Below are 60,948 nucleotides of genomic sequence, written 5' to 3' on the forward strand. Positions count from 1 at the left end.
TTCCCGAGGGGTTGCCAGCTCCGGGACCCCCAGATTTGCTCCTCCTCTCTCGGCTTTCCCAAGAGCACCTCTTTAGTGCCCTACTGTATTTTGTTGTACACTTAGCTTCACAGAAGATAAACACCCAAAGCTAAAAACTCCAATTCGTCACGTTCCTCCAGGTGGTGTCCCCTCTTCCATATCTTTGCTCAGCCTGAGCATCTGGTCTGGTTCTGCCTTCAGCATCCGGATCACGTGCCCAGCCCCGTGTGTCTGAGCCCCCCGCCTTGCCATTCTTCAAGTGGTTCCAGCGCTGTTGGCTTGGCTACCTTACATTTTTGGCATTTGGACAAGGCCCAGCCGTGCTTTTCCAGGGACATTCACTTTTATGTTTCCTTTGGGAAAGTTGGGGACTCCCCAAGTAGGGAAGGGCCCCTGTCCTTTCATCCCCACCCCCCAACCTATTGTTGCCCGGGGCTCCAAAGTTATGCAAGGAAGAAGCCAAATTAGGTTGTATGTGGGTTAAAAATGGCTTTACTTTTATTCATTTCTGGTAAAATAAAGTATTACACTGCCTCCTCCAAATCATGACACCTGTCACCCTGGGTTAAAGTTTCTTGCTTTCTGGGCTAGCCCAGGGGTTCTGGGATTGCAGTGGGCTGCCTGCCATTGGACCCACTGTGCCCAGTACAGGGTCTGGCACAAAGAAGAGGTTCAAGTATTTTGGCGGGGGGGCAGGCAGCAGGAGAGGGAGCAGATGCTACTGACCATGGGTCTCATCCTCTGAATATGGGAACACAAGGACCATTTGGATGATGACCAGCAATCACTCCTCCATTCCCACCAAAGCCCCCTGGAATCACATTGTGCCTTCCACCAGTTCCTTCCATTGGAACCAGTCTGTCTATGCTGCCAGCTGCAGAGACGTTTACAATGTCCTTTGTTACATCACTAGTGCCTCGTGACCTGCTGCTCTTCACCCCGTTTCCTTGAAGGTGCCCTCAGAGCCTCACAGAGCACATGCGCTCTCATCCATCCAGCCCCATGCTGTTTCTTCGTTTGTCATGGCAGGCCCCACGCTACTTTGTAGACCTTCGGTCAGACATGATGAACCAAAGCCTCCGGCCAGAACACAAGGGACGTTGGAGAAAGAGAGGGCCCCGCAGTATAAACAACCCAGTAATGGAAGACAAGGCTGGATGGCCCACAGAATGGGCTTGCCTGTGTGGTCTCCAGCAGAGCACCAGGCCCCATGGCTCTCCTTGCTCCACAGCTTCATCTGAGGACCCTCCAGCCCCAGGCTCCTAGAGCCCTCGAGCACTCTGCAAGCACCTGCAGACTCTGTCTCTGTCCAAGGTTGGGTCTCAGTGTTCCTAGAGCATGCCCTCAGAAAGGTCCCTTACAGGAGGGCAGCATTGGCCCCATCCAGGCACATTTCCTCCTGAAGGGATGCAGACGGGCTCCCCCAGCACCGGCTCTCCCACAGGGGGCCGGGAGAGAGGTGCTGGCTCATGTGGCAGGACTCTGTGCTTGTTACTGTGTATATGCTTACAGACTTTTCTCACTGTTACATAATTGAGGTATTTTTTCCCCTCCTTATTTTAGATCCTGGTGCCATCTGCCCTGCTTTTCATGCATCGCTAGCTCCGGGCTGGAGGTTAGATCTGGCTCGGCCACCCAGTTCTAGTTCTCCCTTGGCAAGAGACTCTGGGTCATCCGTTTCCTTCTGTGTACCGTGAGATAGTAACCCCACGCTGCCTCCCTCACAGGGCCGCTGTGGGACGCAGGGGAGAGGCCGCGAACCGGCTGGGTAAGGCAGCCAGCCCCGCACAGATGTGCCTGTTGTCATCTGGCAGCCTGAGACTGGTGTCACCCAAGTGAGGGAGCCTCTGCCCGCTCCTGTCTGCACCTGCCCCAGCCGAGCTCCACCAAACTCCACACAGCTCCGCAGGGCTCCGTAGAGCCAGGCCCTGTTTAAGATGCGGGAAGTGCATGAGTCACACAAGTGGGGAGTCTGGTGGACCCCCTGGCAGGGGCAGCAGAGACAGGCCCCAGGCCAGCAGGGCCAGGCTGGCCTCAAGCCTGCTCACAAGCCTCTTGGCCCCACGTGGCATGGTAAGCGCCCCCTGTCAAAAGCGACCTGCAGGGAGCTCTCAGCCAGCCTCCAGCCATCAATGAAGGCACCCTAGAGATCATGCTCCTCCCTGAGGCAGCCCCCATGGACGCCATCTGTACCCCGCAGAATGGGAGCCTCCTCTCTCCCCTCAATGTCCCCCCCACCAATCTCCACCCCAAGAAGGGGCAGCTCTCTGCAGACAGTCAAGCAGGGAGGGTCTGGGTGCCGGGTTAGTTCCCAGGACTGTTGGGGTGAGGTGATGATGAAGAGCACCAATCGGGAGACTTTTGTCACAGATCCACCGTGACACGGGATGAGTCACTTTCCCTCTTTGGGTCTGAGTTATGTCATCTGTAAAATGGGAACAGCCACCTCTGTTCTGCCTACCTCTGTGTCTCTTGTAGGGATCAGAACTAGACCTGCTCCCAGGGAGGCTCTAGGCCACCAGAGTGAATTTGGTCACTGTGAGCTTTTAATTAGCAGTGAGGTTATCTGGAAAGAAGGTGCTCCGGGATTTCCAGTCATTGGGGTAAAAATAAAATCTCAGGGCGGCCTCCCAGACAGCCTGTCTTGTCCTACTCCCAGAGACTCCCGCAGAGGAAGACATAGCTTGTCCAGTGCTCAGGAGTCTGCTTCCCCTTCCCTCTAATTCCTGGATATCCATGCACATGCATAACTCCAAGCATTGCATCCATCCAGCTCTCATAAAATCGAGCATGATAACAAAATCTCCCAAGCTGCAAAATGCAACTCTGAAAGGTCAGTTCTGGGATTCAAAAGGATGTGGTCGTAATGTGAACAGGATGGCCATAGGATGTCCAACTCCGGACAGCGTCAGCCCTGACCACCCACCCTGTCATCCCCACCGGCCCTCGTGGCCTCACCTTGCAGACCGGTGGCTGGGCAGGGCATTCCTGATTGAAGACAGAGGGGACCAAAGCCCAAAAGGCAGGCCTAATTTCCTCCTTGTGAGACACCCTGTTCCTTGGCACTGCCTGACCCGGGAGGCCATGCCTGGCTGCCCAGCTGTTCTTCTGCCTTCTGGCACCAGGTTCCACGTTTATTACAAGCAGCTACTTGCAGAGCAGGAACGCTGTTTCTAAAGGGGTCTTGCTCGTTGTGCCCGGACCGGAAGGTGGATCGCGAACACTCTGAGACCTCAGGTTTGGACGGAAGCAACCAAGTCAAGTCGGGAGCAGAGGCCGCTCAGGCGGCAGAAGAGGCAGAGCGCCCTCTAGCGGCAGGCCTGGCCCTTCCAGGGAGAAGGCGGAAGTGCTAGTTTGGTTCACCGGGCTGACTGCCTACAGCCACCTGCAGCCGCCTGGGAGAGAGCGTGGTGCCTGGTTTGGGTCCAAACATCCAGGCTCTGGGCAATTGCAGGGATAGCAGCATTCAAACCCCAACCCAAGAAGTGATAACACAGATTCTACCTATCAGTAACCTGGCTTAATTAAAAATAAGGCCACAGCAGGAAGGCAAGCATATGGCGAAGGCCCCCTGAGTGTGTGTGTGCGCTGTGTGTGTGTGTGTGTGTGTGTGTGTACCACATGACACAGACCGGGAACCTACACCTATCCCAGGAGCAGGCCTGTGTACCATGGCTTCTGCCAAGGGTGCCCCATCAACACAGTCCTACCCCAGGCAAAACTACACAGACTCAAACCAGAAACCTCTCAGCCAACAAGCCCCTCTACACAAGTCCTGAGAGGCTGCAGAAATCCCAAATGGAAATTTACAGAATGGCCCCCCCCTTGGAATAGCTGGCTCTGGGCCACACACACAGGCACCATGGACATGTACAGGGGTGCACAGTGGACATGCAGGGAGTCTGGCTCAGGCGAGGGTACAGAGCCCATCATAGGATCCTCAGATAACTGGATCCAGAGCAGGCAGGAACATAAAATGTGAAGCGTTTCTACTGCGGTGGCAGAATTACACAGCTTGGACCATGTACAAACCACAGACGGTTACTCACCTATCCTCTCTGGGCCACAGATTCTTCGTATACAAAAAAAAAAAAAAAAAGAAGAAGAAAGAAAGAAAGAAAAGAAAAAAATATCTGTCCTTTTTACCTTAAACCATGAGGCTGGTTTCAGGATCAAATGAGAGAAATTCCTGAACTGTCATTCGGCTTTAAAATGTAAAGGATCTGTATTGTATTTTATAATAAATTTGTGTTGAATATAAACGTGTCTTCCCAAAGTCTTTGTATGAAATCAGCTTCAGAAAGATGGACGTACCATGTTTCAAGGTGCAAGGACCCCACCCACCACTCCACACCCCCACGGAGAAGCCCACACCACTCACGGTGCACCCAGGTAGGGCTGAGCTAGCCCCTGTGGTTAATGCTACAACTGGCAGTAGGTCCTCCTGGGACTGTGGATAGTGCACAAGCAGGCCACCAAGAGGGGCGTCACCAGACCCTCCCTCCGACCCTCCGGCGCTCCTCCCTCCCTCCCACCAGGGCCCCCCAAGCAGAGGCGGGTGGGAAACTCTTCAGTGTATGTAGATCCGGTCGGACACCGCTGCGGGCAAGTGGGTCATGACCTGCATTCGAAGCCACCAGTAGTAGTCCATGGGGTGGTAGCGAGTGTAGGGGCTGGCAGAGGTCAGGGCGTGGGTGACAGCGTTGATAACAGGGGACGTGTCTGTGGAGCCGCTGTTGCAGTAGGTCTCCATCTTGGCGATCTTCTCGTCAAAGTACTTCCTGCCGTAGTCCTGGCGCACTACCTCGGGCAGCTCATCCCACATCTTATTGGCAATGGCCTGAATGCGCTCGGGGCTGTAGAGGCTGGTGGCGGCGATGAAGTTGCCAGGTTCCACCACGCTGACCTTCACGCCCAGCGGGTGCATCTCGTAGCGCAGGCAGTCGGAGAAGGCCTCCACCCCGAACTTGGTGATGCAGTAGGGCGAGCGGGCCGGGTTGGCCATGCGGCCCAGCATGCTGCTGATGTTGACGACGCGGCCTGCGGAGGAAGACGGCAGAGCCTTGCTTACAAGGCGCTGACTGGTCGGGCAGAGGGTGGGGCCAGGCAGGTTGCTTTGATGCCTGAATTACCCAGGGTCAGGGGGGCCTTCTAATACACAGTCGAGGTCGGCTCAGGCCACATGTCCAGCTTTTCCCTGATTATGCTAGGCAGGACAGGCCAAGAGAAATGAGCCGGCCTGCATCCAGGAGGGTGTGGGGTAATGCGCAATGGATGCTAGAGCGCTGGCGGCAGGCAGCCCAGGCCAGGGTTCTGAACCTGGTTTTAGTGCTAGGACAGAGGGACAGAGTCTTCAGTACTAGAAGACGGTGAGGACCTCAAGAGGCTTTCCCACAGGCCTGGCCTTGGGAAGCAGGGTGGAGGTGGAGCCCGTCCAAGCAAGCCCAAGCGGACCTGGGACGTGCTTGTCCTGGGAATGCCCTCGGGAAGTTAAGACCCAGCCCCAACCTGGGCACCTTGGGGAGCTGCCTTTCAGAAACCTCTAAGTTGGAAGTCTCTGGAGTGTTGGGGTTTTCTTCTACAATCCTACAGAAGCTCTCGGAGTTCATCCTATCATTGCTGAGACTTTGGGAGAGATCCTATGGGATCACCCCCTTTTTGCCATCATTGTTTGCTATCTAGAGAGAACATCCAAATCAGTGACTTCTTTGGCTACCTAACATGGTCTGAGTGCTCTGTCTACTTTCCAAATTCCTAATCTCGAAGATTATTATTACTATATTTTACAATCTACCACAATAGTCTTATTTTGTAACTACAGCCTAGTGACCCAAAGAATGGATCTACCAACATGGACTTCCCAGTGCCTCTCTTGGTAGTTGCTGTACATAGACACAGCCCCAAGCACAAGGTGGTTATTTCTCTAGATTAGGTCCCCAGAGCAGGACGGCTGCTGTAATCTTTGAGCCTTTGAGACTGAGACCTCTCAGCCGCCTTCCTTTCTGAAAACCACACATACCTTTCCACCTGCCTGGCCAAGACAGCTCGCCTTACCCCCATCCATGAGACCTGCACGGCCCCCGGGAAGTCCTGTGCTCAGCCTCACTGGGGTACGCAGGCTGGATCTGCAGAGACCTCTTTCCAGTCTAGGCAAAGATGAAAAGACAGGATGGGAGGAAAACCCTTTCCAACTCACCTTTGGCCCTTCGGATGAGGGGGAGAAAGGATTTCGTCATCCGCACGGTGCCCCAGAGGTTCACTTCTGCCACTTCCTTGTAGGTCTCCATGCTGGTGAACTCCACTTCTCCGAAAGTCGAGATGCCCGCATTGTTAACGAGGCCCCACAGGCCTGGACAGGATGGAACAGAATCACTGTCACCATGCAGCCTTGGCCTCGGACACCACCCATCACCCTGAAGCTATGCCTCTCCTCACTTTTGTCCCTTGCCCTCCAAACTTGCCACTTCGAAGGCTCTTGGGACATTTCCTAGAATCAGCAAGAGTAACAGGAGACAGAGAGGCCTATGGTACAGGTTGGGACCCTGTCTTAAGTCTAAAACATCCAATTACCATCTCACGTCTCCCTGCATGGTCTCTCTGGGCCCACAATGACCCAGCCCTGCCAGATGTCTGCAGCCTGGGGTCACTCCCACTGGCTCCACACGGTCACCTCCCCGCAGCCTGCACTGTGTCTCCATTCCTGCCCCTGCACCTTCGCTTGTCTTCCACCTCTGGCCAAAAGCCTGGAGAACCCCAGGAGTCTTCCAGGCCAAGCCTTCTCTGGAGGCCTAGGGAGGGGACCCAGTATCCAGGGTCTCATAGCAGTTAGAGGCTCAGCTAAGACTTCACCTCAGGTCCAGCCCCAGTCCTGATCCATCCTGAGCCCCTGACCGTGACCTCGGATCTTCCCCTCCCACAATACGCACTGTTTGCTGTTATCCCTGGTGAGCCCCACCACCCGTGTGTATACGCCTGGTCTCGGCTGGTTGAAAACACCCCTCAGCCTTGTGTGGTCCCAGGCAGAGGACAGAGCTAGAGCAAACAGACACTCTCCGAGTAACCTGGGTTGACTGTTTCCTATAAGACCAGAGAGGGGACAGCTGGTTTCCGCAGACCCGGGAACCCTGGTGCTAGAAGGATCCTTGGAGCTCTGACAGCTACTTTTGTCACCAGGGAAGCAGAGGCCCTTCAGCATGCGCAACCGGTCAGAGGCAGAGCAGAATGAGGGAAGGAGGCTCCAAGGAGGCCAACTTGCTTTGCAGGGCCTCTGAGTTCCATCTGTGGGGCGTGAGGACTGCATGGGCCGCAGCCTCCGGACAGAGCTATCCTCCTGCCTGTGGGAGCCCTGGTCCCACTTCGCTTTCCAAGTTAATCATGGAAACGAGTTTGTATGCATGACAGAGTAATTGGTCTCTAGCTGCGTTCCTTCCGTGTTATCCAAATTAAAGCTTCAACTGACCTCTTGTGCCTTCTCCTTCAATTATGGAGAATTAAGAACATTTATCAGGGAAGGAAACTGCTAGTTAACAAAGTGCTCATGAAGCTCTCACTCCCCACAGCGGCTGAGCGGCAGCCACAGGCTCTCGGGTCTCACCAGTGACCTAGCACTGACGCAGCCACCAAAGCCCGTCCTCCCCGGAAGTCTTCACCACTCTCTTCTTCCCAGGAAGAGCCAGAGGCCTCCTACCACCTGCCAAGACTGACCTGTCACCCTCCACCTTCCAAACCATAAGCTGTCACTCCTTGTTCCCTTTTTATGCAACGTTAACCTTTCTCTTGCCCCTGGCTCCCTCCCTCCAATGTTGAATACATTAGATGCTCAGTAAGGGTTTCTCAGATGAATGAAGGTCTACAGATACCATGTCCCGAGATCCCAAAGAACCTCCTCTTTACCATGCTACATCTTCACACCGCCATCTGTTTTCCTTCCCTCCACGAAGAGGCTTCTGAGAACACAAACCACACCCTCCAGACCCCGGTTCCCTGCCATGCTGGGTCCCAGCCCTGCTGCTGACCCATGGTGTCTGGGGTGCAACATGGTAAGGGTGCCCCATCACCCTCACCTCCCATCTTCACTCCCCTCAACCTCTCCCCAGTATGAGCTCTACTCATGGTTCTCTACACTCATTCCTCCCTTGGAGCATCTCTTCTATCCTCCCGGCCGCCCTTCTTCTAGCCACCCCCTAAATACAGGCATCCTCCAATGTCCTGTCCTAGACCACCTGCTCTCAAATTATGCTCCGTGCCTAGGCAGCCTTGTCTTCTTTATGTTCATGGAAATTTGTAGCTGCTTTGTGTTTGGTTCACATAAAACCTCATCCCACCTAAAATGCATATTTTCTCCCTAACAAAAAACTAATTACAGCTGACACTGATATCCAAAAAAGGGTAATTGAACTTGACCTGTGAAAGCACATGGCTCCTGGATTATAGCTCCACTGACTTGATAAGCAGTAACAGTCTGTGGAGCTAGGAGGCCTCAGCCAACACTCCACATAAACTCAAAATGAACACTGCTGCTCATTCCCGGCGACGGCTGTTTCCCTGCAACAGCCCCAGCAGTCACCACACAAAGGGCTCCTGTGTACCCCTTAGACTCATTGCTCTCCTCCGACTGCGGTCTCCTCCTCCTGATGGTCACTCTCACCTCAGTGCCCTGCACACAGGTCCCCAGCATCCCCTCCCCATGCACCAGCATGGCAAGCTCCAGCTGCCCTAGCCCGCGCCTTACTTTCCTCTTTGCTAACAGACCCCTGGACCTCTTCTCCCCAATCTGATGAGAACTATTAATATCACTGATCAAGATCAAAAGGACAGAGGTCCGGCCCTGAGCTAAGCACTCTGCGTGCATTTGTTCCAAAGCTAAGCTATCCCAGGTCTGGAGGACACAGTTGGGGCTCCAGGAGGTTAAGCACCTTACTCAGTGTCACTCAGCTAACAGGGGGACAAGATAATTTGGACCCTGGTCTGTGTGAAGACACAGCCCTCATGCTTGACCCTGTGCCACTGTCGGCTTCCTCTGCCATCTCATCGCATCTGTGCCTTTTTTCCTCTCTCCACAGCATTAGTCTGGGGCCTTGTCATCTCCATCCTGTATCACTGGAAAACTTCTCCCAGGTCTCCCTGTCACAGCTTCTGTCCTCCACTTCCATCCTGGCCAGCCCCTCAGCTAGACCCTTCTCTGTCCTCTCTCGGTCACTTCTTGCTCTGACGATTCCCTCTCGCAGTAGGTTTGGGAGGCCTCCCTTGCTGGGTTTCTTGTTCTGCCCTCTGGAAGCCTGAACAGTCAGCCCCTCCCCTGCCTCATGGCTCCTCCTGCCTCTGCTGCTCCCTGGCTCCACCCAGCCCTCCAACCCTCACCCCATGTTATTCTGCTCATGTGCCTGCAGTGATCAGATCTAGGCATGAGCACTGGCTGTGTGAGCAGAGCATTTCTCCCTCTTCACAGATAGGTAAGCTAAGGCCCACACAGGGGAAGGTGTGAGCCCAAGGTCACACTTCTAGTAAGAGAGTGAAGCCCACCATAACTCCAGACTTCCCACTCTCAGACTGAGGGTGTCCCAGATGTAGGACTGGGTCTTCTCTATCCATGGCACTATGTCCCCAGTGCTGTAATGGTTCCGAAGAGGTCCTGCCATGAAGCCACCAATTTACATCTGGCTGGTGTCCTACCACAATCCTCCTGCCAAGTCACACCCTCATTGGTGCTCAGCACACTACCAAGCATACAGCAGGTACTCAATAAATATCTCCTGACTGTGAGGTTAAGTGATGGTTTCAACATACAGCCTGCCGGTCGGCTCACTCAGCCTTTTGCTGGGATGGGGTGGGCAGTGCTGTCTCCAGGCTCCAGATGTCCATCCGGACATCTGTTACTGGAACTTTCTGCAGAGCTCTGCTGGCTGTGGCAGATGGCTCACCTGTTCTAATCAGACAAGCCCCTTCATCTCACCCCCCAAGGCTGGCTCCCCTGTTCCACAGAACCAGGATGAAAGGCACTTGTCTCCTGAAAGGATCCTGCCTGTGTAGAGTGAGTTGGAAGCGAGCACAGGCTTAGGGAACCCAGGCTGATCTGAAAGCTCTAGAAGGGCGCCACCTGGAGTTCAGAGATAGCATTGCCAGAGAAGGGGAGAAGGACAGAGGCTTTACCGGGAAAGACAGCCCTGGGTAGGGCAGGGGTGGGGGCCACAGGGAAGAGAAAGAGGGGGAGGGAGAAGTGGGGACAGAGAAACCAGGACAACCACATGTCCAACAGATTTCTCATCTTTTTCATACCAAAAAAATCTTCAAATCTTTTGCCAGAAAATGCAGTATTAGGTAAGTAAGCTCATGCTGTGGTTTATCAATCCTCACTGGAATGTGTCATTTGGAAAAAGGCAGCAGGGAAAAGTTTATGTATCGGGGTGGGACTAGGGTTTGAACTCCGTCCCAGGGCAGTGCGGGTGAGTGCCTCTCCCTGTGTTCCGGGTCTGTCCTGCCTTGCCGGTCAAGCGAATTGGCCCAGACCAATACAGGGAATGGAGGTGACTCTGCCCTGGCAGCGGGGGACCGGGACCAGGGTCCTGAGCAGGTCCAGCTCGGGTGCAGCCCCACTCTGTTCTCAGGTCTACAGTGATAAGTTATTTCCATGGGCGCTGTGGATCACCACAAACCCTCAGGCTGCCATGAAGTGGCCTCACAGCACGGACTCCTGCCTCCTGGTTGATGAAAGCAAGCAGGAGGGGTGAGGTGGACTGTACCTCCAGAGCGGGGAATCACCCCAGGGGGACACATCCTGCCTCTTCTTAATGGGACAGGAGCCCTGGCTCTGCCTGTTAATTATGAAATAGATGTTTAGTGAGTTAGGGAACTCATAGGCCTCTCCTCTGAGAGCAGACCAGCCTGGGAATGGCCCTCTTTGGAGGTGGCGGTGGCCCAGGGCTGCCAAGGGGATGCGTCAGGGACAGGCTGGCAGCCTGAGCAACAGCTTCCCTGACAGCCACATGGCACAGGAGCTCTGAGGCAGCTGCTGGCTGACAGCAGTATCTCTGTTCGGCTCATAAAGGCTCCACAGAGCCCAGCCCCGCCCCTGGTGGTCCCCTGTCCTCCCCTTCTCCCCCCTAAGGCCTGAAGTCACCACTCAGGAGAGATGCCTCCACCCTTTCTGTGGGAAAGAGAGAACCCTCTCTGCCTGGTTGGCCAGGAAGGTAAACACCTTAGAGGAAGCAAGTCACCCAGAATCATCACGGCTGTGTGCTCCATGAACGGGGTCCCCTCCCTTCTGTTGGACAGAGCCCCTCCCACCAAGATCCCTCCCTGGGGCTGAACTGGGAGAGAACACCCGAGTCCTTATGTTACTGGAACTTTCTGCAGCAGGTGACCTTGTCAGTGACTGGCCCTCAAACTTTCTGTTCCTCTAGGTTCTGGGGGCACAGTCCCCACCCTCTCTGCCAGCTGCCTCTCCCCTTCTCCACCCCTAATTGCTCATGTTCCCAGGAAGCACACCATCTTGCCTACTCTAGCCTCACCTCCAGGCCTGGACATCTGGTCTCCATCCAGACATTCCCACAGGGCATCCTATGGGCACTCCCCATCCCTCATCATGCTCCTGCAGTGGGTTGGGGGGGACCGGGCATCAGGAGAGGCCTCGTGCCCCTCCCTCATCCCCACATGTATCCATCACCAAGTCTAGCCAGCTACGCCTTCCCGACTCTGATCCCTCTACATCCCCAAACACCCACTGCCCTTGTTCAGTACTCCAGCACTCACGCTCTCCCTCTAAATCTACCCTCTACACTGCTGCCCCAGTCCCCAGACTGATAGGTCATTCCCCCTGGGGCATCAACAGTGGGCCCGGTGTCCTCAGGAGTGCGGCTATGGGCCCCAGGCCCCGGAGGACCTCTGTTCTCAACCCCACTAACTGCCACCACCTCCACCAGACTTGACCTCGGACTTGGCCCCCCCAGCATATCCTGTGTGCTTCCCACCATTGTTCCTTCTCTCCCTGACTCTGGAATGCCCTTCTTGCACCCCGCCACAATCTGCTCTCCCTAATGGGCTCCCCACCCCACCCAGGACTGGGCTGTGACCCTCTGTCCTGTGCTGCTTCCTGAGAGGGAGTGTGGAGATCATTTGGGTTAGCCCCCCAGTGAACCTTGGAGAGGTACTTGGGAACAAGGACTATGTCTTGGCCATCTCTGTGTCCCCAACACTTGGCCCAGAGTGGGCATTCGATGAACATTGTCTGAACTGACCTGCCCCTGTGCTCATCTGTTCACCACTCCTAGACGTTTTGAAAGCACCTCTGGCTTTATTTCCAATTGCCTTATTGCACAGGTGTGTTTAATTTAACCCACTTCCTCCTGCTGTGTGAGAGGAAGAGTTTCAACAGCAGGGCAAGCAGGCTTTTGCAAGATACCGGTAAATGGGGAGTAGTGTTTAGGAAAGGGGCCCTCAGAACAGCTGGTGCACTACACCCTGCGGCCCCAAGGGGCCCCCTACCTTTCTCAGGGTCCTCCAGGCTCGAGCGGACGATCTCCACCACTTTCTCCACCTCCTCGTTCTTGCAGACATTGAGCTGGACGGTTCTTAGTCGATCACTCTTCAAGCTATCCAGCTCCTTGACTCCATCGTCTCCTTTGTCCTGGGGAGGAGAGAGGAGCTGCTTCGACCACCTCCTTCCCACTCTGCCTCCAGTCGCAGGACCAGGCCGAGGCCCTGCCAGAGCCTGGGGCTTACTAACAACTCCAGAGAGTCTCTGGAGACCCGCTGGGGCTGCTCATCTGGCAGGTGGCTCTCTTCAACCCCAGGACTGACCACATGTCAAGCCAATCCAAGCGCCACAGACACAAGCCCCCAAGGCTTTCCTGGAAGGAGTCTCTCTCTAAGCCAAGGTTGCGAAGTGAGGCCCTACCAGGGCTAGGCATGTGGGTGTCCGACAATGGGGAGGGTGGGGACTTGGGAATGAAGCACATGCCTACCTCTCCACCCCTGCCAGCTGCTGCCAGCATGGGTATGAGTGTAACCCAGGCCTACCAGCTGCTCCGATGTTTAAGCTAGTAATTAGGACTTCCCAGTTTTTTAAGTGTTGGCAACTTACTCACGTTTAAAAAACAAAAACTAAACACTGTGTAAAGTAAAGCACATTCACAGGCCACATGTGACTAGAGGCTGCCGGTTTGTCACCTCTGGTCTAAGCCACAGGCCTGTCACTACCAAGATGGTCAGAAGCCAGAGCAGCTCTCATTCCAGTCCCATCACTACCCAGGCTCTGTGCCCTCAGGTGCAACCCTTCACAGGTGCCCAGTTTTTCCAGCTTCGAAATAAGAAATAAGGACAATGCCACCTGTCCTGACCTGCTCAGGTTACTGGAATGATAGAGTCATCTTTATTAAAAACCTGTTAAACTGTCGAGCTAAATCCAAGCATTACTAAACATGAGAAAGGGTCACTCACTCAGCGAACATTCCCTGGGCCTCCATCATGTCCCAGCCCTGCGCTAAGAACTAGATACACAAAAATAAATAACTCAGCCCCTGTTATCAAAGAGGCACATTTTCGGGAAGGGGGCAGGTGCATAAGGGAACAATGTGGGCAGTGTTTGCGGCATGAAAGCTGGCGGGAGGGGAGAGGCTGCCCAGAAGGTGGGACAGGCCTTTCAGGAGAAGTGATAGCCGAGGCCAAGGACCAGAGCAGCCCTGGGAAATGGGACATTTCAGACAGCGGTGAGACCTTTGCAGGCAGAGCAGATGCATAAGGAAGTCGTTGCACAGGAGGCTGGGGAAGTGGGCAGGGGTCTTCTTGGGGCACGGTGGTGAGCTGCTGGAGGGCGTGAATAAAAGCCAGCATCATTTACTGAGTGCTGACGGTGCTTCCCACTGTGCTAAGCACTTGACATACATTTCTCATTAGTCTGCACACCATGAGGCGGGTTCTATTACCATATTTCATTCTTTCTAGGACCCGTATCTTCTCCACCTTAGGGATGAGCTACACCGTTGTAAAAAGCAAACACTGTCAGTTACAATGTAATTGGCGGTGACTTTCTCAGTGGTGCAGGAAACAGGAAGGCATCTAGTGAGAGGACAGCAGGAGCTGCCAGGGGCTGCAGTGAGAGGGAAATGCATACTCTCAGCAAGGACGTGCGCGGGATACAGGTGGTATTGATGCTAACCTCCCTGGCAAGGCCAAGAGTAGGAAGCATATGGATGGCCGCATACATCCATGGTGAAAAACTCTCTAGGAATTAGGCTCAGCCTGCTAAGTGGTCTGAACCAGAAGAACCCTAACCCCAGAACAAGACATTCGCATCACACCACATCAGAGAGACATAGGAGAGAGTAGTGAACGGACTGTGTCCAATGGGGCCAGAGGGGCTGGAGATAATCGCTCTGGAGAGGGACCTGGGAAGAACACGAGATTGAAGGAGCAGTCTGGTCCCATGGAGCCCACCAAACAAAGCAGGGCCAAAAAGTCAAATTCAGCCCAAAATGAGTAATGATTTTCACCATCCAGATGGCAAGACTGCCCCAGAGGAGTCTGGACAATGAAAGTGGAGGTCAGGGTTGGGGCAGGGTGGGGAACATGGTGTGGAGAAAACCCCGGCATCACACAGACATCAGGCTGGTCCCCACTGTCCCCAAGAGCTCTTCCACTCTTAAACAGTCAGCCTCTCCAGGGAGCCTCCGCTCTGGGCCTGAAAAGAAGCAGCATGTGTGGCCCTCTGAATCTCTACCTGGCCCAGCACCAGGCATGCCAATGACACCCAGAGTTCCCTCTGCCCAGGGCAGCCCTGTGTGAGGCTTGGTTAGTCTAAGGCTTGGCTCTGAAACTCCCTGGCAGTGCCCACTTCCCGGACAACATGGCAGGTATCTCATGTATAGGCCTAGAGCTTCTGCAACTGTTCCTGCAGAGGGTCTGCCAGCAAATAACTCCCAGAGACGACAGCTTCCAGTCCAGAGGAGGGAAGGGCTGGTGCCCACAGACACCAAGAAAACATGCATCTTGTTTGAATGCAGTCTTCATGTCATGCCTCCTCGAATGCCCCTCAGAGTGGAGCCCAGGCAGACCGTGTCCCTGAGCGGGTGCTGAACCCTACTTCCAAGAAGATAGGCCCCTGAGCACCCTGTCCTCCTCCTGGCCTTTGTGAACCCTGCCACCACATTTTGGCAACTCTCGGACTCCACACCAGACGTCTCCTTGAGCCTCCAGCCAGCCCTGAGGCCATGTCTTCAAGGTCCCCCAGGGAGGCTCTTCACCTGGTTCAGGGTCCCCACGTGAACTCGGTTTGGAGTGTGGCAGCTGAGACCTGCTCTCGGAGGAAACCAGCCATTCGTCCCACGGCTCACAGCTTCAGGCTCAGCATTCAGGATCCCAGGAGAGAACCCCATCTCCTCCCTTCCCCTGCCAGGTCTCCCCAGCAGTCCTCCTCACTCTGAAACGGCCTCCACATCCCGCTCCAATGGCCTTGTCAGCGGGGACAGAGACAGTCAGCTTGCCTTCACTGTTCAGAGAAAACCTTTGCTGACCACCCTTAGCCCCAGGGCCACAGAGCACGGTGGCCGGTCTCCTTCCAGCTCCACCTGTCCTCAGTCCAAGGCTACACTGCTTGGGCCCCACCGCGTCCCTGGCTCCAGGGTTTCTGTCCTCATCTTCATTAGTCTTGCTGCTCGGGGACAAGCTTCGAGTCCTGCTGTGTTGGTGACTATGGAACAGGTTGACTGATAAACCCACTTTTATCATTATCCCTTTCCATTTCATCAGTGAGCTCTTTTCTACCCTTGCATGACAAGTTAGGCAATTCTTACAGTGTTTCCACGCATTCTCAGATAATAGCCTATTTGTTCGACTTCAAGGGTTCAGTTCAGTCTACTAATCAAGGAACCCCAGAGAAGCCTGGTTTGAAAACCCAAGTCTTCCAGCTTCTATGCAATTTAAAGCCTGTCCTGACCCAGGCCTGGGGAGTGTGGGAAGCCCAGGGACGCCAAACGGGTGAAGACTGCCTTTCCCCTTATTTTCTAGGTCCTCCTCACGTCTTCCTTAATCTATGACCCTTCCAGGGTTGGATCCAGGGGCTGGCAAATTAAGGGGCAAGACGGCAGTCTTCTGAGGCTGGTCTTGTTGTCTGCTGTTGGTGTCCAGGGACAGCAGGTGCACGAGCGCTGGCCCTCCCTGCAGGGTGTGCTTTCATGCATTCTGCAGAGATCCATCCCCCGGACACCTCCAGCCAGGCCTCTTCTTTCTCTACCCGGGCTTCAGTGAGGTACCCCTTCGGCTGGGTAAACATGGGTGGTCCTAGGAGTCTCACTGGATGGGTGCCCTTACGATGACTCCAAGAGCTCTCCCCTTCATCCACATCACGTCCAGGCCAGAGTGTCCAACCCAGGCAGGACAGCCCTCTCCTGGTGGAGCTCTCTCTGCTCTGCTTCCAGATGAGGCACTCCGGCCTCATTCTTGGGCCTCTAGGCGTCTTTTGGTCAATATTAACATACCCTTCTGTGGCTGAGGACTCCGGAGCATTAATGGTAAGCTCTCTAGGAGTTCTTTTTTTTTTTTTTTTAATAATTTATTTACTTATGGGGTGCCTGGGTGGCTCAGTGGGTTAAAGACTCTGCCTTCAGCTCAGGTCATGATCCCAGAGTCCTGGGATTGAGCCCCGCATCAGGCTCTCTGCTCAGCTGGAAGCCTGCTTCCTCCTCTATCTCTGCCAGCCTCTCTGCCTACTTGTGATCTCTGTCAAAAAAATAAACTTTTAAAATCTCAGAAAAAAAAAAAAAACCCTCTCCATCCTTACATGATTATTCATCCCATTCTTAAAAAAAAAAAAAAAAGGAAAATTTACTTATTTATTAGACTGAGAGAGACACAGTGAGAGAGGGAACATAAGCAGGAGGAGTGGGAGAGGGAGAAGCAGGCTTCCCGCTGAGCAGAGAGCCCGATGTGGGCTTGATCCCAGGACCCTGGGATCATAACCTGACCTAAGGCAGGCATGTAACAGCTGAGCCACCCAGGCGCCCCTCTAGTAGTTCTTTAAGTTTTTATTTTAATTCCAATTATTTAACATCCAGTGTTCTATCAGTTTCAGGCGTACAATTCAGTACTCTCACACTTCCTTACCCAGCCGGGGCTCATCAGGACAAGTGCGCTCCTTCCTCGCCATCCCTCGTTTCCGCCATCCCCCCACCTGGCTCCCCTCTGGTGTCCGTCAGTCTGTTCTCCGTAGTTTAAGAGTCTGTTTCTCCAAGTAGTGTTCTTGAAGCCCACCTCACTGAGACCAGAGGGAAAATATCACAGCACGGTAACAACTCCGTCCAACCTCTCAACCTTCTCCAACCTTCTCCACCTCCATTTCTACCACACTGAGCCAGATGACGGACTGAACCTGGCAGCAGGGTTTTACAGACTCTCGGCCTGTTCTGCTAGGTGGTCCAGCACCTCCAGGCCGGATGAAGACACTCGCCAGGTAAAATGGAAGTGTCTGTCACGCGCACAAGGAACGGTGAAGAGGAACAAGCCTGGGGCCTTGTAACGGTCACAGGCTGAGCAGTGGGAGCGCTAGCAAGGGAGGGGAAGCAAAACAAGAGAGCGTGGTATCCAAAAGTCATGCAACAAAGGGTAACATGAAAGAGTGGTTTTTTTGGTTAAAGCTGTGTATAGGTTCAGTATGCTCTGGTCTGCGAAGGGGCCACTTGATCCGGCAAAATGGGGGCTGCTGGGATCCTCGATAAAAGCTGTATCAGAGGCACCCTGGCACCCCCCACTCCCCTGTCCGGCCCTGACTTCTCTGCCCAGCTGGTCTCCTCTTACTCTGTGATGGCTCTGGGCTTCAGCTTCCTCGGACTGCTCATGATGTCCAAATACGCTATCAGCACCCACCTCAGGAAACTCCTGTCCGTCCTTCCATATGGCAGCAAGATGCCACCTTGGCCTATCGAGCCTTCTTTTTTTTTTTTTTTTTTTTTTAAGATTTTATTTATTTATTTGACAGAGAGAAAGAGAACCCAAGTAGGCAGAGAGGCAGGCAGAGAGTGAGAGGGAAGCAGGCTCCCTGCTGGGCAGAGAGCCGGATGCAGGGCTCAATTCCAGGACTTTGAGTTTATGACCTGAGCTGAAGGCAGAAGCTTAACCCACTGAGCCACCCAGGTGCCCCCTCCTCTAGCTTTTGACCAGCGGAGACACACCATGACGCCAAAACAGTCAACAAGTAACACCGATAGGCATGAGCCGGCAGTGACCTTGTCTGGTATTTTGACGAAAACACCAGTCACTAAATCAGGATCACAGCTGTGGCCGGTGGAAGGAGGTCAGAGCACCCAGTCCAACCCCATTATTGTAAGTAAGGGGCGCGGGGAAGGGAAGCGTCTGCCTAGTCCCTGGGCTAGTGGCTGATAGGCGACTAGAATCCAAGGCCCTGACTCTCTCTCTCTCACTCGACAGCACTCAGCAGCCTCTGCCCTGGACTGTGGAGTTGAGATACAGACCCTGCTCCACTGGACAAGCCAGCATGATGACACAGGTGCTAGAAACATGGAGAAAGAACTTCAGAGGTACAAAACGTTCTGTGGCATCTCAGCACCTGCGAGGGCATGCTGAAGCAGGTCCACATTATGCGGAGAACCCAACTCCAGGACGCCCCACCCATCACCCCCAAATCCGTCCTGAAACAGGTTTTTGCATGCATGTCAGAGGGAGCAGGCATTGGTGTGGCTTTTGGGAGCAGCAGTTTGACAGACTTGAATGAAACCAAAAATCTGCACACCTTTCTACCCAGTATTTTCACATCTAGAAAATTTTTCTAAGAATTACTAATGAAAGCAAGCAAAGATATGTGTAGGACGATTGATTGTGGCTTGGAGTATAATAGCAAAGGTCACAAATAATGTGCACACATACATTTTAGTTACTTTGCAGCAAGAGACTGCCGTAAAAAGACTCCACTTGTTTCCATCATCCACTTCTGTCAGGTTTGAATCTATTATAAATACATACTACTTTCATAATTCAAAAGAAGGAAAAATTAAAAGGACAAATAAACCCTCTCTGATCTGAATATATGTTCAAACCGTGGCAGTGCAAAAGACTTTATTATTTTTGTTTATATTATTGAAACTTTTACATTGTATGGGTATTGTTTTTATAGATATTAAACCTGGTTTAAAAATAATTGCTTCTCTGGATTCTTACTGCCTTCAATATAAAGAAAATATCTCATCTACAGAGCAGAGACAGCAAAATGTCCCAAAAGTCCCATTCTTCCCTTCTTCTATAGCGGTGGAACCCCCTGACTTCAAGCAAGGTACATTTCTCAAAATACGAACTACATTTCCCAGCTTCCCTAGCACAGCCAGGTAAGACCATGTGACTAAGTTCTGGCCAACAGCGGGAGACCACAGCTTGCTATATGGCAGCTTCTGGGTCATTCATGCCTTTAAAGACCTGGACATGCACTCACAACAGAAGAAATGCAAATTAAAACTGTACTGGGGTATATTTCTCACCTATCAGACTGGCAAAAACCAAAAGCTTCAAGTACACTATTGGGGAAATCGTGTAGAAACAGATACTATCATACATTACTGGTGGGAATGTGAAATTACACAGTCCCTATAAGCCAGTCCGGCGCCCTAGAATAACACTGAAAATCCACAGGATTTTCCTGCCTTTTCCTGCCCTATTCCCCTGTAGCCATCACAGGCTCTTCCTGAATGAATCTCTTGCACATTCTATCCTATTTTGGTATCTGCTTCTTGGAGGAACCAAGCTGACACAACTTAGGAGTTTTGTGTTTGTGATGGTATCAACATAGCAATTCTGAAACAATTGTGTGTATATTATAGGACTGACCAAATGAGTAAATATATTGATGTAGCTGGGAATCAAGGTTCTAGTGGCAGAAAAAGGAAGAAACAAATACGGAATAAGGGAAGCAAGGAAGAATGCTGTTGTGTTGAAGAGGACTAGAAGGTCAATATAACCTCATGAATTACATGTTTGTGTGTGAGCGTGTGTGTGTGTGTGTGTGTGTGTGTGTGCATGCGGTATTTATAGGAAATTCACGAAGGAGATAAATATAAATAAATATCATGTGTGCATGTATATGCCTTGTGATTATCTATACATCGTCTACCTCTGTCCACAGAGAGGGACAAAGAGCACTGATATTGGTTTCTAAATTCTGTTAAAAGGAATTAGGTAAAAACATATCTACACAGAGACATGTATGTGAATATTCATAGCTGCATAATTCATAATGGCCAAAACACCAAACATTTCATCCAAATATCCATCAACTAGTGAATTAGTTTTTTAAATGTAGTATATCCGTCCAATAGAATACTATCTACTAATAAAAAGGAAGGAACTACTGATACTTTCTACAACATGAAGAATCTCAAAAACATTATGCTGAGTGAAAAAAGCCTGCCACAAGAGTCTATGCATTGTACAATTCCATGCAGGAATAGTCCAGAAAAGGCCAATCTAAAGAGACAGGAATCCGTGCTACCTAGGACCAGAGGTTGGTGTGGGGCTTCAAGTGCAGACAGTCAGGAGAGAAATTTCCAAGTGATGGACTATGGTGACGTTGCACAATTCTCCAAATTGGAAGAACCGTTCCCTCTCCCTTTTGGAGCCTCACGGCCCAGGGCTTCCCTTCCGACACCCTAAATTCCACTTGATGAATTGCAAAGGATCCTCAGTCGCTACCTGGGACAGCATTACTTATTCTCCATGGTCCAGAATGGATGTCCCCTCTTCTGCCAGACCAGGATCAACCCCTTCCTTCTACGCACTCTCGTTAAACACTCCACACAACTCTGAGAACCCTCTTCACTCTAACTCTTCCAGGTAAGTCTGTGCATGGCTGTCCTTCACCACTGGACATGGAGCTTCCTAAATGCAGGGACCAGGGTATCATCTTCCACAGCACCTATCAAAGGGGCAGACACATCAGGAACACTTGCCAAATGGACAAGTAAATGAATGAATGAACAAAGCTATGAAGAACAAGTGAGTCAGAAGTGAAGAGAAAAGGTATGGGCTGTCTACAGAGACAGATGAACCAATCGTTAAGAAAGCAATGAAAACACAACTACCAACCCCAGCCCAAGTCCTGGGTAGTCCTGGTATTAAATAATCAGCTTGAAGTGGGATTCTGGGAAGACAGGAAAGTAGGAAGCACCAGGAATCGCTTTCCCCACCTAGACAGGTGCACTATTTTGGAACTCTGGAGTCTGTTGAAGAGATGAAAGGCATCCAAATTGGAAAGGAAGAAGGAAAATTATGTTTTCAGATGACATGACTTTATATGTAGAAAACGCTAAAGATTCCCCCAGAGAATTTATTGGAACTAATAAATGAATTCAGCGAAGTAGCAGGATATCAAGTCAACACATAGAAGCAGCTGCATTTCTGTACACAAGCAACACACAACCTGAAAAGGAAATCACAAAAATAATCCCACTTATGGTAGCATCAGAAAGGATAAAATACTTGGGAATTAACCTAACCAAGGAGGTAAAAGATTTGTACAATGAAATCTATGAAACATTTCTGAAAGAAGTAAAGGAAGGCAGAAATAAATAGAAACACATCCCCCATTCATGGATCAGAAGACTTAATATTCTTAAAGTGTACCTACTACTAAAAGCAATCTACAGATTTTAATCCCACACCTGTCTAAATCTGAAGGGTGTCTTTTGCAAAAAAAACATGTCCTAAAATTCACAGGAAATCTCAAGGGATCCTAAAGAGCCAAAACAATCTTGAAAAAGAAGAACAAACCTGGATGATACAGACTTACGGATTTCAAAACTTATCACAAAGCTACAGTAATCAAAACAGTCTAAAACTGGCGTAAAGACAGACGTATGGAACAATGGAATAGAAGAAGTGACAGAGATGGTCAAATGATTTTTGACAGGAGTGCCAAGACTATTCAATGAGGGGGAAAGGACAGTATTTCCAACAAATGGTGCTGGGAAAACTGGGTGTCCACATGCAAAAGAAAGAAGCTGGACCCTTACCTCATACCACATACAAAAATTAATTTGAAATGGATCAAGGGCCTAAATATAAGACCCCCCAAAATAAAGTGCTTAGAAGAAACAGAACAAAAGCGTCACAACTTTGCATTTAGCAATGATTTTTTGGACATGACATCAAAGGCACAGGTAACAAAAGAAGAAATTGGCAGATCAGACCTCATAAAAATTTTTAAATTTTGTACATCAAGACACACTACCCATCGAATAAAAAAACAACCCATAGAATGGGAGATGATATGTACAAATCATATATCTGATAAGGAATTTATATCCAGAATATATAAGTCCTAAAACTCAACAATAATAACAACAAACAAACAATCCAGTTTAAAACTGGGCAAAGAAATTGAATAGACATTTCTCCAAAGAAGATATATGAATGACCAATAAGCACATGAAAAGATGCTCAACATCACTAATCATTAGGGAAATGCAAATCAAAACTACAATGAGATACTAACCTCAGCCTTAAAATAGCTACAAAAAAAAAAAAAAAAAACCACACAAGTTTTGGTAAGGATGTGGAAAAACTGGAATCCTTGTACACTGTCGGTGAGAACGTAAAATGGTGCAGCCATTGTGGAAAACAATATGGCATTTTCTCAGTTAAAAACAGAATTACCATGAGATCTAACAACTCTAGTTCTGGGTGTATACCAAGAAGAATTGAAAGCAGGGTCTTAAAGAGATACTCATACATCCATGTTTGTAGCATCCTTTTTCACAATAGCTAAAAGTTGGAAGCAACCCCAGTGTCCAATGACAGATGAATGGATAAGCACAATGTGATATAGACATGTAATGGACTATTAGTCAGCCTTAAAAAGGAAACATATTCTGTAATATGCTACAATAGGGATAAACTTCGAGGACATTATGCCAAGTGAAATAAACCAGTCACAAAAAAGACAAATACTATAAAATTCTACTTATATGAGGTACTTAGATAAATTCATAAAAACAGAAATTGTAGTGGTGGTTGCCAGGGGGTAGACAGAAGGGAAAATGGACAGTTATTATTATTGGGTACAGTCTCAGTTTTACAAGATGAAAACGTTATGGGGATGGATGGGAGTAATGGTTGTACAACAATGTGAATCTATTTAATACCACCGAACAATACACTTAAAAATGGTTAAGACGTAGGGGCACCTGGGTGGCTCAGTCGGTTAAGTGTCCAACTCGTGATTCTGGCTCAGGTCACGATCTCGGGGTCATGAGATCAAGCCCACCATTGGGTTCTATACCAGGTGTGGAGCCTACTTAAGATTCTCACTCTTGGGGCGCCTGGGTGGCTCAGTGGGTTAAAGCCTCTGCCTTTGGCTCAGGTCATGATCCCAGGGTCCCGGAATCGAGTCCCGCATCAGGCTCTCTGCTCAGCAGGGAGCCTGCTTCCTCCTCTCTCTCTGCCTGTCTCTCTGCCTACTTGTGATCTTTGTCTGTCAAATAAATAAATAAAATCTTTAAAAAAAAAAAAAAAGATTCTCACTCTCTCCCTCCCCCTCTACCCCTCCCCATCCCACTCTCTTTCTCTCAAAAAAAAAAACAAAAAAACAAAAAAGTTAAGGTAAATTTTATGTTTCGTGTATTTTACTGCAATTTTTAAAACCCTACAAAATAGTAACTATGTAAAGGACGATGGTGACAAAAATGACCCTTGTCTTACCTTCATCAAGCAGCCAGCAAACACAAGGAAGCCTTTTGAATGCAGATGCTTGGCCAAGGAGAACCCAAATCCCGAGTCACAGCCTGTGACCAGGACGGCTTTGCTGCCAACCTATTTCGGAAGATCAGACCCCACATTAGGAACCCAGGATCCCAAAAGCATAGTGACCAAGCAAACCTCCTCTGGGCAGTGACAATTAGTGCTTCCTGAGTGGGCCAGTCCCAGCCCTGCCCACCTGCCCTTGGCTCTTAGAGAAGCACCATAATAGAGCAGAGAATGCTTGGCACTCCAAATCGGGAGACGAGGTTCTAACCCAAATTCTGCCACCAACTGACAACACTACCTGGGGAAGTCATGGCCCCCTTCTGGACCTCAGTTTCCTCATCTACAACCCCCAGCATCACGACCCCCCATCACCACAGTATTTATAATTTCTTACTCTGTGCAAGGCACTCCGCACACATTTTTCTTATTTAAAACCCCACAGTAACTCTACACAGTAAGTAGCATTATTACACCAGGTTACAAGTGAGGAGACGTATTTTCTAAATGCCCAAAGTAGTCAGCCTGTGGTAAAGCTGGAAGAGAGAGAATCCCAAATCTGAACTCTTAACCCCTAACTTCACCTGTGGTGGGGGTGGGGCGGTTAAGAGAGTGAGAAAGTGGTTCCAAGCATCCCAGCGGCACTGAAGTCCCGCTCTGAGTGGCCCAGGGCTGGGGGCCCCTAGGGAAGGGTTGTGACCACCATAGCGGGGCTGCCACTCACCGGCTTCACCTCATCGGAATAAGCACGACGGCTGCTAGGGACCAGAGAGGCGGAGTAAAACAGCAGCGAGCGCCTGCGGGAGAAGAGGAGCCGTGAGCAAAGGCTGTGCTCCTACCTGCACCTCACTCTCGGGACAAACAACTCAGAGGACCCTCAGCCACCAGTGCGGCCCCCATGGCTCCCCACCCCAAGCCACTGAGGACAATCTGCTGGTACTACTGGGGAAGATGGTCCTAACTCTGTCTGCCAGGCTTGCTAGGCTGCAACAAAGTCAGCCAGCAGGTGCAGTGGCCATTTTTGCCACTGTGTAGCAATCACCCTCTGGCAATACAGCTTTGTTACCAGAGCCTTCTGCAAATTCAATGTCTTCACCTCGGTTTTATGCTGCTTCCCGATAGTTTTTTTTTATTTTCTTTCCTTTTTTTTTTTTTTTTTTTAAGATTTTATTCATTGGAGAAAGACAGAGAAAACATGAGTGGGGGGAAGGGCAGAGGGAGGGGGAAAGCTGGTCCCCTGCTGACCAGGGAGCCCAGTGCAGGGCTCGATCCCAGGACCCTGAGATCATGACCTTAGCCGAAGGCAGAGACTTTAACACACTGAGCCACCCAGGCATCCCCTGTTAGTTTTTTTCAACTAAACTTTTGTTTTGAAATAATTATAGATTCAAATGCAGTTAAGAAATAACACAGAAAGACGCCAAGTAACTTATTACCCAATTTCCCCCAGTGGTAACATTTTGCAAACTTATAGCACCATATCACAATCAGGATATTGGAACAGATGCAGTGAAAATACAGCACATTTCTGTCACCACAAGGATCCCGTTACCCTTTTAGAGCCACACCCATTCCTGTCCACTCCACGTCCTCCTTAATCACTAATCTGCTGTCCATCTCTATCATTTTGTCCTTTCAACAATGTTATATAAATGGAGTCACACAGTATATAACATTTTGGGATTGCCTTTTCACTCAATAATTTTCTGGAGATTCAACCAGATTGTTGCACGTATCAATAATTTGTCTTCTTATTGCTAAATTGTTTTCGATGGTATGGGTATACTACAGTTTTTTTAACTATCAATTATCTTTGTTGGCTCATTTTTGTTTTTGGTAGGCTCCATGCCCAATGTGGGGCTCGTGCTCAACTCTGAGATTGAGTCGCAAACTCTACCAACTCAGGCACCCCAACCATTCAACTATTCAAGGGCATCCATGCTGTTTCCGGTTTAGGGTTATTACAAATAGAGCAGCTATGAACATTCCTGTGTAAGTTCTTGTACAAGTCTGCTCTCTTAAGTAAGTACCTAGGGGAACCATTGCTGGGTCATACAGCAAATGCATAGTTAGATTTTAAGAAACTGTCAAACTGCTTTCCAGAGCAGCGAGCATTCTACATTCCCAGCCCCAAGGGATGAGTGATCTACTTTCTCTATATCTTCACCAGCATTTGGTGGTGTCACTATTTTTTTTATTTTAGTCATGTTGATTATGGTGGTTTCAATGTGCATTTCTCAGATGGCTAATGACATTGAACATCTTTTCTTTTTTTTTTTTTAAGATTTTATTTATTTATTTGACAGAAATCACAAGTAAGCAGGGGCGGGGAACATGGGAGTGGGGAAGCAGGCTCTCCACTGAGCAGAGAGCCCAATGCAGGGTTCTATCCCAGGACCCTAAGATCATGACCTGAGCCGAAGGCGGAGGCTTAACCCACTGAGCCACCCAGGCGCCCCGACATTGAACATCTTTGCCTGTGCTTATTTGCCATCTGTGTATCCTCTTTAGTAAAATGTCTCTTCGTGTCTTTTGTCCATATTCTTCTTTTAAAAAATAAAGAAAAGAGAAGAAAAGAAAATATTTTATCTTCAAATAATCTCCAGTGTGGGGCTTGATCTTAAAACCCTGAGATCAAGATATGGCTCTACTGTCTGAGCCAAACAGGTGCCCCTCTTTGGTCCATATTCTAATTGTATTGTATTGTTCTTTCACTACTGAGCTCTGAGAGTTCTTTAAAGGTTTTAGAGGCTAGTCCTCTGTTACATATGCAGGATGCAAATATTTTCTCCTATTGGGCAAGCTGTCTTTTCTTCCTCTTCACAGGGTCTTTTGCAGAAGGAACGTGTTTCATTTGGATGAAGTCTGATATAGCAATGTTTCCTTTTACAGGTCACACTTTTGTTGTCAAGTTTTAGAATTCTTTGCTTATCCCAGAACCCAAGATTTTCTCTTGATTTCTTTTCTAAAAGTTTGATAGTTTTATGTTTGACATTTTAGGTCCATGATCCATTTTGAGTTTGTATACAATGTAAGACATGGGTCAAAGTTTATTTTTTTTGCTTACAAATGTCCAACTGCTCCAGAACGTTTTTGTTTTGTTTTGTTTTGGAAATGTACACTTTTCTGCCTTGAATTGCTTTTGTGCCTTTGTCAAACATCAGTTGGAGATATTTGTGCGGGTCTGTTTCTGGATTCTCTCTTAGATTTCATTGAGCTATCTGCTCCCATCTTATTTTTCTTTTTCAAAAGAAAAACAGTTTTTCAAAACTGTTTTTGCTATTTTATTTCCCTTGTTTAGTCCTATAAATTTTCAAACAATCTTGTCCTTATCCACAAAAATCTGACTGTAATTTTGATAGAGATTGTGCTAAACTCATATATCAATTTGGGTGAAACTGATATTTTTACTTTTTCAAGTTCTTCAATCCCTGAACTTAGTATGGGTCTCCATTTATTTAGACCATTGATTTCTTTCATCAGCATGGTACAGTTTTCTGCAATACCAATCCTGTGCATGCTTACTGTATTTATACCACTGTATCTCATTTTTTTGAGCATTTTAAATGGTATTGTTTTAAATTTTGACATCCTCAAGTTCATTGCCAGGCTATAAAAATACATTGTTTTTGTGTGTTATTTCAATTCCTGGAACAAACCCATTTTTTACAGTTTCTATTTTTATGTAGTGCTGAATTCTATTTGCTAATATTTTAAGATTTTCGCATCTCTATTCATGAGGAATATTAGTGCGCGGGTCTCTTTTTTTGTGCAGTCTTTGTCTGGCTAGGGAATCAGGGTAGAACTACTTTCATAAAGTAAACTGGGAAGTGGTAGTGCTGGGTAGGGATGGAGTTCCCTACGAGGTCTCCACTCCTACTGCCTGGCTGGGAGGGGCTGGAGGGTCTCACTACTGCTCCCCACATGCATGGAGTGTGGGGTCTCATTACTGCTGGGAGACTGGTGAAGTCCTGACTCTCCCGGACTCCCACCCAAGCAGGCAGGGTGCCTGATTACCGCTGGGTAGGAACAAAAGGCCTGGCCCCTCCTTGGCGTTCTCGGATACTACCTCTACTGAAGGGACTGGGGTACCCCACTACAGCTGGGGTGAACTGGAAGTGGAGGCTCAGTACAGCTTTTGCAGGTGCAGGGAGGGGTGGAGCCACAGCACTTCCTGTGGTGTTTGGGGGGAGTAGAGCAATTACTGTCTCCAGTTTTCTGAGAGAGCAGGCTCCTACTGGGGCTTTTTGTCCTAAGCTGTCATTTCTGTGCTGCCAGCCACTTCAGCTCCAGGTGAAGGGCAAAGAAAACCTAAAGGGCTCATCACTGTGTTGTTTCTTGGGCCCCGAAGTCCCTAGCTGATCCATCTTCTTCTCCCCATCTTCTAGAGTCTTGTTATGCCTTTTTATATAAACTGGGGGCTTTAGTTTTATCCAATGGGAGGAACAGAGAAAAATATATCTACTCCATCTTTCCAGAAGGATAAGTACTGTTCGTTTTTTTTAAGCTATTTTTATAAATTTTATTTATTTATTTGAGAGGAGAGAGAGAGCAAGAGAGGGAGAAGGGGCAGAGAGAGAGGGAGAAACAGACACCCAGCTGAGCAGGAAGCCTGACATGGGGCTTAATCCCAGGACCTGAGATCATGACCTGAGCCCAAGGCAGACGCTTAACCAAGTGAGCCGCCCAGGTGCTCCAAAGTACAGTTAATTTTTAAATGAATACTAAACCAGAAACAGTAAATGGAGGTGGCAGGGTCACCTGAGCAGCTGGTTAACAGGGGAGAGGAGGTAGGAGATAAATTTGCTTTTTACTATGTACTATTTTGTACTATGTGAATATATTACCTATTCAAAACAAAAAGCTTTTAAAATATTCATAAAAATGTATTATCCCGGGGTGTCTGGGTGGCTCAGTCAGTTAAGCAGCTGCCTTCAGCTCAGGTCTTGATTTCAGTGTCCTGAGATTGAGCCCCGTGTCAGGTTCCCTGCTTAGCAGGGGAGTCTGGTTCTCCCACTCTCTCTGCCCCTACAAAAATACTTTTTTTTAAATGTGTTATCCAACATTTTTAAGAACAATGTGTTCACTAGACAGAAACGAGGGCCCACTAGGAAAGTCAGCCAAAGTAAACTCCTGTCCTTTTGAATTGCCACAGCAGAGTCTCTTCGGATTTTAAGTCCTGGAGCATGGCCGTCTTAAGTGTGAGTACACCCAAAGGTAGTTAAATGACTTTATTCAAAGAGAATCACTGTTTTCCCCAAGACCCCAGGGGTTAATCTGCAAAAAGAATGTGTCTCAGGCGCCTGGGTGGCTCAGTGGGTTAATGCCTCTGCCTTCGGCTCAGGTCAGGATCCCAGGGTCCTGGGATCGAGCCCCGCATCGGGCTCTCTGCTCAGCCAGGAGCCTGCTTCCTCCTCTCTCTGCCTGCCTCTCTGCTTACTTGTGATCTCTCTCTGTCAAATAAATAAATAAAATCTTTAAAAAAAAAAAAAAAAAAAAGAATGTGTCTCTCCTGGACCAGATTTTATGTGTTCTTTCCCTGCAAGTTCCCTTTGTGCTACTTGACACTATAAAAAGTAACAGAAAGGTCACAGCAAGAGAAAGAGTTTATTTCAAACTGACTTGCTGCCAGATTTTTTCTAATCTACCTGCCCATTCTCAAATATTTTTCGGGCCCAAACTTGACTCTCTTTGGGTGTCTTACAGTAAGCTCTACAGATCAAACCCAGCTGTCAGTGGAGATTTCCTCCTCTCCAGAGAGCACAACGCTCCACCCCTCCACACCTACCACTAAGAGGCAGAACCCTGACAAGGTGAGTGAAGGGAGCCAGTGTTAGCATGGGGAAGCTTCCACAACACCAGAGTATCCTGCTGGGGACGGCTTGGCCTCCCACCCTTTACCCCATAGCCATTGCAGACGCGGCAGGATGCCCAGCTTGGGATTGCTTCTCAGTCTGGAGGGTCCCTGGGCCTGGGAAGGCCTCGCTACCTCCATTCGCAAACTTCAGTTGACAGGCATCTGGGAACCATGTTAAAATGCACACTCCCAGGTCCCTCCCATTAACACTCTGATTCAGCAGGAAGAGGTGGCAGCAAGCTGCAGGTCAACCCACCCCTTACTCCAGCCGCCATGCTCGTCTTGCAGGTGTGTACAAGTTCAGCTCAGGACAGTTTTCTGTGGGGTGGAACCCCAAAGAGGCAGCAGCCACATTCAGAGAAGACCTCGCCGACTGCTGTCCTAACCTACAAGTGCAATCAGATGGGGCAGAGGAGGTACAACCCAGCACTTCCCCCAAGGGTCTGTGGAAGAACCTCCTGGTCCCCAGAGCATCCAGGAACTTGCCGGGCCACTTGCCGAGACACCACCCCATGCTGGCCAGGGCATCAATTCTGGCTTCTTCTCCATCTTACCAATCTGTATCTCTTCCATCATGAATCAGCCACAATAACCCAGCTTTCTGTAGCAAGGAGTCATGATTAAGTAATTGGACAGGCTGATGATAACAAGATGATGGGGTCTAGGAGGGACAAATGTCAGTGATAGAGTGCAGCCTGGGAGAAATATGGCCTCACGCGGCAGCATATGCAAAAACAATACAGTCTAGTCAACCACGAATCAGAAGGGATATGGCGGCTAAGGGAATCTACAGGAGCCAAGGCTGGAAGGGATAAAGGAGCCCCTCTCCATTCTGCCCAGATCAGGCTCTCCTGAAGTATTGCATGTCAGGCCCAAGCAGGCGGAGCTGAGCACTGGCCCAGCTGGTTTGTGTAACCAGGATCCCGGAGGTGGGAAATGATCAGTAATTCACCTCTCCGGGGCCAGCACCAGAGCCTTCTACCGAAGCCAGAAACACAAAATCCGAGGGCTGTGCAGAGCCAGTAAGTAGGGCAGGCTGTCAGGTCAGAGTCCTTCAAGAGAGCTGGGCTCCATTCCCCCTTCCAGGGGATGCGGCCCTTGTGGGAAAGGCTGTTTCATTCTCCTCTTCTATGATGTCCTCTGCTAGTTGAAACCTGTTTCCAACCAAGCCTCTGCAGCCCATGGAAATGCTTTTAAGCAAATGGTCCTAAAAGCCTAAATGCATGTTCTTCCAGACAGACTTATTTGTTGGCAGAGAAAATATCCATTGATTTTCTAGCTGCTGAGACTACATTTCACCTGACCCTTAATTTCACTCTTCTCAAATATAAAAGAATAGAAAGCATATTGTTTTTTCCTTGCCCTGGCTGCAAAAGAAGAAAATGGGGTAATAAAGCACTCTGAATCCCCTTGGAAAAAGCAATTCCAGAAGTTCTCAAAGAAGAGCTACTTGTTTAATTTGTACTTAATGCTTTCTCTAAATCACTCAAACCATTCTGGGAAACCTTGGGACATTTTAATTAACTGGTTTCATGTATAAGATTTAAATACAGCAATTATCCAAGTGATCAAAGGATTGAAACACATCAACATTCTATGCCTTCTGGGGGACCTGGGTGGCTCAGTCGGTTAAGCATCCGCTTTTGGCTCAGGTCATGATCCTGGGATCAAGTCCTGCATCAGGCTCCTTGTTCATCGGGGAGTCTGCTTCTCCCTCTCCCTCTGCCTGCCACTCCCGTTGCGTGTACTCTCTCTCTCTCTGTCAAATAAATAAAATCTTAAAAAAAACTCTATGCCTCCTGATGCAATGTTCCAAGTGGGGCATCACCTCACTTAAGGGGGATCCTTCCAAACACACATGTGAATGTACATACAAAGAAACACCACACAAACCCTAACTTTCTTCCAAAGTGGCAAGGTCATGAACAACCAAGACTAAAGAATCATCCCCAGTAGGAAGAGTCTGAGGACCCATGACTACTAAAGGTACTGTGGGAGCCTGGTTTGTACCCGGGACCAGTAAAGGTCCATTAGTAGGCCACTTGGTGAAATCTGCATTAGCAGATTAGTTCACCGGTATTACTGTAGCGGTCACTTCCTGGTTTATATGGTTGCGCTACAGTTTGCGAGAGGTCAACATATGGGGAAGTGAGGTGAAGGAGATACAAGAACTCTCTGTACTCCTTCTGCAACTTTCACATAACGGCAATTATTTCAAAAGAAAAAGCTGAAAAACACAAAGCAGGGATGAAAGCTCTTCTGTGCCCTGTGAAGGTCTTTGTCTTCTGAGGACACCTTTGTTTCCTCTGCTGGTGACAGCAGGAACTGACAGACATCTTTTGAGAGACAGGCCTTCTTGCCTCCTGCAGATCCATGTGTGACAAACTGTATTGCTCACAAACTGTGACCCTCAAGGGCACCTCCAGCCTTTCGCTTCTTACCTTGTTCCATTTTCTCTGTCATAGCAACTCAGGGTTCTCCCCGGCAGCTGTGACAGGGGTCTGAAGAGGCGGGTGGACAGCATGGTGGCCACGAGAGGTAGAATGGTGGATCTCCTTCTGGTCGGTTCTGAAACACAAAATGCACCCTCAGCATTGCCTTGTCTCCATGGGCGTACCCTTCGGGGCTGAGGCAGGGTCCTCCCGCACATCCCTCACAAAGCTGCTACTTCCTGTGATGGAAAGAGTCAGGAAATGCGTTCTAGTTCTGGCTGTGCCACCACCTCCTTGGGCAACCGTGGGCGGGCTGTCACCTACCTATAACGTGAGAAGGTGGGACCAGACTGTTGATCTGACACCCAAGTGAAGTAGCAACCACAGGGGACACTTGAGGACCCACCCTATGGGTCATGGAGCCTCATGGAGCCCTATTCTCATGTGTTCCCCATAATTAGCAGATCATCAGTCTGGGGTGACCCCGGGCATCAGCCTGCAGCTCTTCCAGCCCCGCACAAATCATTGGGCTCCACCCAGCCCCTTTCTCCCCCAGCCCACCACACACAGGGTCTGGCTCTGACTTCAACTCAGCAGTAGCTCTGGAGCCTGGAGCCTGGAGCTAGACGGTGAGACACACTTCGTCAACCTTAATTAAAACACACACACACACTGAGTCTCACACCCCTCCACCACCCTCTTCTTAAGTCACATCAACTGAATTGCAACAAGGGTGTCACCTTAAGTTACCTTCAGGCTACTCAGCACCAGGACTAGCTGTGCACAATTAACTGTTGACTGCTGTGTGCCTTAGTGGCCCTCCTGGCTGGAGGGCGGGGGTAGGGGGGTAGGAGTGAAGGGGTGAAGGGGGTGGGGAGTGGAAGCCAGGAGGAAGCTGAGCAAGGCAACCACAGCCAGAGGAGCTGCTGGTCTTTTCCTGGTGGACCATCCTAGCCTCTCCTTTGCACATCTGCCTGTGGTTTATTCCACCATTGTTATTGGGAACGGGGCTGTGCCTGGGAGGCAGCTCCTCCGGGCCCTTGTGCTGCCACCTGAACCCGACTGATGACCAGCAAACAGGGCCACTTGGTAGAGAAACAATTTGTTATCTATCTAGCCAGCCACCGCACAGTTCACTGTGGGCAGCAGGTGGAGTTGTCTGATCTGTTCAATCCTTAAGAAAGGGAAACAAATAGGGATCACTTGGCCTGTGTGATCCCTCCTGCACTACGCGGCACTCCTTCCACTCCTGTCCCTCCTCACCACGGTATTCTCAGCACTGTACTCAGAAAGATCTTTATAGATCCATCAAGTGGGGGCCTGGGTGGCTTGGTCGGTTAAACGTCAGCTCAGGTCATGATCCCAGGGTCCTCGGATTGAGCCTCCCAACAGGATCCCTGCTCCGCGGGGAGTCTGCATCTCGCTTCCCCTACTCATGCTCTCTGCCTCTCTCTCAGGTAAATAAAATCTTAAATATATATATATATATATATATATTTATAATATCATATCATATATTTATGTGTATGCGTGTGTGTGTGTGTGTATAATCAGTCAACTTATGTGACTTCTTTGCCTAAAAGCCTCTTCTCCATGCCTGCTGGGCACAGGCCTCTGCCTCCCTTCCCAACCTCCTCGGGTACCACGCTACCCTGGGCCACGCTGACCTTCTGAAAGCTTCTGGTATGTGTGCCAAGCTCTTTCCTGCCTCAGGGCCCCAGGCTTTGCTCCTTCCTCACTCTAGGTAGCTGAGTCCTTCTGACTCTTCGGACTTCAGAGGGGCTGTCCCAGATCCCCCAGGCAGCACACACAGCCTGCTCTCTGTAAGATCATTCTTCAATCCCAAACCACCATGTTTCTTTACTTTATCCTCCCCTTCTGGATCGTAAGCTCGGAGGGGACAGGAGCCTTGTCCACATCCCTCATGCCCGGAAGAAGCCTAACATAAAGGAGGCGTTCAGTGAGAGTGGGGATGAGCGGTGTGTAGAAAGGTGGCCTGCGGCCAAAACTGGAGTTACCACAGCCAGCACTCGGCAGGCAATAGCAACACAGAGCCCAAACCGGCCCTTCAGAGAAGGCACAAGGCCATGGGGCACAGAGGCTCCACAGTGTGCCCCTCCTCCGCCCCTGCGGCTGAGTGGGCCTAGCTCAGGCACCTCAGCCTCTCCCCTCAGGACTGGAGTCTGAGCTCACTGCCACTGGGGCACTCCAAATCCAGCGGTCTATAATTAAAGCCCTTCATCCCTTCTGCTCAGTGCCTGTGGCAGAGACGACTTCGGTATTATCTCCACACAGAGGGCTGCTTTCAATTTTATTTTCCCTCAAGTCAGCACTATGGGAAAGTGCTCAAGTAAAAATAGCTTATAATACAAGAAAACTTGGCCCTTTGAATAATGCATTCTTGGTGACGTTGTCTCTGACACACAGAATGGTAGGATTTTAGATCTCTTCTTCCTTTTTAAGTTTCTAAAACATGTTGCTTTCCCCATGGCAAACACAGTGCTACAGCCCGTGGGATTCCCATGTAGGCTTCGGGGATGTTTGCCATCTTAATGCCTGGTGCTGGGCTTTCTTCTCTGTAAATATGAAATTCTCAAACTTGAAAAGCCCTCACTTGCCTTTTGGTTTGGAAACAGAGGTGGCTGGAAGAGGTGCGTGTGGCAAGAAGGCAGAGCACCTTTGGGAGAGGTGCGACGGGGACAGTCTCCTGGGCCTTGAACCCAGGCAGCTGCCCCAGGGGAACTTGGCACAGAGGACTTGACTGCCAGGGACCAAACTTATAAGATACTGTCATGAAATCAAGATGCTTACATGCCAATCTGGAATCTGGGAGGAAGTGTTCTTTTCCTCTCTTTTCTTTTCTTTTTAAAGATTTTATTTTTTTATTTGAGAGAGAGAGAGAGAAGTGCTGCACAAGCAGAGGGAAGGGCAGAGGGAGAAGGAGAAGCAGACTCTCCACTTAACTTGCTGAATGACCAGGCATCCCAAGGGAAAAACTTTTCTAATACTAAGAGCACCTGGGTCTACTCTCCAGGGCACCCTCTTTCCATTTTCAATGTGGCACCCACACATAACCTGTGGAAGTACCTTCTCTCCAAAAAAATAGTGTGTGCATCCTCGCCCCAGTGCTGGGCTCCCCAGGACTAACTCTCGGAGGACGAAGCTGGTTGCATTCCTGTGGATTAGGATCAAGGTCTCTCTTGCAAGGGACAGATATTCCCCATCCTGAAATCCTTGGAAAAAGTGGTCATCAGCAGGCAACAGGAACACAGGAGGTAGGCCTTAGGCAGGAAAGAGAATGTATGTGTCTTTAGACATGAAGTCTGGATGGGTCTTGGCACTACCACATGGGAAAAGTAACCCCTATCCTACTGAGGAGGGCAGGATGGGTTTAGGCAAGAAATGTTCCTATGTAGGAACCCCACACTAAGGAGATTAAGACCAGTGAGCTTCTGAGTGAAATTCGAAGGTCTGACAACCAGCAGCCTGCCTCCAATGTGCTCTACCTGGCTGTTTCTGTTTGGCCAGCCTAGTATTTTAAAAGGCAATGTAACTAGGCAGCTAAGTTATGCTTTAACACAACACAAAGTTTACACCTACTATCTGTCTTAAACCTCCCCACAATCACCTTTGTTAACTTCCTGGATTCTATGGGCTTTTGAGTTTGAAATCCCTACTGAGAGAGAGATATATTTTCCTTTGGCCATTTATTTCCCTTCTTGTTACTTAGCACAGGCTTGCCTGAAAGTTCCAGGCCAGCTCAGCTACACATGCTAACTGCATAGTTAACAGGGCTTCCGTAAGGCCATGCAAAAGGGGAAACCTACCAAGGCTTAAAGCCCTAATTCAAAAAAGATGACCATTATTCCTTAGAGAGAGGACTATTCTGGACCCAAAGTCTAAAAGCATTATAGAGGAACATTAAATGATAAAGCCGACAATGGTCTCACTACCATTTTATCACAGATGCAGAGGTGACTCATACAGCTGTCTGTGACAGAGACCTTTAGTAAAAGCCAAGGATTTACCTATACAGCCCAGTTCAGTGAAGACAAACCTAACGCAGGCACTTCCGTTAGTCTGAGACAGTCCAGTCACCTGATTAAAGTCAGATGATGTCAGCTCTCCTCAGATAACACAGCACCAACACTCTCTGAAGTGGTGATCTTTCGGGTGTCTGTCCTGCTCACCCGATCCCTGCCCTCTCAGACCTGTCTCTCGCCCATAGGATTTGGCCTCCGCAGCTACAGTTGGCCAGTGAGACCTCCCTTCTGGTCACTGAGGACTGGGTCAGGGAGAGAACCCATCCCTCTGACCCCTGTGGCTGTGAAAGAATGCAAATCATCCTGGGGGTGGGGAGCAGGGGCAAGTGATCAGCAGGTGGGGGTGGGGGAGACAGCTGTGCTACACTGCCCCTGAAGCCAGAGAGGATGGAGAAACCCAACCTGCAGAGAGAAGAGTCAGGCACACATGCAGCAAGGAGGAGAGATGGACAGGGAGAAACAAGAGACACAGAACAGCAGAGCCTCCTCCTGAAAGAGCTGCACCTGAGACTCTATAAAGACTTCAAGTGCTCTATAAGGCACTTGAAATAAACTTAAAGTCTCTGTTCCTTGTGGCCAAAACAATACCAGTGAAAATGCACAGAAGCAGAGAGAACATTATTACTAATTCTTAAGCTTGCCCCATTTTGAGAATGCCAATAGATCTTGGCAGTGATAACAGGAAACCGTGTCTCCCCCTCTCCACTTCTCATCTGTCCTGCCCCAAGAGAAAGTATTAGAGCTGTCAAAATGGCCATAAGTGCCAGCTTAAGCAGGCATTCCATCCGTAGGATAATAGGGGTCGCCTATCAAATTCAAGTCAGACCCCTAAACGATGGGACTCTCAGGGCTCCACTGGTGGACTCTTCCCACACCCATCATGAGTGCTCAGAGCTTTAAATAGGATTTATATGCTACCAACTCCTACATGTTTACCTCCAACCAGCCTTCTCCTCCAAACTCCAGACTCACATAGCCATCTGCCCATGCAACAACTCCACTGGAATGTTTAATAGGTTATCTATTATAACTTATAATAACCCATCCAGGGGCGCCTGGTGGTGGGTTAAAGCCTCTGCCTTTGGCCCAGGTCATGAACTCAGGGTCCTGGGATTGAGCTCCACATCGGGCTCTCTGCTCAGCGGGGAGCCTGCTTCCCCCTCTCTCTCTGCCTGCCTCTCTGCCTACATGTGACCTCTGTCAAATAAATAAATTAAAAATCTTAAAAAAAAAAACCTGTTCAAAATCAAGCTTGTGCTATGGCACTGAGTACCTGTTTCTCTATGTCTTCTTCTTTTTTTTTTTTTTTAAGATTTTATTTATTTATTTGACAGAGAGAAATCACAAGTAGATGGAGAGGCAGGCAGAGAGAGAGAGAGAGAGAGGGAAGCAGGCTCCCTGCTGAGCAGAGAACCCAATGCGGGACTCAATCCCAGGACCCTGAGACCAGGGCCCGAGCCGAAGGCAGTGGCTTAACCCACTGAGCCACCCAAGCGCCCCTGTCTTCTTCATTCTTAATCCTTCTTTATTTTGCACTCTGCAGCCAAGCTGTCAGCAAATCCTGACTCCACCTTCACAATGTATCTAGAGCCCTCTGCTATCATCTTTGTCTAAGCCGTCTTCACTTCTTGCCCGGATTATTGCAGTCACCACCCAACTTTGGCTCCCTGTTTCTACCCTTGTCCCCTTTCAGACACTGCTCGACACGGGCCTGCAGGATTCTGTGAAATGTAACTCAGATCGTGTCATTCAGGCACCAAACTCTTGCTGGCAGTAAAAGCCAAAAAAATCACTGTAGATTGTCCCCAAGACCCTCCACAATCTGGGTTTTCATCCCCGCCCCCACCATTCTGCACCTTGGTTACAATGGCCTTCCTGCTATACTTAGAACATGACAAGTAAGCTCCTGCTTCGGAAACTTTGCCCTTACTTTTCCCTCTACTTGGAACATTCTTCCCCCTCATTATCCACAGGGATCCTTCTCACACTTTAATCTTTTACTCAAATGTTTCCCCAGTAAGACATTCTCTGGCTACCCCATGTATCACCCCCACCATGGTATTTTCTAATCCCCTTCCCCTGCTTCTATCCCCCCCCCCGACTTACTACACTTTAACATTATACACACTGTACTTATTTATCTTATTTGTTATCTTTCAGTCCCATTAGAATGTAAACTCTGAGAGCAGGGGATTTTGTCTGCTTTGGTCACTGTTATACCCCCAACACCTAACACTGCCCTCTACACAGTAGGCACATAATATGTGAATTACTTAAGGGGCTTTTAGGCAGAGGTATACTATGATCAGACTTACTTTTTAATACAATAAGCCTCACTGGGTTAAGAATAAACTGAGTATGAACAAAGGCAAAAGCAGGGAGACCACTTACATGCTGAGGCAGTAATCCAGAGCCACAGTTTATGGCCATAAAGGTTGTGCACTGCACAAGTCCAGTGAAATGTGCAAAGGTACTCTCTGGAGATATACAGAAGGGTTGCGGGCCCTGGTGGAAACCATGAAGGTAACTAGAAGTGGTCAGAGTTTGGCTAGCTATTGAAGGTAGAGCCCCATATGATTTAACGGACAAATTTAAAGGAGAATGTGCAAGAACAAAAAATCAAAGGTATTTCCAAGATTTTTGGTGCAGATGTCAAATAATAATAATAATTATTATTATTATAATTATTATTATAACAGCACACCTGACAAATTAAAGAGCCATTCTATTCATAAGTTCTTACCACATTTCAAATCAGGGTATACAAGCCGGACCTCACCTGGGCCTCCAAATCACTATAATTTTCTCATCTACTCATTACCATTTGCTATACCATCGCTCAAGAAGCCCTGTACTCTCCAGTTTCCATGTTTTGCTCATTCCATACCACATATGACTTGTTCCTAAGACCAAGTCCTGATTCAAAGAATACTCCTCCAAGATGCCTTTCCTGATGCCCTGACTTTAAAAAATCAATCTCTCGCCTACAGTTCCATTCCATCCTTTCCTTCTGTGCCTCTGTAATAGCACGTAGAACAGCACTTACCTAAGCAAGTATTAGATATTTCTGCTTATAAGCACTCCACCAACTCCCACCTGGACTGTGCGCTCCCCACAGATAGGGTCCACCTGTTATAGCACTGACTTTCGCCTTCCCCAAAATACCTACTCTGGTGTCTGACTGGAAACAGACTCTATGCATATGTGTATGGAGAGAGCATGAAATCTGCAGCAATTCCAAAGGTCAGCTTCCACGCTCGCCAGCGGTGTATTTAAACCCATGCAAAGCCGGGCTCCAAGGCTCAGGTAGGAAGTAGGACATATGCGGCGTCCTGAAGGATCCCGGCTGCAGGAGGCCTGCGAGCAGCCGTCAGTAATGAAAGATTTGCCTCTTCGACTACACCCCCAACCCGGGCTAGCCCGTGACTGCATCAGCTGACTCGAGGCCGATTTTGGCCGACGGTCTGGAAAAAAACGCGCAGGGCTCAACGACGCGAACAGAGCCAAACCCGCCCCGAAGCGGCTGCGGACCGACAGCCAGGACACCTTCTCTCGCACGCTCGTGGACTCAAGCAGAAGCCGGGCGGCCCGCGAGCGCGCGCGCCACCCAGCTCCACCCCGCGCGGAGGGATGCGCAACCAATCGCAGGGCCGCAGTTCCTTCCCGCCGGCCGGAGGCGGGAGCCCAGGGGCTCGGCTCGAGCCGCGCTCCCATTGGCTGAGAAGGGACCGCCCAGACAAAGCCCGGCGGTCGGCGCCCGCGACTGGGCGTGCCCCAGCCTACCACCACCTAGGCATCCCATCCCCAGGCTGCCCCCGCGGCGCCTCCACCATGCTCCCCACCCCCACTCCCCGTCCCCGTCCGGCTGCCTATTCGGTCCTCCAGCAGCCGGAGGCTCAGCTCGTGCTCAAGGCGGTTGGACCGGCAGCCTAACCGCTCTCTACCGTCCTTCCCCGGCCGCGGCGGTGCGGGGAAAGGGGGAGGCAGGACTCCCCAAGTCCTGAGGACAGGGCTTCGCGGAGGACGCAACGTGGGGCAGGAGGAGGGAGGCGCGGTGAAGAAGGGGGCGGTCCCAGCCTGGGACTGGAACTACCAGCTTCGGTACCGGCTCGGCTTCCGACTACGAGATGACCTTGGGCCACTTCCTTCCGTACTGGGGAGCTGGGGTGGTCTTCTGTAAAATGCGGAGGCGGGGAAGGATGAGGCCGGGGGTTTCCCCTGGGCTCCTCGGGGCTGCGCGTTCAACCTGGGACTCCTCCCGCCGAGCACATTTTGCCTAATAATAAAAGCCAGGCGAGGACTGAAGGCCCCGGAAGGCGGTGGGTGAGGGCCGCCTGGGACTGAGACGGATCTGGGCAGGATCCGTCCATCTTCCCACCCTTACCCTGGCCGCAGCTGCAGGGCCAGACCTACAGGAATCCGTGCCACATCCCCACCCGTATCCAAGGGGCCGCGCGAGGCCAAACCAAACTGAGCAGGGGGCGTCGGCGCATGCCGCCGTAGCTGCAGAGATGCGGACCCCTCCTCTTACCCCAGACCAGATGGGTGGAGGGGCTCCGGCCGCGGAGGGCCCAGCCGGCGCGTTCCCCTGAGCCCAACGCTTCGCGGGTACCCGCGCTCCTGGCTTGGACGGCCCGGTGGGGGCGCTGCCGCCGTTGCCCTCTCGAAGTCCTACACGCTCCCGCTACTGCGGCTTTCTACTTCGGATCTGGTAGGCGGCCGAGCCTAGACACAGTGGGTGCACGCTGTCTGGCAGCGCGGGGCGGGGCGGGCCGCGGGCGTCGCCGGGGCGGGGAGCGCTCCTGCGCGCTCTCCTTCCTCCTCGGGCGTCCCGCCCAGCCCGCCTCCCGCAGAGGGTACCCCCAATCTGGCTCTCGGCCCAAGATAAACCCCTTCCCAGGCGCTGAGCTCCACCGCCAGCCGCGTTCTGGAGAGTCTGGGGCTCTCAAGCTGGGAGGAGCAGATGCCGCACCGGGAACTGAAGGAACCTGGTGAGGAGTGAGGCTTCTTCCAGCTTCTGTGCGTGTTTGCTGACTTTCGAACTCATCGGAGTTCGTTGGGTGGTTTTTATATTTGTCTTTTGATCGGATGGAATGCATTTAAGGAATTGCTCCTATGGGGGCGCCTGGGTGGCTCAGTGGGTTGGGCCGCTGCCTTAGGCTCAGGTCATGATCCCAGGGTCCTGGGATCGAGTCCCGCGTCGGGCTCTCTGCTCGGCGGGGGGCCTGCTTCCCTCTCTCTCTCTCTCTCTCTCTGCCTACTTGTGATCTTTTTCTGTCAAATAAATAAAATATTAAAAAAAAAAAAAAAGAATTGCTCCTATGAATCTTTAAAGGTAATTTAAGCACAGGTCCCAGAGTTTAAACAATAAACGTCAGGGGAACTGGCCACAGAGCCGGATGACCGCGCCAAGTTTTTAGGATGAAAAGCCGCCTGAGGAGAGAAGGAGACTATCGACAAATTAGTGACAGGGGCTATGTTAACGTCAAATCACAGAAGCGCTGATTGGAAAGGGACCAGGCAGATGAAAAAGGGACGGAAGTGCTGGCCTGGTGGGAATTTAGAAGAAACTTGTCAGCTCCGTTCCACGGGCTTCTTGAGAGTTTGTTTCTACTTTATCCCCAGCTCCTAACACAACAGTGTCTTGAAGAATGGGAGGATCACAAAGGCAGAATTCACTTGATTCTCTGTACCCATTTTACAGACAAACTGAAGCCAGCGTATTTTTCTTCAGTGTTGTGTTTCAGAATACTGGCTCTCTCCACGCCACAGCCATAACATAAATCGTTACAATGGGTTGCTGGTTACACTTTGAAAGTTATGCATGGCTAGAAAAGCATTTAATGAAAGGAAGAATTACCGTTTCCACCTAGAAAAATCAGAGGTCCTGACTTTGGACTGAGAATTGAACGGAAATGTAGTTCAACTAATAGAAAACAGGGAAAGGACATTGGACCTGAAGTTATATCAGACAACACCTGTGGCTGACCTCACAGCTTCCCAGCCTATCTTTTTATTCCAGCTTTGCTATGGCAAATGACTGAATTCAGGTGGTACCTGAGGGCACCTTGCCTCAGCTGCACCTCCCCTGGTCTGCACATTCGCAGCTCTGGTCTTCGCTGTCAAAGCAGCCAAGGACCCCTGTGGGAAAGCCCTGCCCACTCTGACGCATGCGCAGAACTGCAAATGCAAAAGCACGAGCACTGCTAGAGACTTGCTTTGAGGCAGAAGGAACCTGTGGAGAAATATTCCCCTCTAACATTCTCCGGTGGGCAGTTCTGAGGTGCATTCTGTGTAGCTCCTAAGAGGACAGAGCCCCGGTTGCCCACCGTGGTGCCCAACTTTATCAGTTCAGTACTGCACACTTGGATTGCTTTTTTCTGTTCTTCCTTGCTTGCATGATCTTCCTACCCTTCCACTCCTGTGCCTTGGGATTTGTTCCCAAAATAAACTAACTTTATGGAAATGCTTGCTCAGTGTTTTTCTGGGGAACCCGACTAAGCCAGTCATTAACCCAAAAGAGGCTTCTTGCTCAGAGTGTTTTTTCTGGGGAACCCGACTAAGCCAGTCATTAACCCAAAAGAGGCATCTCTGCCCACCTTTCAGGGTCATTCTCAGCAGACCTTTCCCACGTCTGCTAAGGAGGAATTTTTCAGCCTGAGCTTTTGCTCATTTTCTCTCCCAGTTGCCCTGCCCTTTAGGGAATCCCCAATAAACTCTCAGAGAAAGGCAGGACTATTGGTGACTCCCAAGGGATAGGACCAGCTGAAGGCCTGGGTCAAAATGAGAGTCTGACAAAGTCATTCTCAGCACTCCTTAAATCTCTCCCCTGTTTCCAAGATTCTGACTGCTGACTTTGAAAAACTCTCAGCTCTGCGGTTGAACATGGAGGCAGAGACAATGTGAGACCCCGTTCACTCCCAGTGCAGCACGTGCCAAGATTCTGTCTCCTTTCTGCCCTCCTCTTCCTCTCACCCCCTTGTGAAAGCAGTTCCTCTACCCAGATACGAAGTCTCAGGCCAGGGTTTGTGGCACCTAGCATGTTTCATTTCAACGCCAGTGGTGCTGTTGCAAATTATGCAACTAGTCTGGAAGGGAAGCCGCCCTTCCCTTCTGCCTTCAAGGAAGGAGATGAGACATGTACATAAGTTAATGAATCATTAGAAGTCTTGTAAGTCTTCTAAAAGAGGGACATGTAAGTGTAGTGTAGTGGGACTTCCAGTAGGGCTTTAGGACGGACTAAGGTAGCATCCTTAAAGACCCAGTTGGAACGAAGCCCCCTGAAGAAATCCCACTGCCCAGAGGGCCGCAGGGTTGGCTCCCATCCATATCCGTTCCTAATTGCCTCCTCACTCACAGACTTCCTGAATCCCTGTCAAGCTAACCATTCCCTCATCTTCCGAGGCCCCAGCCCTCCTCTTCCAGACCTAGCCCTGCCCCATCTCTAAATGCCCTTGGTCTTCTCGGTCCTCAGTGTTAAGTGTTGAATGTCAAATGGTACAGGTTAAATCCCGCCCTTGGCCAGCCACCTTGAAGCACTCCAGGAGCCCACCTGTGCAACCCTCAGCACTGAGCCTTGCTGGGGAAGAGAGAAGAATAACACCACTTACTAATCCAAACCCTACAGGGCTTCTCTTTGTTTTGATACAATTTGAATTTTCTTTTAAAGGGAGGGTGGCTCAGTGGGTTAAAGCCTCTGCCTTCGGCTCAGGTCATGATCCCAGGGTCCTGGGATCGAGCCCTGAATTGGGCTCTCTGCTCTGCGGGGAGCCTGCTTCCTCCACACACTCTCTCTCTGCCTGCCTCTCTGCCTACTTGTGGTCTCTGTCTGTCAAATGAATAAATAAAATATTTTAAAAAGGGGGAGGGAGACTAGATATCATGTCATTAATTCTGCAGAATTTTAGAAGTATCAAGTAGCTTTTTTTTTTCTGTAATTGACAGTGAAATGAAGAAAAAGCTCAGTGGATTTTTCTAAAATTGGTGGTGCTCAGAATTTAATGCGCTGAAAAGAGCCCTAGATCTCGACGTGACCATAATACTGAATTCTGCTCATGAATGAGAACTGGAGGCCCAGTCTTTTCCCTGTAGTGAGTGAGCAAGTAAAACAAGAGCTTGGACCTTTCTGGAGAAAGAGGGGCCGTGTCAGGCACCCGCATCCTCACCCCCTTTCTGTCTTTTGACTCCAATATATTTAACTAAAATTTGTTTTTGTTTTTGTTTACCTTTTAACCACAGTTTGGCATGAGGAGTTTTTTTGGTTTTGTTTGTTTGTTTTGTTTGTTTGTTTTTCCTTTTTAAGTGGGCTCTGTTACCCAACATGGGGCTTGAACTCAGAACCCTGAGATCAAAAGTCACATGCTCTATCAAGTGAGCCAGCCAGGTGCCCCAGTAGTTTGGAAATGTAAGCAAAGTATCTTTGCAGTAATTGGGATATTTGAAGAGGGAAAGTATGAGAATAAGGCGGATAGAGACTCCCTGCTCCAGCCCCTTTCCATTCCTGGCTCCTCTTTGCTCCAGCTAAAGCCAAGAAAAGACCAAAAAGCCATCCGGTTTGACTAAGATAAGATAACAAGTCATTGCTCCTGCTGAGACAGAAGAAAAAGACCTGACGCCCGGTCCTGTTTGAATAAGAAAAGAAACACTCCCCTGGGTGATTCAGCACTCTCCTGAGACACCTCCACATGGATTATACTTCCAGGTGAAAGTGCCATTTGGCCTTGAGAGACTGGGAAAGCTTTCAGGTTTTGAGAGACCTCGAAAACACCCCGTTAACATCCCCCATTGCCTGTAACCATAAAAACTCACTCCTAACTCTGTCGGGTGCTCAGTCTTTGGGAAGGAATCCGGCTAAGCCCGCTGGCGTTAATAAAGCTAAGCTTTCCCTGCTCTCCCGTGCGGTGTTTGAGTTTCCTCGGTCACCTCAGATTTTCCGCAACAAGAAGGTAAAAAACAGGGGTGCCTGGGTGGCTCAGTGGGTTAAGGCCTCTGCCTTTGGCTCAAGTCATGATCCCAGGGTCCTGGGATCGAGGCCTGCATCGGGCTCTCGGCCCAACAGGGAGCCTGCTTCCTCCTCTCTCTGCCTGCCTCTCTGCCTACTTGTGATCGCTGTCTGTCAAATAAAGTCTTTTAAAAAAATTTAAAAATTTTTAAAAAGAAGGTAAAAAACAGTGTCCTTACCTCTGACCATTCACCCCAAGCTAGAGCAACCCATAAATCTCCTTCCTTCCTTCTATCAGTTTACACCTGAGCCTTATCATATCATGTATCACAGGCATTGTGCTTTGTTCTCAGAATGCAGTGATAACCAAATGCTGGGTCCCTGTTTTCAACAACACCACTTAGCAGTTAATTGCTATGTTCCAGACACGATGTCAAGAGTTTTGTCTGCATTATTTCATTTAATCTCTAACGATTTTTAAAGTGACCTAAGATTATCCCCATTTTGCACCGAAGGAAGTTGAAGCAACACAACTATCAAGTGACAGAGACAGATGCCACATAAGTCCATCATATTCCAAATACTCTCTTTCTTTTTTTAGAGAGAGAAAATGTCCAAAAGCTGGGGGCAGGGAAGCAGGATAGAGAGAGAGAGAATCTCAAGCAGGCTCCATGCTTTGCTTGGAGACTGATGTGGGGCTCAATCTCACGACCCTGAGATCATGACCTGAACTGAAATCAAGTTGAATGCTCAACAGACTGAGCCACCCAGGGGCCCTTCAGAGACTTTCTTTAAGCCTACCACCAACTGTCCTAAGGATCTTGCTTTAAAAAAGGCTGAAAATTCCAGTTTACAAGGGCCTTTGGAATAGAGAATTTTTTATAACCTGTTGGGTATTCTTTCTGTGAATGATCTAACAGAAGCTCAAATGCCTTATTACATGGAAATTTCTTTCAACAAATACAATACAGATGCCAACATCTCATGCCCTCAGCTAGGAAAAGTAATTATAGGTTCTATTTGACCATATACACTTTGAAAAAGAAAAATATGGGACAAGATTCTCAAACCTTAAATCTGATTTAATTTTCTGACCTTCAAATTCAGGTTTTTCAAAAAATATTTGTTACAATAAACTCTTGAAAATCGGGATAACAAAACACATGCTTATTTTGATTCATATCTTCATAATTTTTTTCAAACAAATATGTACTCTTTAAACCATTTACTGCTTCTTGCACCAAGGACAGAGCCTACTAATTCAGAAGGGAAATCAAATTGCCAGGCTGCTGCCTCTCCATTTTGGGTTGCCAGAACTTCTTTCCCGAGGCATATCTGCTCCTCCCCAACTCCCTCCCCTCAACCAGGTTCTTCCCAAGATTTGAAGCTTTTCCTTCTGCTGATATTTCTCGCATTCAGTGTTCACTCACCTTAGCTGGTGGTGGGGTAACAACGTCCCTCAGCACTATCAGCTCGCGGGGTGCTCTCCAGGTAAGTTACAAGGCAGATAGATCACCTGGAATCCTCTTAATGCTCAGTTAATAAGGTATAATACACACCCCTGGAAATCACTTCCAAAATGTATGTGTATTATTTCAATGCTAGTCTTTAGCAGGGAAGGGAAATTCTCACACTCATTTGAAATAAAATGAACTAATGATAAATACAATATTTAGAGTTCTGGATGTTTGTGTGTTTGTCATTAAATAGGCAAAGTTCAGCCTTGTAAATGTTTGTTTTAAGCTTAAAATGTCTGTGAGTTTGGCCCTCTGACAAGCAGAGAGTCAAGAGTAAATGTCACTGATTAGGAACAAATTAAGAAAAAATGATGCCAAAGGGCAGCTCCAGCAGACTTCACCTTAAGCTCCCCCTGCCAGAAATATCCGGAGAATGCCCTGAGCATGACCCAGAATCAGGACCTGAGAAGATTTCAAGATGGCCAAACAAATTTAAACAGAGTTAGTTGTCAGAAGGTGGGACCAAAACATACTCCTTGAACATCATCAATGGAGGTAAGGAAGAATATAGACATACAGACATATGTAGACATATAGAGTATAGACATATGTATAGAGTATAGATCCCTTAAGGGATCTCTTAGTATTCCCATACCCTGTCATTAAAGTCAGTGGAAAATTACAACAATCAAATTCAGGCAGGACTACTAATGACCTTGATCCTCTGTGAATGAAGGTTCGGGGCCTTCTACCAAGTAAAGAAGCACAACCAGACAAGGACAAAGGGAATATGGAATGGGCAGGAGGAAAAGGTAGTTATAAATATCAGCTTCAACCACATGACCAGTTACAGAAAACAAGGACTGTAATTGTCATGAAGATTTCTTCCTTACTTTGTGGTGTGTGTCTGCGTATAATGTCTTTGTTTTCTTTTCTCTATTATTCCTTTATGTAACAGAAGATGTTTTGACTTTATATCATAGTATTGTTAACTTTACAACATAGTATTTCAGTTAGGGGATTTGAAGGAGAGGAGTAAACATCACCCAAGGACTTTGCATCCTCCTCTAGGGAAGAGGTTAGTACATTTTCAATTATATACAGGATAATCATGTCACATTAGGTGGATTTGTTGCCTTGTTAATTGTCTTCATTTGGATAGTAAGTATGGTTTAAGGAGCTATGCATGGGGGCCAAGTTGACACAGAGTGGCTATTGATGTTTAATTTTAATGTCAACTTGGCTAGTCACAAATGCCCACATATTTGGTCAAACATTATTCTGAATCTTTTTGTGAAGATGTTTTTAAACAAAATTAATATTTAAATCAGTGGGCTTTGAGTAAAACAGATTACCCTTCATAACTTGGATGGCCTCAGCCAACCAAATAGAAAGATTGAGTGACTTGTCTCCAAAGGAAGTCTGACTCCCTCAGGAGAGGGAATTCTGCCAAGAGACCACCTTTGGAATCTTCTCTAGAGTTCTTCCCCGGGTCTCTCCGCTACTGGCCTATGCTGATGATTTTGAACTTGCCAAGCCTCTACAATTCCTTAAAATCCTTCTCTCTTTCCCTCTCTCTCCCACCCAAACCCTTGCTCTTCCCACCCCTCTCTTCATCCATACACATTCTGTTGGTTCTGTTCCTCAGGGCACAGCAAGTCATTCTTGGAGGTGTCTCCTCAAATGGCTGCTCATTTTCTTGCATGACGTGAGGATGCGGCAGCCACAAGAGTGAAGGATGAGAGCCGTGCTTGCAGGGAGAATGTTCTAATAAGTAGAAGCCGGTTCAGAGCATGGGTCCTACACACACAGTAGTAATAGAGCTTCACCTGTGGTTGAAGGACTTGCAGCAGGAAGGCTGAGTCCCAGTGTCATGTGCCAAAGGAGTGTCAGAAAGACACGCTAAACCCAGACACTCAATGGCAAGGCTGAAAGATAAGAAAAGGAAAGGAAGTATAAATAAAAGGAGTCAAAACTATTCTTACTGCAGGCCTAGTAATTATTAATCCAGACTATTCAGGATAATTAACATCATAGCTATTAGAATGATAATGGAGCTCAGGGACACCTGGGTGGCTCACCCACTTCCTGTTCCTTACTAAGCGGGAGCCTGCTTCTCCCTCTGCCACTCCTCCTGCTTGGGCTCTCCCGCTCTCTCTCTGACAAATACATAAATAAAATCTTAAAAATATATATGTACTGCTTTTTTGACACCTTAATAAACTTTTTATTTTGAATAATTTTAGATGTACAAAAAATTTCCCATATTCTCTTCTCCTAATTTTCCCTAATGTGAACATTAGGGAAATTTCCCATATTCTCTTCTCCTAATGAAGAATGTTCACATTAGGGAAAATTAGGAGAAGAGAATATGGGAAATTTCCCTAATGTGAACATTTTATATAAACAGAGTATATTTGTCAAAACTGAGAAACTGATATTGGCACATCACTATTACCTGAACGCCAGACTTTATTTGGATTTCACTACTTTTTTTTTGTCACTAGTGTCCTCTTTCTGTCCCAGGATCTAATCTAAAATACCACATCACATTTAGATGTCATGTCTCCCAGTTTCTTCTAATTTATAAAAGCTTCTCAGTCTTGCTTTGATTTTCAGGACCTTGATAGTTTGAAAGAGTGCATCAGGTATTCTGTGGACTACTCAATTGTTTGATGTTTTTCTCATGGTTAGACAGGGATTTGGTCTTGGGGTGGAGAATACTACAGAGGTGAAGTGCCTTCCATATCATATCATATCATATCATATCATATCATATAACTTAACACAGATGACATTAATCTTGCCATGTGGTTAAGGAAATGCCTGCCATACTTCTACCCAGTAAAGTTCCTACTTTTCTGTTTCCATATTCATTCTTTGGAGACAAGTCACTAAGTCTAGTGACTTGCTCAGGGAGAAGGAATTAAGCTCCTAATCCTAGTGTATTAATTTAAAATTAAGAAGACATCTGAGAGCAGTGGTGCTGCCTTATTCAGTTTTAAAAATTGCTACAATAGTCATTGATTTATTCTATAAATATTTATTGAGCCCCTGCTATGTGGAATGCTAGCCCCTGATGTAGACACTGGATACAGCAAATTTCTACCCTTCTGGAGCACACATTCTAGACAAATACTGAATGTACAGTAGGTTAAAAAAACAAATAACAGACAAAAGCCTCCAGGATCCAAGGAACTAAGATATGGAACCAAAAGTGGAGGTGGGGCATGAGCAAGACACAGTCTCCAAAGGAGGAAGGGGAAGTAGGAGAAAGGGAGAGAGAGGAACAAGCCTGGAGATGTGGCCAGTGCACATGGCGGCGCACAGCCGTACGTGGGGAAGCCTGTCATACACTGCAACAGGCAAGCTGGACTTAGTGGAAGGGGCTAAGCCAGCTGGAAGGAGTATGAGGGGATATTATAAGCAATTCTGGACACATAATAGGCACTGTATAGATATTTACTAAATAAATAATTGAAGGAATAACAACATTAAGTAGGCACATTCACCCTTGCTTTCTTCATCATTAAAAACTCCAGTAAGGGGCAGCTGGGTGGCTCAATGGGTTAAGCCTCTGCCTTTGACTCAGGTCATGATCTCGGGGTCCTGGGATGGAGGCCCACATCTGGCTCTCCGCTCAGCAGAGAGTCTGCTTCCCCTCTCTGTGTCTGCCTGCCTCTCTGCCTACTTGTGACCTCTCTCTCTGTCAAGTAAATAAATAAAATCTTTAAAAAAAAAAAACACTCCAGTAAGACTTTCCAAGGGAATGAGGGAAGGGAGAATCCAACATTCTGGAGTGCAGCTGCTCCCCACAGCCCCAGCTCCTGCCCAGGGTTCCTTTCTTAGGTATGCCCAAGGCTACTCCCCTTTACTCTTTACCTTCCTACCCAGGCAGGAGTACAGACTTTTGCCCTAATTCCACTGGGGGCCAAGTGGGCAGAGTTGTTCTGAAACCGCTTCCAATGTTTACAGAGGCAGAGAACAAAGTGAAAGGAACTTCCCCCAAGAGATATCAGGCAACCTGATTCCTGAGGTGACAGCAATGTAGTCAGCTGAGGGACACTGTGATAATAGCTAATATGGAGAAGTCTGGGACAGTCACTCACATCTGTGCCCATATTTACTTCATCTTCCAAGGTCTCTCTAGTGTTTCTGCTTCCTGAGTTTGGTGGAAAGAAACAAAAGTTTTTTTGCTTTTATTTACCACTTCCCCTTTGTCCTGAGGGGAGAGCGCCAAAGGGAAGCCTTGAAAAATGGTGCCCACTCCTGTTCTGGTTTTCCCCATTCTTTCAACGGTGGCCTGCATTAAAATGACAAAGCTGCAAAGAACTCTTCTTCTAGAGTCTAATTGTAAATTAGCTGTTCAGCAGATCTGAACACTTCTCAACAGCCAAAACCAGCATTCAGTTTCTGCCACTATCTTGCCACGTGACCTGAAAACCTCTCCTACCTGGAAATAAGAAAAGAATGTTCACCTCACCACTTTTATTCAACATAGTACTGGAAGTCCTAGCCACAGCAATCAGACAAGAAAAAGGAATAAAATCATTGGAATTGTTGAGGAAGTAAAACTTTCACTACTTACAAATGATCTGATACCATATACAGAAAATCCTAAAGACTCCACACACAAAAAAACTACTAGAATTGGGGTGTCTGGGTAGCTCAATCAGTTAAGCATCTGCCTTCATGCTTAGGTAATGATCTTGGGGTCCTGGGATCTAGCCCCACATTAGGCTCTCTGCTCAGCAGGAGTCTGCTTCTCCCTCTCCCTCTCCCTCTGCCCCTCCCCCTGCTCTTGTTCTGTCTTTCAAATAAATAAATAAAATCTTCTAAAAAAATTACTAGAACTGATAAATGAATTTGGTAAGGTTGTGGGATATAAAATCAATGTGCAGAAACCCCACTGCACTTTTATACACTAATCAGAAAGCATCAGAAAGAAATTAAGAAAATGATCCCATTTATAATTACACAAAAAAATAATAAAATACCTAGGAATAACTTAACCAAGGAGGTAAAAGACCTATACTATAAAAACTATAAAACACTGATGAAAGAAACTGAAGATGGCATGAGCCAATAGAAAGATATTCCATGCTCACAGATTGGAAGAACAAACACTGTTAAAATAGCCATACTTCCCAAAGCAATCTACAGATTTAATACAATCTCTATCAAAATACCAACAGCATTTTTCACAGAACTAAATTTTATTTGCAACCCCAAATAGCGAAAGCAATCTTGAAAAAGAAAAACAAAACTGGAGGTATCAAAATTACAGATTTTAAGTTATATTACAAAGCTGTACTAATCAAAACAGTATGATGATGTCACAAACAGACACATAGATCTGCAAATACAGACCCACAATTATATGGTTAATTAATCTTTGACAAAAGAGGCAAGAATATGCAGTGGGAAAGACAGTCTATTCAGTAAATGGTGTTGAGAAAACTGGACAGCTACTTGCAAAAAAATGAAACTGGACCACTTTCTTTCACCATCCACATCATACACCATACACAAAAATAAACTCAAAATGGATTAAAGGGGCGCTTGGGTCACTCAGTCAGTTAAACACCTGACTTTTGATCTCAGCTCAGGTCGTGATCTCAGGGTCCTGAGATGGCCTGTGCTAGGCTCAGTGTTCAGCATGGAGTCTGCTTATCCCTCTGGCTCTGCTCCTCCTGCTCACATTCTCCCTCCCTCCCCACCTCTCTCAAATAAATAAATAAATAAATAAATAAATAAATAAATAAAATATATATATTTAAATGGATTAAAGACCTAAATATGGGGGTGCCTGGGTGGCTCAGTAGGTTAAAGCCTCTGCCTTCGGCTCAGGTCATGATCCCAGGGTCCTGGGATCGAGCCTCGCCTCGGGCTCTCTGTTCAGAGGGGAACCTGCTTCCTCTCTCTGCTTGCCTCTCTGCCTACCTATGATCTCTGTCTGTCAAATAAATAAATAAAATCTATAAAAAAAAAAAAGACCTTAATGTGAGATCTGAAACCATAAAAATCCTAGAAGAGAGCATAAACAGTAACTTCTCTGATACCAGTGGTAGCAACATTTGTTCTAGTTGTGTCTCCTGAGGCAAAGGAAACAAAAGCAAAAATAAACTACAGGACTACATCAACATAAAAATCTTCTGCATAGCAAAAGAAACAATCAAAAAAACTAAAAGACAACCTACGGAATGGGAGAAGATACTTACAAATGACATATCCAATAAAGAATTAGTATCCAAGGGGTGCCTGGGTGGCTCAGTGGGTTAAGCCTCTGCCTTGGGCTCAGGTCATGATCTCAGGGTCCTGAATTGAGCCCCGCATCAGGCTCTCTGGTCAGCAGGGAGCCTGCTTCCCCCCTCTCTCTCTCTGCCTGCCTCTCTGCCTACTTGTGATCCCTCTCTGTCCAATAAATAAATCTTTAAAAAAAAAAAAAGAATTAGTATCCAAAATGTATAAAGAACCGATACAACTCAACACCCGAAAACCAAATAATCCAATTTTTAAAAACGGACAGAAGACATGAACAGACATTTCTCCAAAGAAAACATCTGGATGGCCAACAGACACATGAAAAGATGCTCAACGTCACTCGCCATCAGGGAAATGCAAATCAAAACCACAGTGAGATACCACTTTGCACCTGTCAAAATGGCTAAAATCAAAAACTCAAGAAACAGCAAGTGTTGTTAAGGATGTGGAGGAGAAAGAACCTTCACACACTATCAGTGGGAATGCAAACTTGTGCAGCCACTGTGGAAAACAGTATGGAGCTTCCTCCAAACGTTAAAAATAGAACTACCATAGGATCCAGTAATTTCATTACTGGGTACCTACCCAAAAAAATATAAAACACTAATTCAGAGAGATACATGCTCTTCTATGTTTACTGCAGCACTATTTATAATGGCCAAATTATGGAAGCAGCCCAAGTGTCCATCAATGGATGAATGGATAAAGAAGATGTGGGATAGATAGATAGATAGATAGATAGATAGATAGATAGATGGATATATATAACGGACTATTCTCAGCCATAAAAACAATGAAATCTTGCCATTTGCAATGAGATGGATGAGCTAGATGGTATAATGCTCAGTAAAATAAGTCAGAGAAAGACAAATACCATATGATTTCACTCATATGTGGAATTTAAGAAACAAAAACAAATGAACAAAGGGGAAAATAAAGAGAGGAAAAAACAAGAAACAGACTCTTAACTACAGGGAACGAACTAATGGTTGCCAGAGGGGAGGTGGGTGAGGGATGGGTAAAACAGGTGATGGGGATTAAAGAGTACACCTATCATGATGAGCACTGAGTAATGTATAGAATTGTTGAATCATTATATTGTACATCTGAAACTAATATAACATTGGATGTTAGCTATACCCAAACTAAAATATAAACCTTAAGGGGAAAAACAAAAAAAAAAACCTCGCCTGGGGTACCTGGGTGGCTCAGTTCCTTAAGCTTCTGTCTTTAGCTCAGGTCATGATCCAAGTGGCAGCCTGCTCAGCAGGAGTCTGCTTCTCCCTCTCCCTCTGATCCTCCCCCCTGCTTGTGCACCAAGCTTGAGCACACTCGCTGTCTCTCTCTCTTCTCTCTGTTCAAACAAACAACAATAACAACAACAGAAAAAAAAAAAAAAAAAAAAAAAAACAGACCACTCCTGCCTGAATGTCCATCCCTGTGTATATAGAATGACAAGGTGGGCTTGGGTAACACAGGATTGCTTAGAGTTCTGAGGTTCCATTATTTTTATCCAGTGTGATGTCCTCCTGACGCCCCATAAACTTCTCTGTCCTTTCAAGTTCAGAGCTGTGATCCAGGATATTCAAGCAGGAGACAAGGTAGAGAGCCAGAAAAGAGCCCAGCACCCCGTCCCAGCATGGGTTCCAGCACTTGGGAGAAACCACAATTGGCCAGAGGTGGAGCTCTCCATTTAGTCAAGAAAGAATTCGGTTGTATGTTGACTTAATGGTCTAATGAAATATTATCATTCAACAGTGTATTACTGGCTGTTTTAGGTAAATAACAGTCCTTCAAATATCAAGAGCCTTTACTAGTGATGAGTGACTCACCATGTGTACAATCATAATTGCCTGCTTCTCCTCTAAGAGAAATTAATCTGAGTGTGACAACTTAGTTTAGGCCAGAAACACTCAGAAATTCAATGTAATGGGCTTAAATTAATTAAAATAAGCCTTTGGATGATGCCTCTCAAATCTGGGGTTGAGCAAATTTTTTCACAACCATGAAGTTATAGCATAGTCCCTTAATAAAACCAGCATTTAAAAAATGCATCATTTTGGTCCCCAGTGCTCAGTGGCATTGAAAGCAGCAGCAACCTCAACCCTTACAAGGTGTTTAGAAACTTGCTCTCCTGACTATTGCTCTATCTCTCAAGTCCTTTGGATACTCCCAGCTGGATACAGGGCTTTGAGATGGCCCTGGAAAGGCAGTGGCACGGTCAAAGATCCAAGTTAGCTAATAATAGGTCCTTGGTGGCAAGCACAACTGGCAGGAGATTTAGACCTTAGAAACTCTGTCTGCAAGGTGCACCTGTGCTGCCTGCCACCACTAGCACCCCGCAGCCGGCCCCTGAACCATACAGCTCATACCACTCACTGCTGAGCCTGGAGAACTCTTGCACATCCGTGGTGTCTGTCCAGAGCCCTGAATCTTGATCCATCTCCAAATCTAGTCTGACCTGTCCTAGACTTCCCTGCTGTGGCTTATTTCCCTGGCTTTGGACTAATTTTACCTACTCTTTCAATCCAGTGCTTTTATCTGTTTCCATTCTACCTCCCCTCTTTCTAGGCATTCGGTGGTCCCCTCGGGCTAGCAAGTGTCCTAGAACATTGCTGGGGAACAGGAGTTTCTTATCATTGAAGAGGTCTCTGAAGCAGATGGACTTTAGGGACACTGCTCAGAAGCAAAGCATCCTTCCATAGGGAGGTACCTTAGAAATGAAGGTGCAGAAATGGGCCCTCACACCTGCTCCTGCTTCTGGTCATCTGCCCCTTAGAGGACATCCATATTCTATTGGTTCCGCACTTCCAGACCAAACCCCTGCATGGGAGTGTTGCTGTCACGAGGATGTAGGCGTCAGGCTCCTGGTGAACACAGAGCCACCTGTCTTTTCCTACCTCTGTCCTACCTACCTCTGTCCTCCTCTGTCCTCCTCTGTCCTCCTCCCAGCGTCCTGCTGCCTTTATTTTGGAGTCTAGAAAGACAAATTCTCTTATTCCATTCCCTCACTCCAGAGGTAGACGTTCCTCCATTCAACAAAAATTTATTGAGCCCTTACTATTTGCTTTAGGTGCTAGGGATATACTTAGAAACAAAACAGGATATTAAAATCCCCACTCTTGTGGAGCTAAAATCTAGCGAGGGACTGAGAAAATAAGATAAATATTGTATTGCCAATGGTGATGTGTGCTTCAAATATACATAAAGTAGGAAAAGAGGATAGGAAGTTGCCAGAAATAAAAGGATGGTGGTACAATTTAAAATGGTTTTATGCTGGGGCGCCTGGGTGACTCAATTGGTTAAACATCTGCCTTCAGCTCAGGTCATGATCTCAGGGACCTGGGATGGAGCCCCACTTAAGCGTCCCACTTAAGCGTCCCTGCTCAGCAGGGAGTCCGCTTGCCCCTCTGCCTCTCCCCCTGCTCCTGCTCTGTCAAATAAATAAATAAAATAAAATAGTTTCATGCCAAAGATGGTATTTTTTAAGGTTGTTTTTTTTTTGAAGATTTTATTTATTTATTTGAGAGAGAGAGAGAGACAGTGAGAGAGAGCATGAGCGAGGAGACGGTCAGAGGGAGAAGCAGACTCCCCATGGAGCTGGGAGCCCGATGCGGGACTCGATTCCCGGACTCCGGGATCATGACCTGAGCCGAAGGCAGTCGTCCAACCAACTGAGCCACCCAGGTGTCCCCAAAGATGATATTTTTAAAAGGGTGTTTATTTTGTTTATTTTTAAAAGATTTTATTTATTTGTTTGACAGACAGAGATCACAAGCAGGCAGAGAGGCAGGCAGAGAGAGAGGAGGAAGCAGGCTCCCTGCTGAGCAAAGAGCCCGATGCGGGGCTTGATCCTGGGACCCTGGGATCATGACCTGAGCCAATCACAGAGGCTTTAACCCACTGAGCCACCGCAGGCACTCTAAAAAAGGTTTTTATTTTTTAAGCAAGCTCTGGACCCAAGGTGAAGCTTGAACTTATTAACCCAAGAAGAAAGAAGTAAAGAAAGAAGCCAAGAAACAAAGGATATAAAAAAGTAATGCACAGCAAAAAAAAAAAAAAAAAAAAAAAAAAAAAAAAAAATGGTTAAGAAACTTGTAAATGTGTTCAGATAATTTTAAAGACATGCCCATCACAGTCACATGGAGCATTTTTTACCAGCAGATTGGCAGAGATTAAAAACTTGACAATGGCCCACCATTAATGTTTGCAGGGTTAAGGGCACAATACAAATTCACACCCATATATCAAATAAATACTTAAGATTATAAACCAAGCAAACTCTTAAATACATTCCTTTCTCTTCCCTTAATAAATACATCTCAATCACAATCTGAAAGGCCAGGTTCAAGCTTAGAGTTGTCATACTCCTCAGACTTAGACTTCTGCCCCAGATACAGCTCTCAGCCCCTAGTCTATCGCCTGCCCCTCCTTTTCCCACCCCTGGCTCCATCCCCCACATGCGGCCTTAGACTTACGTGTGTGCCCCTGCCCACACATGTAAGCTTCTGTACACTCTATATATGGTTACCCCTTGGCCACCTTAGGGTCTGGGATGAGTGGACCAAGAGTATATACTCTGAAAGATGGATCTGGAAAGAGCCTATGCAGACCCTAGAAAGGCTTAGGACTCTTCCAGAAAGAAATTCTGGGGTCTCAGATACACAGAGCATGGTTAATATGGGGAGGGTTACAGGCTCTAGGTGGCATATCTCCTTGACCCTATAGGACCACATGCCCTATAGGAAGCCAGAAGAGAGCCAGAGTGGAACTTCCTACAGCTTAGACCCATGGCAGAAATCCCCGGCCCTCATCCCAGGGAGGTATTAGATGAAGGGAAATAGGCAGGTTCATACACTAGTTGTTTCAAATAAATCTGGGGCAAGGGGAGAGCAATTTGGTAGTATCTTCCAGAACTCAACCTGGCAGTTCCACTTCTAGAAATATGTCATCTAGATTTATGTGTAGAAGTGCCCGATGGTGTATGCATTATTATGCTCACTGTAACACTATAAAATCAAAAAACTGCAAACAATATATCAACCACATAGTAAATGGGTAACTAAAATATGGTACACTCGTGCACTGAAATACATTTTGCAGCCATTTGATAGGATAGGCTGGTGTGAAAAGAGCTTCAATACATATTTTTAAGTAAGAAAAGCAAGTTAAGGATCCGGTGGGTAGTATGACCCACTGTGTGTACGTGCACATTATGCTTATATTTGATAAAAATTATTCTAGAAGGAATTACAAGAAACTATGAAGTTACTACCTCTGGTTAGTAAGAGCATGGATGGATGGGAGCAGTTTTTACTTTACACCGCTGTCCGAATTTATGGTCATAGCAGTCATTACTTTCATAATTAAAATAATAACCAAAAAAGCATTCAGTAGAACTTTCCAGGTGCGTCCAATAACCACCTAGTCTCAATCAGTGACAGCAGCTGAGATTCTACCAAGTGTGGGCAGGGTGCTAGGCCCAGATGACGCAACCATGGGTCTGAGAGTCTCCTTTACAGTAGTGGAATTCTCTTCAGCCATTTGCCGCGAGCTCGTTCTCCTCCTTCATCTCCAAAGTGACAGGAAACCCAGGAGAAAATACACGCCCCATTGAAGGGTGGGCTGCCAATGTGGACAGTGGGTCAGCGGCCCCTGGTCCCCACACAGCTGGCACAGGTCCCCTCATACTCAGGGAGCAGCTCTGGCCTTGACCTGGCCTGGGCAGTGGATCAGAGGATTTTTCATTTAGTAGAAAAACAACTCCAAGTCAACCCTTACCCGCAGAGCGTAGATATCAACATCTCCAATTCCGAGAGAAGCCCAGGGAGATGATCTCTACCCAGTCATGAGGTGCTCCATAGCTAGTTCTTGATTATTGGTCTGGGATCTTCTGGACCTCAGGAACCAGACTGGATTCATCTTTGTACCCCATACCGCCATGTCTGGCACGGTGCCTGACACACAGGGGAGGCTGCCTGGATCATTTCTGAATTAGCTGCAGGGCCTGTCCCCTCCCCTCTGCTCCTCCGGAGCCACATCACACCTCCTCTGCAAAGAGCTGATTGTCCCTGGCCCTCACTCCTTTGGATCTGGAACACTCACCTCCCCGAAGCTAGTCTACCCCCTGGCAGAATCAGCAATACACCTCCATGAAAACTCAGCAAATGAGAACTCTTGATGACTTGTTTGCTTCACTACTGAGAGATTCTAGAAAACTTAGAAAATAAAGATTACTAGGCAAATTCTATTACTGGGCAAAATTACTAGGAAAATCACTGGGCAAAATTACTAAGAAAATTCTATTTCCCTCCACCCTCTTGCCCCAGTGGAACCCCTTGGGGAAACTACCCCCCCTCGCCCAGTGGATCTTCTCGCATCTCATTAGAGATTGGTTCCCACATGCACCACTTTCTCAGCCTTCTTATCCCCTTGCAACCATCTGCCCGGGCAACCCAGGCCTTTCCGCTTCAGCACTCAGCACTGGCTGTTGCTTTCTCTGGGCTTCTAGGATTTGCCTCCCCGCCTGGGGTCCTTGCCAGGGTCTGACATCGATCATCCTGAGAGGGTGCCCATGTCAGCTCTTACTCAGTCTTACCCAGACTTCTTTCCCAGCCCCAGGACCAACTACCAGTTGCCTGAGCAACCAGCTCTGCTGAAGATGCCATGGCCACTGTGGTCAGGAGCTGCCTTGTATTCCCTTTACCTCCTCACTTGCTTCCCCATCACTCTTACTTTCCCGAAACCCATCTCTCCCCACAGTAAACATTTAGCATGCAGGCTTTGCCTGAGCTCCATTTTCAGGGGAAACTGGGCTAAGGCAGGGATCTTGATTTAATGTGCTCTGAGAAGAGGAGAGGCTTTCTTCCCAGCCTTTGAACTGCGGAGTGCCCAGAGTAAGTCTTTCTAGCTGGGAAAGCCCAGCTTTCATGGAAAGTGGTAAAAAGATAGGAAGCATAAAGCCCAAATAGATATTTAACAGGCTCTAAATATAGTCCCTTCCTGAAATGACACAGCAGGTTTTTGTTTAGTTTTGTTTTTTCATTGACAACAAGTTAGGGATAGTGCTTAGCTGAGGCACCCCCGGGCCATAGGGAGGGGTGAAGGAGAAGGGCTGGAGTGTGTCCTGTATTCTAGGTTGGTTCACAGCCTCTAGTTTATTTCTGCTGTTGTCATGGTCCGTGATACCCCAGTTCCTGCCAAGAGTATGGTGAACTGCGGAGTGAGGAGGGAGTAGGGGAACCTGTTTCAGAATCTTTAAAAGGCTGTAGTGCTTGGAAGGGCTGCATGGGAAGAAAGCAGGAGGGAAGTGCTTGTTAGGCTGGTGACCATCACATCGAAGTTCCTTGAGACTTCGAAATCACAGCCTTGCTTGTGCATCTGTTCAACCCAAGCCCTCTTTCAAGAAGGGCTTTGTAGTCAGTAGGAAAGGAGAAGCCTTGCTCAGGAGACAAGAACTCAGCATGCCCTGTAACAGAGAAAAAGATCCTGGCGTCTTAAGTTGGCAAACTTTAAAATGACTATTTGGAAGAGGCCCTGATGATATACTTTTGACAGGGGTCACCATAGTTGTCCAGTAAAACATTGAGTCTATCCTATTTCTGAGACTCTACTTTTCTCTGACCACTATCAGGAGACAGTCTCATTATGGAGAGGCTCATTTGTTCATCATCCTCAACCAGAAGTGACTAGGAAGTTCAAAGTCAAATGATAAAAGGTGATACTTTTTATTTTTAAGATTTTATTTATTTATTTAAGATAGAAAGAGAGAGAGAGCAGGTGGCAGAGGGGGAGGGAGAAGCAGACTCCGATGAGCAGGAAGCCAATGCGGGACTCGATCCCAGGACCCTGAGATCATATCCTGAGCCAAAGGCAGAGGCTTAACTGACTGAGCCACCCAATGCTCCCAGAAAGACACTTCTGTTCTTAATTCTCCTTGTCTCCAGCTGTTACTTCTCCTCATTTTTAAACCTTTCCTCCCCTTGCTTTTAGCCAAGGCAGCTTGCTTCAGAGCTCAGGCGGGTCGTGCTAGGGGGCGGTCACATCCGGGAGTAGAAGCCAGCTCTCAGCGTGTGTTTTCCTACTCACCGGTATAGGAATTCAGCCATGGACTCCCAAGTCCCAGATTCTGCTTTGCCATGCTGAGTAGAATAAATTTCCACTCTTCTGCCAGCGTGTTGCATACAAAACAATGCTTGGAGAA

At 48.0% G+C, this 60,948-nt stretch overlaps 1 protein-coding gene across 4 annotated transcripts; it reads right to left on the reverse strand.

Moving 5' to 3' along the window:
• Positions 1-4,221: 4,221 nt before the first annotated feature.
• On the reverse strand, positions 4,222-46,677 carry BDH1 (3-hydroxybutyrate dehydrogenase 1). 4 transcript variants are annotated; one of them, XM_059163089.1, is made up of 7 exons: positions 46,455-46,677; positions 32,050-32,176; positions 24,476-24,548; positions 23,710-23,820; positions 12,502-12,643; positions 6,218-6,370; positions 4,222-5,061 (listed from the first exon to the last, which is right to left on the reverse strand). In XM_059163089.1, the coding sequence occupies exons 2-7, from the start codon at positions 32,130-32,132 to the stop codon at positions 4,592-4,594; spliced, it is 1,032 nt and encodes a 343-aa protein (XP_059019072.1). In that variant the 5' UTR covers positions 32,133-32,176; positions 46,455-46,677; the 3' UTR covers positions 4,222-4,591. The 4 variants fall into 4 exon arrangements, with proteins under 4 accessions (XP_059019072.1, XP_059019071.1, XP_059019073.1 ...); XM_059163088.1 differs by lacking the exon at positions 46,455-46,677 and adding an exon at positions 40,615-40,976; XM_059163090.1 differs by lacking the exon at positions 46,455-46,677 and adding an exon at positions 39,253-39,490.
• Positions 46,678-60,948: the final 14,271 nt, after the last annotated feature.

This window comes from Mustela lutreola, chromosome 2 (genome assembly GCF_030435805.1).
Source record: "Mustela lutreola isolate mMusLut2 chromosome 2, mMusLut2.pri, whole genome shotgun sequence".
NCBI lineage: Eukaryota > Metazoa > Chordata > Mammalia > Carnivora > Mustelidae > Mustela > Mustela lutreola.

What these genes read in the sequence shown, in the direction of transcription:
- BDH1 (XM_059163087.1), bottom strand. Translation starts at nt 35,155, where the DNA reads ATGCACACACTATTTTTTTGGAGAGAAG. An exon ending in ACTATTTTTTTGGAGAGAAG is followed by an intron (nt 32,177 to 35,127) that starts GTACTTCCACAG and finishes TTTGTGTTTCAG; the next exon opens with AACCGACCAGAAGGAGATCC. An exon ending in TTGCTGGCTGCTTGATGAAG is followed by an intron (nt 12,644 to 23,709) that starts GTAAGACAAGGG and finishes TCTCCTCCCCAG; the next exon opens with GACAAAGGAGACGATGGAGT.